At 36.1% G+C, this 72,089-nt stretch overlaps 3 protein-coding genes across 5 annotated transcripts; 2 read left to right on the top strand and 1 right to left on the bottom strand.

Annotated features, from left to right (window-relative positions):
• Positions 1-1,892: 1,892 nt before the first annotated feature.
• On the top strand, positions 1,893-4,170 carry LOC122316331 (protein FAR1-RELATED SEQUENCE 5-like). Its single transcript, XM_043132861.1, has 5 exons — positions 1,893-1,955; positions 2,039-2,164; positions 2,254-2,484; positions 2,599-3,149; positions 3,279-4,170. The coding sequence occupies exons 1-5, from the start codon at positions 1,893-1,895 to the stop codon at positions 4,168-4,170; spliced, it is 1,863 nt and encodes a 620-aa protein (XP_042988795.1).
• Positions 4,171-42,762: 38,592 nt separating this feature from the next.
• Positions 42,763-50,412, top strand: LOC122315817 (ABC transporter B family member 21-like). Of its 3 annotated transcripts, XM_043132004.1 has the most exons (14): positions 42,763-43,205; positions 43,658-43,740; positions 44,476-44,886; positions 45,092-45,146; positions 45,253-45,428; positions 45,548-45,769; positions 45,918-46,156; positions 46,378-46,903; positions 46,996-47,269; positions 47,414-48,324; positions 48,499-48,765; positions 48,889-49,152; positions 49,261-49,554; positions 49,708-50,412. In XM_043132004.1, exons 3-14 carry the CDS (start codon positions 44,557-44,559, stop codon positions 50,062-50,064), a joined length of 3,915 nt encoding a protein of 1,304 aa, XP_042987938.1. In that variant the 5' UTR covers positions 42,763-43,205; positions 43,658-43,740; positions 44,476-44,556; the 3' UTR covers positions 50,065-50,412. The 3 variants fall into 3 exon arrangements, with proteins under 3 accessions (XP_042987938.1, XP_042987940.1, XP_042987939.1); XM_043132005.1 differs by lacking the exons at positions 42,763-43,205; positions 43,658-43,740 and having other exon boundaries at positions 44,871-44,886; positions 45,237-45,428; XM_043132006.1 differs by lacking the exons at positions 42,763-43,205; positions 43,658-43,740; positions 45,092-45,146 and having other exon boundaries at positions 44,756-44,886.
• A 14,941-nt stretch (positions 50,413-65,353) lies between these two features.
• LOC122316722 (L-cysteine desulfhydrase) lies at positions 65,354-68,461 on the bottom strand. The gene is made up of 2 exons (XM_043133463.1): positions 67,010-68,461; positions 65,354-65,669 (listed from the first exon to the last, which is right to left on the bottom strand). Exon 1 carries the CDS (start codon positions 68,383-68,385, stop codon positions 67,048-67,050), a length of 1,338 nt encoding a protein of 445 aa, XP_042989397.1. The 5' UTR covers positions 68,386-68,461; the 3' UTR covers positions 65,354-65,669; positions 67,010-67,047.
• Positions 68,462-72,089: the final 3,628 nt, after the last annotated feature.

Consider the following 72,089-nt stretch of genomic DNA (forward strand, 5'->3'; position numbering starts at 1 on the left):
TATATTCTTAATTTTAATTATAATTTTAAAAATATAGAAAATAGACCCAAAAAAATTTATAATTCCTATATGCTTCACAAAATTTTATAAATTTTCAATATCTTTATATATATAAAGTGATTATAAAATAGAAAATATTGTTTTTCCATCAATTTGTTATTTTTCTGCCCATTCCAATTGTTTTTCTGTATGTAGTCGTTTATTATGTCGTTACTTATTAATCCTTCTATTTTATTCTTTTAGTCCTTTTATATCAGGATTTATTTGTTTTTACTCATGTAAATGATTAGACGTGGGTCGGCTGAAAGGGTAACAACTAACACGTCAGGTCCCTTTAATTTTTTGAGTTCTTCTATGCACAGTCGTCTCATGCAGACGCTGTGCAGTCGGCTCACGTGGCATGCCGCCATGTCAGCCGATAATATTTTTTAAAAAAAAAAAGGAGAAAGAATACGAAAATTGAAGAAAGAGAAGACCAATTCATTTTTGTGATTTCCCGCTTCTGTGTGCGAGAGAAGAAGCAGTGTGAGAGGGAAGGGACAAACTCAAACATGGGTCGAAGAATTGGTGTGGGTGTAGAAGATTTGGTGTGGTTGGGAGCTGGATTTCATTCCTGGAGAGGCCAGGTTTCGTTGGTGCGTTGGTTTGGGTCAAGCCGGAGCTTCGTTTGGGTCAGGTTGTTCAGTGGTGGGCTTGGTTTGGGTTGGTTGGTCTGCCAGGTGTTTGGGTCAGGCTCGTGGGCCAGCATTTCGGGTCAGAGACGTGGGTCGGCAGGTGGGTCGGTCAGCTGTTTCGTGGGTCAGTTTGGTGGGTCGGTGTGCTGTTCGTGGGTTAGTTTGGTGGGTCTGTTCGTGGGTCGGTGAGCTTCTCGTGGGTCCGTTTGGTGTGTCTGTTCGTGGGTCGGTGAGCTGGACGTGGGTCTGTTCGTGGGTCACCACCACGGCCACCTCTCAGGTTCTGCTTGTGGTTTGCTTCTCGTGGGTCTGGTTTGTAGCATTGTAATGTATACGACATAACCATATTCTGTGTTAGGGTTATGAGGACTGAATTTATCAATTCAATTTATATTCAATGTAGCCAGGTAGCTGTAGTTAGGATCGGTCTGAGTGAAGCCATTTTTTGTTGAGGAAGAAAGGCATAAATTTTAATGGGATTTTGATAATATCTGGTCCAAATATGTATTCTTTGTGCTGAATTTTATGGAGTTACATATAATTTGTGATGGGTAATGAGCTTTGTTGTTGGAGTTAATTTGGAAAAAGATCAGTGAGACTCCATATTGGTTCTTGTTTTGAGTGGTGCATTTGGACTGTTTTGGATTATTATTTGCCCTTTGGTTCTGTGCGTGGATGTGTTTTATAGCAGTGATCCCATCATGTAAGAACTTAATAAATTGAAGTTTATAAATGGCACACGTGCAGGCATGGCGCTATATATATATATATGCATGCAGTTATCTAACAAATATGCATGCAGAATGTATTTGTGTATATGTTTTTGTAATAGTTTATAGATCAAATTGTAAATCAACTAGATCGGGTAAAATAACCGCTCCAAAATATAAATACAATTGACCTATAATTAGTTTAATTTGGTAATTCATAATATAAACACAATTTCTTACTATAATTAGTAAGATATGTAATGTAATATTAATTCACTATATATTACAAATAATTTGTGGTTGTAATTACTAAGATATGTCATGTATGTATAGTATAGACTATTTAAATGATATTATAAACATGGTAGAATATAATATTTTCTTTATTTATTTATCATGCCATTCCTACAAAACAAATTGATACCAAATTTGTTTTTATTTTTACTATGCGATTCCCAAATGCATACATAACATGTGGACATAAAAATAGTTACAACTTGTACAGGGCATGGGAAAAAGGGAAGAACACGCATTTCCCTTAACTCCATGTAGCTCAAATCCGCAAAACTCGGTATGTTATGTCATAATTAAAAAACTATTTCAACTCAATGATTGTGACTGTAATGATAATTTGTTTTTTTATTATTATGTTAGGACATCCCTCAAACTGGTTTACTAAACGTTCCAAATTACATGCACAGTTACTTTGGACCAGTGCCTGCATGGTCACCAGCTTTCGTGCCATATCCAAATGGCAACAAAGATCCATCCATGATTCAGGTGCTAGTTCAACTTTGTTCTTTACTTTTATTTTAGTTATAAGTTTATTATTTTGAAGTTATTAATTTGTTTCATTTTTTTTTCTTAAGCAAAACGTTGGTTACCCATTTCCCTATGGGATGCCACCTAGCTGCCCATTTATCGCTACGAGCTCCGAACCAAGCGCAAGAACCGGTCAAGAAGATAGTCCTGATTGTCTGGGAACTGAAGCGCAATGTTCTTCCGCACAAGTTGATGAAGAAATTATCCTGGATAGTCCAGATCAACGGGAAAATGATGATGGCATTCCCGATACACCACAAGCAGTGCCATCATCAAGTGTTGAGGATATCATTCAGGAGCCAAAGTCCGGGATGGAATTCAATTCTTTTGAAGATTTGTTGACATATTATAAGCATTATACAAAACTGTGCGGGTTTGGGGTGATGACATAGAGGAGTGAGAGGTCGGAGGATCAGAGTGTCAGATATGTCACTCTTGGTTGTGCACGGGGAGGAAAGGTGTGGATTAAGAGTTCCAATGTCGCCAACCCACGTCCGACAGGAAAGACTGACTGTAAGGCAAGGATTAATGCCTTACGAGTCGAGGGAAAGATACGAGTGACAACAGTCCATAATACACATAATCATCATACCAGCCCACAGAAATCCCAATTTTTTCGATGTAACCGAGAAGTGAGTGACACCGTGAAAAGAGTCCTAGACACAAAAGACTTACCTGGCATCCGGTTGAATAAGAGTTACGGATCTCTTGTTGTTGACACAGGTGGCTTCGAGAACCTGCCTTTTTTGGAGAAGGACTGTCGTAATTACATCACCAAAGCTCGTCATCTTCGACTTGGTGCAGGTGGTGCTGGAGCACTTCGAGACTATTTTTTGAGGATGCAGTATAAGAATAACGGGTTCTTTGCGTTGATGGATTTAGACGATGAGGGGAGGTTAAAGAATGTTTTCTGGGCAGATCCACGTAGTCGGGCAGCATATCAGTATTTTGGTGACGTGGTCACATTCGACACCACATACCTGACTAATAGGTATGGGATGCCCTTTGCACCATTCGTTGGTGTAAACCACCATGGGCAATCGACTCTTTTGGGGGCTGGGTTGATTTCTAGTGAGGACACGGAGACGTTTACATGGCTATTCCAAACCTGGTTGCAATGTATGGATGGTATAGCTCCAAAGGCTATTATTACTGATCAAGACAGAGCAATGAAAAATGCAATTGCTATTGTCTTTCCCAAAACTCGACATAGATTTTGCTTATGGCATATACTGAAGAAAGTCCCTGAGAAGCTTGGGTCATATGCAGCCTACAAGAGTGGGCTGAAAACTCAGCTCATGAAATGTGTGTACGACACACAAACCATTGAAGAGTTTGAAAAGGTATGGGCCGAATTTATTAGTACATACGAGTTAGAAGAGAATGGTTGGTTGGAAAGTTTATATGCGGAACGCGAGCATTGGGTACCAGTTTTTCTAAAAGAGCATTTTTGGGCGGGTATGAGTACAACACAGTGCAGTGAGAATATGAATGCGTTTTTTGACTGTTATGTCCATTCGAAGACAAACTTGAAGGAGTTTGTCGACCAATTTGATAGTGCGCTGAAGAAAAAAATTGAGAATGAGAATCAGGCTGAATTCCAGTCATTTAGTGGCACCATTCCCTGCGTTTCTAGATCCCCAATTGAAAAGAAATTTCAACTGTTATACACTAACTCAAAATTTAAGGAAGTACAACAGCAAGTCATTGGTGTGCTTGACTTGGACCCTTCTATACTAAGATCGGATGGTGTAATGAAGAGTTATTTGGTAGAAGATGAGATCCGAATTCATGAGTATTCAAAACAAGTTACATATAATGTGGATTTTAATGTGAATGACTACTCTACGAAGTGTTCATGTGGATTATTTCAGATGAGGGGGATATTGTGTAGACATATTTTGTCGGTGTTCAAATGTAACAGTGTAAAAGAATTGCCAGACTGGTACATTTTAGACAGATGAAGGAAGGACATAAAGAGGAGATACATGTTAATCCGAAGTAGCTACGACACAGGGGATCAGAGGCCAACTGGTAATAGATATTCAGTTCTTTTAAATATGTGTTATGGGATGATAGATTATGCGGTGGATTCTAGTGAGCACTTTGAAGATGCAAAGAAGACGATACATGAGATGACTGAATTATATCGCCAGAGCCAAACCTCCTCATCTATGATGCAAACAGGTAATTAGGTGACGATAATTACTTTAATTTGTTCTTCATAAGTACAAGTAGGCAATTACAATTTTCCAGTTTATATTTTATTTGTATTTAACATCTGTTTGCCTAAAATAGGACCGGAACCTAGTATGTCGACACTGGATAGTACTGCAGCTGGTAGTTCACAAGTTAAGAGTCCAAAGATTGTCAGGGGGAAAGGAAGACCTCCATCCCTGAGGAGAGCCTCCAGAATGGAGACGGAAACTCGCAAGGTTAAAGCCAAATAGAAGAAAGCACAACAAGGGGGAAAACGGAAAGAGGTGGATTTCATAATTTGTAATTTGTGTGAATTATAAATTATTTTATGTTTGTATACTTAGGTGAATGTTTTTCGCTTATTTCCATTGAGTTCACACAACTAAAAGAAAAATATTTTGAAGCGAGATGAAGGACATAAAGGAGCCATGGGCACGAGGAGGAATCTCTTTGATGAAGGAGATACAGCAGTCGAGCGCATTGAAATTAATTTTTTTGGGCCATCAGAGGTAGATATCACCAATCCTGGTGGAGTAGAGGTATGATAAATAGATTATCAAGTGTGATAAAGTTTAATGGTTGGTTTTCATAATTTGTATTGTGATGGAATTTGGTTTCTCATAACAGCCTGTCCTAGACAGCTCAATTTACAAGAGCAGTGGAATCCCAAACCGAGAATCATTCGTTGGTAGCCAAGAAAGTGTAAGAATTCTGAACTTTATTTTTTTTAATTTTAAATAGGTTCCATCTAGTTAATTGTCGTTGATTTGTGGAAACAGTTTTTTTTTAGGTTGGACAGCACACAACCCGATCTTCCTGGGTGGTGATGGATCACAATCGCCGTAAAAAGTATCCTGTGAAGATAATGGTTGGTCGCATATTTGTATTTTTTGTAAATTTTCCAAATGTATCTCCAACAATTTTTTGTAAATCATGTACATTCCCGGAACTATTTAGTGTTTTTCATAGTATTTTGGGTCGGGGATGGAGTTAAAGAATATTTGTATATTTCCCAGGGCATGAGAAGATAGTATATACTTTAATACAGCATATCATTTCAAGAAAGTGTATGTGGCTCGAAACATACGAATAGCTTGGTTATTATTTATATGGAATATATGATGGAGAACAGGTTATGGAGGACAGGAAAGGATCCTGGGTGTTTTTTGCCCTTTGGTGTAGTGGATTTATTATCAAATAGTATATAATGGAACAGGTTACTATGGCATGCCTCCTTTTAAATCACAAGTGACAGTACAGTTTGGTTTAATTATAAATCAACAAGGTACGTGACTGGAGACTTTTGTGTAAATAGGTGTAGATTTTGAAGAGAGGTTATGTGAGAAAGACTGGGTAGATGCACGTATGATGGTTGGTTACAATAAGGAGCAACCGTGAAAAGGATATGGAACTGTCGTTAATTACAGGTGCTAAAAGATTCCATTTAGATTTGGTTGTATAAATTTTCCAAATAAGACCTGGTTGTTCTTCATAAGTGCACACTCCAAACAGGTTGAGATTTCAATCAGGTGTGAAAGTAATTCCATTGCTAGACTCTTTAATGGAGATAAAGAGTAAATCCAAATAACACTCGGGTGGAAAAGGTAAATTCGATTTTTCTTAAAAAGAACACCTAAACGATATATTACATTTACATTACACCCACGTCCAACTATTACAAATGCAGGTCCAACTAATGTATCTACATTTACATTACATTCAGACTGAAAAAGGTAATAAACATACGAATTCCAGTCACTAAAAGAGTCCAACATTTACATTACAAAAGCCTGGAAAAGGTAATAAACATACCTAAAACAGATTCACTAAATGAGTCTAGCAATTACTTACAAAAGCCTTAACTCTCGGCTCCTTAAATACACAATTACCAAATCACTAAGTAACAAAAGACAACAACTACAAAAGCCCAATAAAGATGGAGCAATATGCGTGAACGTCTTAGTCGTGCTTCTTGCTCAAAAAGCACCAACTCCTTTTTTAAAAATGCCTCATCTCTACCATTTTGCTCCATCTCTCTCTTCTCAACCTCGGCTACTCTCATACGAAGCTCAATCTCCAACTTCTTAATATCACTTACTCTCTTCTCGAGCTCTTTCTCCCTCCTTTCAAGATCATTTTTCCTTGCTCGTAGATCACACTCTTTGCATTGATCACTATCTGCCCACCTAAAATAGTTACAGTGTGGTAATCCCTGAAATTTTAGACAAGAATAAAAACTGTTAGATTTATGTAAGATCAATGTAGATTATTAATCCACGGTTACATTATAATCAGGTTACATTATAAATCAATAACTTACCTTTGTGTTGTAATTTGGACACCCAAAGAAGGGTCTTCTTGGATTTTTTGTGGTAGTTGAGTATCGCAATATAGCTTCTTGCTCACATAAGTACAATGGTTGACCCAAATTACGTTTGCCAGAATATTCCGAAGACAGTGACAATGACGACGAGATTCTAACATAGATTGGTCATCAAGAGGAAATGCACACATATCAAAAGATACACATATAGTCAAAATGGAAAGGCACACATATCTGCCCAATTGCATATGACTACAATGCACAGCCTAGCATTTTCTGAGTTTACACCAGTTTGAACATTCCTCAAAGATTGTGGTCAACATCTCGGTTGTAAAAACTATAGATGAAGACTATAGCTTGTAAAAAATTAAACTGTCAAAAAACTATAAATGAAAACTATAGCTTGTAAAAAAAATAAAATCTAAAAAACCATAGTCCAGAAATCATGCGACTGAATTGATGATATCATGTAAGGATGGAAACTTTACATGATTACAGCATAATAATCATGTTGCAGGGAAACTAGTTTCAATTGAAAGCATAAACAGGCTGAGGAGTATAATTTCCAAGGTTTAGAAATTAAAGATTCATTTGTAACAAATTAAATATCAATACAACACCTAACAGATTCATAAAAAGGTTATGAATTGTTAATCTCAGAAATACAGAAAATAGATTCATACAAACAGATTCAATATAGTACAGAAATACAACAATACATACTACAGACTGTGAGTTGTTAACCTCAGAAATACAGAAAATAGATTCATAAAAATAGATTAAATATAGTACAGAAATACAACAATACATACTACAGACTGTGAGTTGTTAATCTCAGAAATACAGAAAATAGATTCATAAAAACAGATTCAATATAGTACAGAAATACAACAATACATACTACGGACTGTGAGTTGTTAACCTCAGAAATACAGAAAATAGATTCATAAAAACAGATTCAATATGGTACAGAAATACAACAATACATACTACGAACTATGAGTTGTTAATCTCATAAATACAGAAAATAGATTCATAAAAATAGATTCAATATGGTACAGAAATACAACAATACATACTACGGACTGTGAGTTGTTAACCTCAGAAATACAGAAAATAGATTCACAAAAACAGATTCAATATGGTACAGAAATACAACAATACATACTACGGACTGTGAGTTGTTAATCTCAAAAATACTGAAAATAGATTCATAAAAACAGATTCAATATAGTACAGAAATACAACAATACCTACTACGGACTGTGAGTTGTTAATCTCAGAAATACAGATATTGCAGAAATAAAAACAGATTCAATATAGTACAGAAATACAACAATACAAATATTGCAGATATATCTAACTACGATAATACAGAAATATTAAATAACCTGGACAGAGCCGACTGAAATATTTCGGGATGAAGGGTTAGATCTATGGTTAGGGTTAGAGTTAGATCTACGGTTAGGGTTAGAGTTAGATCTACAGTTAGGGTTAGGGTTATATCAACAGTTAGGGTTAGGGTAACGCTTAGATCTACGGTTAGGGTTAGGGTTTCGGTCTTCGAATGGACTTGGGGAAGATAACAGCTGGTGCACGAAGCTATTTTCATCTGGAGGGAAGAAAATTTTCCCAGCAACCGAGAACACCTCCAGAGATGCAGATAATACAAAACACAATCGGTGAAGAACACGACTGAAGGGGGGAATTACAATCGGTGAAGGGAGAGAATGAAGGGGGGGAATTACAAAATACAATCGGTGAAGGGAGAGACTGAAGGGGGGAAAGAGAAATGGTGTTGACAGCAGAGAGAAATAAACTTCATTCGAGAAGGGAGATACTGAGAGGGGGAAGTTAGGGTTCTCATGGGAGAGATGCAGACGCTTCCGTGTGGGAGAGAAGTTTCGAATTTTGAATTTACCCAAGCCATTTGAAACGACGGTGCGGATATCAAAGGGCCAAAATGGGTCTGTTCAAAGGACTCATGTGGTTTGCTTCAGAGGACCAAAACGATGCGCTTCATTTATCCACGTCAGCAGCAGCCGTTTGCACGCTGATTACATTTGGAGACTGCACCCAGCTTTTTTCAATTTTTTTTTCACCTTTCTGTCTTCTTTTTCTACATATTCTCATTCGTTTCTCTCTCCAAATCAAACTCCTTTCCTCCGTCTCTTCGTCTTCTCTCTTCTTTGATTCTTCTCTCTTTTCTTTTTATTTGTCTTTCCTTCTCTCCTCTCTTCTTTGATTCTTCTTTATTTTTTTGCAGCGTTGGTTTTTTTTTTTTTCAGGTCTATCTGCTTCCGGTCAAGATCACTCTCTCATTTTTCTTGCTAATAATCTGTAATCCCACAGCTCTAGTGATTCGTTCCGAAGATCAAATAGCCTAAAGCTCAGATCCAGGATCTTAGTCAGTTTGTCTACTCTTTATTTTCAGTCTTTAGCACTTCTTTTTTGTTTTTCTTTGAAATTTCTTCCATCGTTTATGGTTGCAGAGATAACTGAGGTAGAAAAAGAAATATAGAGCCCTTCATAATTTAGGCCGTTGAAGCTCCATTTGTAAAAATAGATCCAGGCCCATCTATGTTTCTGTTCCGTCTGCCACGAGTTAAGAGGAAACCCCATAATGTCAAAATTTCCTTGGCCCGAATCTCCATTAAAGCACTTGATAATATGAATGGTGTCCATTACTCATTAGTATAGGCAGCAACCCAACAATCTCATTCTCCGATGTCTTGTTTTCTTTCCTTCATGACAGGTATACAGCAGCATACAGCATTCAACGCATCTGTTTTTCCATGCTTAAGGCAACCCTCGCATTAATTATCTCTCTTTTTCAATTTTTCTTTAAGAACTACGAAAGTGTGATGGCATGGTACTAATCAGACCCTTTCTCAGCTCAACAAGTCAATAATGGCTTGCAGAGTTGCACCTGTTGTTTAGAATGGGGTTAAGGTACGTTGAACTTGGACCACACGAAATTAACGGGCAAACGGATGAAATATGTTTAATCTTGAAAGTGATAAAGTTGTAGTTAGGTCAAAGAATCTCATTCTTCCAAGTTCCAACCTGCATTTTATTGTCGAAATTGACTCCGATCGGGAACTGATGACGTGTTTCACGTTGACACTTAGTTGTATTAAATGATAAATGTTACAAGAAAACCTTACACTACATGACATTCATGTAGTCAACATGTGATTTGTTATTTTTGTCTTCTTATATTAATATTTAAATAAAATGATAAAAATAACAAATAACTTGTTAGTTAGATGGAAGTGTGTGGTGTAATGTTTTCATGTAAAATTTCTTAAATTCAATATATCACTAATTGATATCCATGATTTCTCTACTAATGTGAATTACTAATTTCTCTATCCATTGCGAGGTGCTAATGAAGTAATACGTAGTTTTTTTAAAAATATATATATAATTTTTGAATTTTTAATTAAGTAACGTTATTCTTATTTGATGCGATACATTTAAATATATTATTTATAAAGTTTAACGATTATTTTATAAATTTTATTGCAATATGCATGTGTTTAACGAACACGGTGGCGGGTGGTGGATGTCTGCGTGGTCCCAACTACCTATGTAATGTATGTTGAATAAGTTGCTTGTTTTTCCCAATTTCCAATTAGAGTGGAACTGGATGATCCGACTGATCTCTCTCTCTCTCTCTCTCTCTCTCTCTCTCTCTCTAAACACCAAGGTAGAAATGTAAATTTTGACCCCAAGTCTCGATTGTAATGACAATCATGTCTTTAGAACATATTTTGTTTTCTAATTTCAACATGCTATAGAGTATTGATAAATATGTTTCAAGGATACAACGAAGCCTCCTTAATTTTTTGTTCTAAAGTAGCATCTTTTATAGAAGTTAAAAACGTTATTTTCTAATAATTATGAGATCGTGAGATTTTTTAGACGGAAAAGTTATTATTTGTTGTGCCTCTTAAACTGAATAGTATCAATTATATGGCAACACTAAATTAATGGTGACCACAATAACGTAATGACCTGAAATCCTCCGTAATGGTCATCAAATAATCCACTTATTACTGATAATAATTTGCATCATAACATCTACTATATATATACTAGGTGAAAGCAACGTGCAATGCACGTTTGCTTAGTTTATATTTAATATTTTTTGTTAAGAACTAATTTTTTATTAATAAAAATGTAATGTTTTTGGCTAATTAAATAACTAACGATATAATGTTTATATAATTAATAAATAATTACACATTGTCATATATTATAAAAGAAGAGCATTAATAAAATCTATAGTATAATCCTATAAATAAACATCGCCCATAGTTTTATGAAAATTATTTGAGATAATGTTAATTCTAGGATGACGATCTAACATTTTCCTCATCTTGTATTACTTCAATAGAGAGGACATTAAAATGCCTATATTTTTTCTCCTTCAGTTTCTGTGGATCTATATAAACTTGAATCCTCCAAATTTTTTTTTATAATTTATCCGCAATGCTTTTAACATATGGTCGATGCTCCTATAAAATAAATTTTAAATAGCAGATTAATCAATGATAATTTCTACTTATCATTTCTATACACTATACTTATTTTATTTATTTTTTTATGATAAATATGTAGTTTATAGATGATAAGTAGAACAACTTAATAGTTTAATAAAAAAATAAAATAATAAATAATAAAAAAATAATATTAAAATATATAAAATATATGATATGAAATTATAAGTAATATTTTTTGTGAATTAAACAAATAATAACATTATTACTGAGATTATATATATCATTTATAAAATAAAAATAGTAATTAGCGCAAAGTACAAAAAAACAAAAAAATCTTTAGGCTTAAAGAAAATTATTAAAAGAAAACTTTTAAATAGGAATTGTCATGCTCATTAAAGGGATCCATAATTATTCTATTTAATGGACATATAAATCAATGTGTTTTTGGCCCGTCTTTATTGATGTGCATTTTTAACACCCTTTGTAAGTGCCCCTTTTTCTTGGAGAACAAAGTTATTTTATTGGCATTCGAAATTTTAATGTAGTTGGCAAACCATTGGAAACAAACCTACCCACAACAATGTGCAAAGCACGCTTTCTTAATTTAATAAAGTCATTGTTTTTAAAAAGTGGTATAATTTTCATAAAGAAATAAAACACTAAAGTTTTTATAAGATATTATTATTTGATTTTAATGTTTCATAATGAATTTAAATTGATAAAGAAATAATTTTTTATTTGAATAATTGTATTCGTAAATGTAGTTGACAAATAGATTTAAACTTAATTATTTTACACTTCTTTTTTTTATATAAAGAATTAATAGAAATTTTAAATCACATATATAAATTTATATATAAAGTATAATTTATATAAAATAATGTTATATTATAATTTGCATGTTATATAATTTATTACTAATCTACTTCTCCTGTTGATGAAGTAGGTTTCTTAGCATTGATAGCTTTCTTATGTGACCTATTGTTTATGTTCATAAGCAATATTTATTTAAGTGATTAGCACCTATACTAATTTTAAAAAAATGTATTAGATACAATATTAAAGTGTGCAAGTCTTATATGTATATATATATATATTTTAAAATAATAGAGTTTATTATTAAATAAAAGTTTTTAATGTAAATTTCGTATTTATTCATTTTTTTTAAAATATGCGAATGATAAAAAATAGAATTGAGATTTAAATTAGAATTACAAATAAATGCCAATATAAAAAATTAATGACATAATATTTTACTATAAGATTAAATTACCGTGTCATATATATATTCGTATCATGAAATTTAAACAATTTATTATAAAATTTATAAAATATCGCAAAAAAAAATCTACCATAAAACAAACTTTATAAAACTACTAAAAGAATGCAAGAAAAAAAGCCTAAAAATAAAAAATTTCAGCATTTGTGGCAGTTGACAAACCCCGGATTTCCAACAAGGAAATGGTTCTCAGCTCAGCAACTTCTGCAAATATGAGATCAATGTTGGAAAAATTGAAAAAATTTATGGACTTAATATCCTTATGATCATTGATTTAAAACATCTGGGTTATTGAAAGCTAGGCTTTTGAAATCATTAGAATAAAGTAGTGCAAAGTTGAAAACCTTGATTGTGGAAAGGGTTTCTTGAACCAATATAAAGGAGGCTCGCCCATTTGATTGAAAGCTCCCTTGTACTCAACATGTAACGCTTTTTGCCCATTGATTTGTCTATTGAGAAGATCTACATCATTTAGAAGAAAAACAGTAACATTTTTTTTTTCACTTTCTAGATATTTGCTTCAATTTCCTTCTTTATGTAGTGCCCTATGTAAAGGCCAGATGTGCATCCACAGGTGGTGGAAAAAAATATTAACTTTTAAAACAGAGGTGAAGAGGGAGAGTGTTGTTCTAGAAATCGGAGATGGAGATCGATGGTTTCAAATGTTTCTCTCACCATGAAGACCCACGTCTCACGACCTTGCAAAACTTTTTTTTTTTTTTGCAACTGCTTGTCACTGCATAACCACCGAACGGTTACTTCTTCTAGTCACTCGCTCCCAATTTTTATTTTTCCTTCTCACCTAATGTATATGCTTGTCTATTTTTTGTGAGTTTTGCTGCCAAAGCCATACGTCAACCTTAACACCTCTCTCTTCCACCTCTGGCTCCCACCTCGGTCATGTGCCTCCTGCCAACCAACCGCCTCCCAACCCCTCCTTGCACAGCCACACATTGTTGCTTGACAAAGACATCCATGAAGAACGTCAACATGTGACCCTACTGTTGAGTGTTGTGGAGTCTGGTCCACACCGCTCGAGCGAAGGCATTGGCCGCTCGAGCGAAGTCAGGCAGAGTCGAACGCTCGATGTCAGCTCGACAGTGAGCTCGAGCAGGAGGAGTTCGCTCGAGCGGAGGCATTGGCCGCTCGAGCGAAACCAGGCAGAGTCGAACGCTCGACGTCAGCTCGACAGTAAGCTCGAGCGGGATGCGGAAGGGAAGTTCGCTCGACGCGCGCTCGACACGCCGCTCGAGCAAACATGCGTTTTAGGGATTCCGCCGTTTGAACTATATATATGATTTTTGCCTCTTAAGTCTGAAACAGAGCAGCTACGAAAACACTGTGGATGAACAGTGTTGTGACCCATCTTGTAGTGTGATTCCTCAATAATAAAATCCTCTGCAGCTCCCGTGGACGTAGGCAATTTGCCGAACCACGTACATCCTGTGTCGTGTGTGATTGCGTGTGATCGTTTTTCTTTCTCATTCGATGTTATTTTTTCAATTCATTGTCATCGTTTTTCACAACAATTGGTATCAAGAGCCAAGGTTCGGGTCTGAGGAGAAACGATGGCTGGAGATGAATTGAAGGTATCGGGGATCGAGAAGTTTGATGGCATGGATTTTGGATATTGGAGGATGCAGATAGAGGACTACCTCTATGGGAAGAAACTTCATCTTCCACTATTGGGGCAGCAACCGGAAAAGATGGATGATGCTAGTTGGAACCTGTTGGATCGACAGGTTCTGGGGGTTATTCGATTAACCCTGTCAAGATCCGTTGCACACAACGTCATCAAGGAGAAGACGACGGCGGATCTCATGGCGGCTTTGTCAGGTATGTATGAAAAGCCGTCAGTGAATAACAAGGTACATCTGATGAAAAAGTTATTCAATTTGAAAATGGCAGATAGTACGTCTGTTGCACAACATCTGAATGATTTTAATACTATCACAAATCAATTGTCGTTTGTTGAAATTGAATTTGATAATGAGATACGTGCACTGATATTATTGGCTTCATTGCCAAATAGTTGGGAAGCCATGAGAATGGCTGTTAGTAATTCTGCTGGTAAAAATAAACTGAAATATGATGATATTCGTGATTTGATTTTGGCTGAGGAGGTGCGCAGGAAAGATTCAGGCGAGACCTCGGGTTTGAGTTCAGCCCTAAATGTTGACTCTCGAGGGAGATCACATGACAGGAATTCAAACAGAGGAAGATCAAAATCAAAGTACAGGGGCAAGAGCAAGTCGAGGCCTGGTCAGCAGGCAACTTGCTGGAATTGTGGCAAAGCTGGCCACATAAAGAAAAACTGCAAAAATCCCAAGAAGACGGAGAATGATAGTGCTAATGTGGTAACTGAAGAAGTACAGGATGCACTATTGCTTGCAGTTCATAGTCCAGTTGATGACTGGATACTGGATTCAGGGGCTTCCTTCCATACATCTTCCCACCGGGAACTAATGCGGAATTATGTTGCAGGTGATTTTGGGAAGGTATATTTGGCTGATGCTGAGGCTTTGAACGTAGTGGGGATGGGAGACATTGACATTGCACTCCCTGGCAAGAACAAATGGACCTTGCAAAAGGTCAGGCACATTCCTGAGTTGAAGAAGAACCTCATTTCTGTTGGGCAGCTTGATGAGTGTGGTCATTCAGTGGTGTTCTCAAATAGCACCTGGAAGGTCACAAAAGGGGCATTGGTACTAGCTCGGGGTAAGAAAACTGGTACACCTTATATGACTACTGGTTTAATTGACACTATTGCTACTACCGTTGCAGAGAGCACAACAGATTTGTGGCATTGTAGGCTTGGCCATATGAGTCAAAAGGGCATGACGGAACTTCTGTCTAGAGGCAAGCTACCAGAACTGAAGACAGTTGATCTCGGTATGTGTGAGAGTTGTGTTATGGGGAAACAAAAGAAGGTCAGCTTCTTGAAAAGTGGCAGGACGCCAAAGACAGGAAGACTTGATCTTGTGCACATAGATGTGTGGGGTCCTTCTCCAGTTGCATCTCTTGGAGGTTCTCGCTACTATGTTACGTTCATTGATGACCATAGTAGAAAGGTATGGATTTATTTTTTGAAACATAAATCTGAAGTATTTAATGTTTTCAAAATTTGGAAAGCCATGGTTGAAACAGAGACAGGCTTGAAACTGAAGTGTTTGAGGTCTGACAATGGTGGTGAGTATGTTGATGGCAGGTTCAAGGAGTACTGTGTAGCTCTGGGTATCAGAATGGAGAAGACCATTCCTGGGACACCACAGCAAAATGGAGTTGCTGAGCGTATGAACAAGACTATTAATGAGCGTGCTAGAAGCATGAGGTTGCACGCTGGACTACCACCCACTTTCTGGGCAGATGCAGTCAGCACTGCCGTTTATTTGATAAACAGAGGGCCATCAGTTCCACTGGATTGTGGATTGCCTGAGGAGGTTTGGAGCGGGAAAGAGGTTAAGTTTTCTCACCTTAAAACCTTTGGTTGTCTTTCTTATGTGCTTGTTGATTCTGATGCTCGTAGTAAGCTTGAGGCTAAGTCAAAGAAATGCTATTTCATTAGCTATGGAGACGAGGCATTTGGCTATCGTTTCTGGGATGATCAGGGTCGGAAAATCATAAGAACCAGGAATGTGATTTTTAATGAGAAAATGATGTACAAGGATAAGTCGAGTACAGTTCCTGCAGTAGCTCCTCAGGAGTCCGAGTTTGTAGGATTGGATGACCTACCAGAGGTCACAGTGCAGTGTAGAGATGTGAGTGACGGGGAGAGTGGGTCCAGTGCACCCATTCCTATTATTCCGCAGGCAGTTTCAGAACCATCTACTCCTACAGTTGCAGTTCGCAGGTCAGTTAGGACTATACGTCCTCCACAGCGTTTCTCACCTACTTTGAATTACATTCTGTTGACAGATGGTGGAGAACCGCAGAGTTATGAAGAAACCTTGCAAGATGAGAATTCTAGCAAGTGGGAGCTGGCCATGAAAGACGAGATGGATTCCTTGCTAGGGAATCAGACATGGGAGTTGATAGACCTTCCATCAGGGAAGAAGGCATTACACAACAAGTGGGTGTACCGGGTGAAAACTGAGCATGACGGCAGTAAGAGGTACAAGGCTAGACTTGTTGTAAAAGGCTTTCAGCAAAAGCAGGGTATTGACTACTCTGAGATCTTTTCTCCTGTGGTAAAGATCACAACTATCAGGATGGTACTGGCTATGGTTGCCACTGAAGATCTATTTCTTGAGCAGTTAGATGTGAAGACAGCTTTTCTTCATGGAGACCTTGAAGAAGACATCTACATGTACCAGCCTGAGGGGTTTGTGGTACAGGGAAAGGAAGGTTCAGTTTGCAGACTGAAGAAGAGCTTGTATGGCCTGAAGCAAGCTCCTAGACAGTGGTACAAGAAATTTGACAACTTTATGCACAGTGCAGGGTATATTAGATGTCAGGCAGATCACTGTTGCTATGTCAGGCATTTTGACAATTCTTACATTATTTTACTGTTGTATGTGGATGACATGCTTATTGTAGGGGCTAGTATTGATGAGATCAATAATCTGAAGAAGCAGATGTCAGAGCACTTTGCAATGAAGGATTTGGGAGCTGCAAAGCAAATCCTTGGCATGAGAATTGTCAGAGACAGAGTCAGAGGTACGTTGAGACTCTCACAGGCTGAGTATGTGAAAAAGGTACTCAGCAGGTTCAACATGGACAAGGCCAAACCAGTTGGCACACTCTTGGGAAGTCACTTCAGACTCAGCAAGAATCAGTCACCAGAGTCAGAGGAGGAACGAGATTACATGAGTAAGGTTCCTTATGCCTCAGCCATTGGTTCACTTATGTATGCTATAGTTTGCACAAGACCGGATATTGCCCATGCAGTGGGAGTTGTGAGTAGATACATGAGTAACCCAGGAAAGCAACATTGGGAAGCAGTGAAGTGGATTTTGAGGTACCTAAAGGGTTCCTCAGAAACCTGTTTATGTTTCTCTGGAGAGAGCTTGGAGGTGCAGGGCTATGTTGATGCTGATTTAGCTGGAGATATTGACAGCAGAAAGAGTACCACGGGCTTTGTTTATACACTTGGTGGTACTGCAGTGTCATGGGGTTCTAATTTACAGAAAACAGTTTCTTTGTCTACAACAGAAGCTGAGTATATTGCAGTGTCAGAGGCTGCAAAGGAGATGGTATGGCTACAAGGTTTCTTGGAAGAATTGGGTAAGAAGAATCAGAAAGGCACTCTCTACAGTGACAGTCAGAGTGCCATATTCCTTGCCAAGAATCCAGCATTCCATTCCAGGACCAAGCACATTCAGATCAGGTATCACTTCATACGGTCATTGTTAGATGACGGACAGTTGTTACTTGAGAAGATATGTGGAAGCAAGAACCCTGCTGATATGTTGACAAAGGGTGTTACGCTTGAGAAACTGAAGTTGTGCGCAACTTCAGTTGGTCTTCTAGAATGAAGACAGGAGCAGTGAGTTAAAGAGGTGGAGGATATCATGTTTGAGGAAGACGGAGATACAGCGAGTGTACCAGTCTCCAAGTGGGAGAATTTTTGAGTGCTGTGGAGTCTGGTCCACACCGCTCGAGCGGAGGCATTGGCCGCTCGAGCGAAGTCAGGCAGAGTCGAACGCTCGATGTCAGCTCGACAGTGAGCTCGAGCAGGAGGAGTTCGCTCGAGCGGAGGCATTGGCCGCTCGAGCGAAATCAGGCAGAGTCGAACGCTCGACGTCAGCTCGACAGTGAGCTCGAGCGGGATGCGGAAGGGAAGTTCGCTCGACGCGCGCTTGACACGCCGCTCGAGCGAACATGCGTTTTAGGGATTCCGCCGTTTGAACTATATATATGATTTTTGCCTCTTAAGTCTGAAACAGAGCAGCTACGAAAACACTGTGGATGAACAGTGTTGTGACCCATCTTGTAGTGTGATTCCTCAATAATAAAATCCTCTGCAGCTCCCGTGGACGTAGGCAATTTGCCGAACCACGTACATCCTGTGTCGTGTGTGATTGCGTGTGTGATCGTTTTTCTTTCTCATTCGGTGTTATTTTTTCAATTCATTGTCATCATTTTTCACAACACCTACAACCATTAGCCGCATGAGAACCACCAATTTTCCAATATATTCTTTGAAGAAAAAATCTACTTACAACCAACATTTTGCAACCAGTGCGGAATCCTGATGTAAGCCATCTACATGTTTTAATCAAATCAGCATACTTCCTTTTTAAAAAAATTTTTTTCCTAATCAAAATCGCCCTATTTTACAGAGGACTGCCACTATTTTAGAATTAAAAATGAAGAATTAAAAAAATCTATGAAAATCAAAAGGTTTTGTGAAGAAAAAATATTGAAGAAATAACTTCCAAACTGTGTGGGTTTGCAAACAAAGGAAGAGAGGAAATATCACTGCTGTTTGGTTTTGCAAATGGAGAATACTGAGGGAGGGAGAGAGAGGAATTTGAGGAGGGAGAGAGGAAATTTGCTCGAAAATTGAAATTTTAATCTTCTGCAGTGGAAAAAATAGTAAAACACTACCCTTTTTTCTCCTTTCTAATTGACACAAACACCATGTCAGATGCCGATTGCACAACGACTCCACTTGCCAGTTGTAAGTAGCAATTCTGTTCTTTAAAATCTGCTGGTCATTGTTCACATTACTACAATAATCCAAAATAATAATAAAGAAAATTAATTAGAATCCTTGATCAAGTTGAGATAATTTCCCTTACATATTAACAAATGAAACATTTCCTTCGTTGGAATCTCTTATTTTATATATTATATTATATATATGACTACTAAATACATTATTTATATATAGTGCGTACGTGGCCAACAGCTGGGTGGGCAAGTGGTTCAAGTTGGCCGAGCGCAACTCCACCTTCACAACTGAGCTCCGAGCCGACACCGCCATTTTCCTCACAATGGCCTACATCCTCGCCATAAATGCCTCCATCCTCACAGACTCCGGCGGAACGTGCTCTGTCTATGACTACATCGAACTCTGCTTCGATCCCTCCATCTCTATCAGCAACTGCTCCGGGCCCAACCTCCGGGTCATCCAGCCAAACGAGTTGATCGGGTACAACTCTTCAACCCTGGTGACACTGGGAGCCTGCCCATCATCCTCTCGGGTCTCCCTCACCCCTGTTATAATTGCAGTGAACAGGAAAATTAGTTTAATCTCGAAAGGTACCGTCTCAGGGGGAATTTATTGCCTCCGAGACACCATGAAGAGCCCAACGTTTTGGCTCGGAATTGTCGGGTTCGTAATTATTGCATATTGCCTGGTGAAAGACGTTAAAGGCGCAATGATTTATGGAATAGTATTCGTAATAAGGGTGTCGTGGTACAGGAATACGAAGGTAACGGCGTTTTCGAATACGGTGGTGGGGGATGCGGCGTACAAGTATTTCAAGAAGGTAGTGGATGTGCATGCGAAAAACATGACTGGGGATGGCAATCCCAGGGTTTCTGACAATGATATTGATGCCTTTGACTTATTCTTCCAACCCACACGGCAAGCTCTGTTTTTATACAACAAAAACAGAGCACGGTTTCTTCCGTTAAACACAACTCCTCCTCAAACTTCCCAACCACTTGCTGTCTGTGCACTGTAGCCCAACTGGGAGACACTGCCTTGGTTGATTATGATTACACCGTAAGCCTCTATCTCTTCCACTCTCATTCTCACACTCTCTCCCTCTCATCATTTCTCTCTCTCTCTCTCTCTCTCTCTATCTCTCTGAATACCGTGCATAATTCATCGACAGGTTTTTCTTTCACAAAATACGGACAGACTTCCAATGAAAAGTCTAATGTGAATTAAATTTAATTGCGTTAATAATTTTCGTTAAAAACAACAACTTCCATTTGACAACTTCCGTTAAAACAACAAATTTCATTTCGTAAACACTTTTTATATATAGAAGATATATATATATATATATATGTATGTATGTATGGATGTATGTGTGTTTGTCTATATGATGTTAAAGCAAAGAAAATTGAGACAATTACGGCATTGATAAACATATTACCCTATTAATTTCACGTAAAATTTATTGGAAAAACTGATAACATGAAAAATTCAAATCTAACTAAACGATAGTTAGAAAAAAAAAATAATTAAGAAGAAGTATGGGAATTTTGTATTATTTGGATTCTATATATAAATAATAAGATTTGGAATCATACCGACCTGACAAGAAAACGAACAACTTTAAATAAGTGGTAACTTTTAGTTTCCATTTATTTCTAGATATAAAGACTCACAAATTCACTTAAATGATAAGTTTTAGATTAAGTTATTTGTTATCAAACAATGTTCAAATTAAGGAAGGATCAGGAAGACTACCCTTGTACATCGTAATCTATAGTTGTCACTTTGTCATGGAGAGAAAAAAAAAAATGGAAAACACTACATATTTTAACTTAATTATATTCATATGTCATCTATTGTAAAAAGTACTCTTAAGTGTTCCCATTTGTCTTCAATTTAATATTGATAGGAAAGAGTCAGAATTTATCCAGGAAATCATTCAACGGGTGGACTTAAGAATGGTTAATCATACACCTCTAAGTGTTGCCAAGTATCCAATTAGGATAGAGTCTCGTATAAGACATATTTATCAACATTTAAGTATTGGAAAGAATAATACTATACGCATTGCAGGGATATTTGGGACAGGTAGAATTGGGAAGACAATTATTTCAAAATTTATTTTGTAGGAGCATTGACCATATGTTAAAAGCGTTGCAAAGAATTCTTGAGGGCTAAACCGAACCTAAATATAAACTAAGCAAACGTGCATTGCACGTTGCTTTCACCTAGTATGTATATATATATATATATTTATATATAGCAGTATTAATTGGATCACTTGAAAATTATATACAAAATGAAAAATAATAGTTGCACGGATTAAAATGATTGAAAAAAGTAACCGATTGAATTTTTATTTTATATTTTTTAATTTTTTTACTTAATAGTTAGAGAAGTGATTATTCATAATTGATATATATTTTTTAAAATACTTAAAGATGTAAACAAAATTATGAAAAAAAAATGAGAAAAATAAAAAAGTACAAATATACTTGTAACTTGTCGGTCAACTTCCTCGGTCGATTCTCACCATCCGAGCAATAGGATTCTATCCCTAATTTCTTTTGGTAAAATGTATAAAAATATAGAATTTTAATATATAATAATAATAAAAACAACCAGATTCCATCTAATTATAGAAAAACTAGATTTCATGTAGAAATGATGATCTCTTGTTCAATCCATTCAATCTGACCTTTCTATTTGGAAGAGTAGTTTGGTCTCTTAACTTCTTTGTTTGAAAATTCCATACAAGTTAGATCGATCAGTACATATGTATACCTAATGCATGCAGAAACTTCAAATCCCGACATTAATACTGGAAAGTTTCAAAGACGACGACTTGATTAATGCTTGCATGCATTGAATCAAAATTAAAGACATTGTAGGCGCTTGTCTACGTACATATTCCCTCCCCACAACGTACATCGACCAGTACTACTAATTAACTGCAAATTTTTTAAACGACTTTGTGGATACCATGATATATTATATATATGGAAAGAGTAATGCTACATACAGTTATTTTTGTGTACTTTCTGTGCACTCCACTGATATGATTGGTTGGATTAATTTTTTTTAATACACAATCAATCATATCACTGGAGTGCACAAAGGAGTCCGCAAAAATGACTGTATATAGAATTTTCCATATAGAAAATATATTATGAGTTTGTTTCCTTATTTTGACCCTTTATAAATTTATATATATATATTAATTCTTTTCTTACGTAATAATTAAAGAAGTGATTTTTAATATATTGATGTATTTTTTTATTTTTTTAAATATTTAAATATCTTCATAAAATAAATAATAAATAAATAAAATGAGATTTGTACTAATCGGCACGCCGATCAAAGCCATGGGTGGCACACTTTTCTCCAAATTTTGTTTCCCATTTTATTTCTTGTTTTTTCCTTTTCGTCCTTATAATTGCTTTTTCTTCTATTTAAAAATTTACAATTTTGTCCTTTTATTTTATTGATAGATTTACATATTTATCCTGTTTAGTTGCCTCTAACCCTAGTTGTTGCTTATAGGTAGATGTGATAGGTGATAGATAGAAACAGAAAAGTTAAAATAGGCAAGAACTTTTTTTTCCTTTAATGTTAGTAAGGGTGGCTCAATACAAATTGAAGTCTAAGGTATAATTTAAATTAGTCATTCGTAATTATAATATAATAAAATATAAATTATTATATGGAATATTTTTAAAGGTTTTAATAAAATGAGATTTTATTTAAAATCTTTAAATAAATTTTTTTTTTTCATTTTATATTGAATACTGTAACTTAAAATGAGGTCTCAATGTAAATTTAGTACCTCAATTTAGCAAGATCTTAAAAAATTATTTAAAATATAAATAATTCATTGTATTAAATATTAAATTTAGTATTATGGGGCCTTGCACATATTAAAAAATATAAAATTTGTTTAAAATTTTATATAATGAAATGATTTTTATATTTTTTTCAAAAACAAAAAAACACCCCATTTTTAATTTTGGATGCCTTAAATAGGGTGGGGGCCTTAGGTAATGGTCTAACTGGCCTTACCATTGAGCCACCCTGAATCTTAGGTTTGGGCAAGCAGGAGTTATTTTCTCCTATTTGGGGCTAGCTTGCTTCCTTTATGTTTTAGATTTATCAACAACTCCCTCATTTGTCAACATGCTCCTATGGGGTGTGTGACTACATAAGTAATATTCCTGTGAAAGCTTTTACTCAAAAAATATCTGATAGGTTTTTTGAGTGAAAAAACCTCTAAATCACCTAAATAGTTGGGAATAGAAGTGAGTCACAGGTGTAATCAATGTCTTATTACAGGCATGCATTAAGAGGATTCAAGGAGATGAAACTGGGCAGAAGCATTGCATTGGACAATATTTTGATTACTAGTCGTGTTGGCGAATGTGTAAGTAACATTTACATTGATCTGCATCTTCTAAGAAATTTCCATTTTGCAATGCAGGTAGCGCTAAAGCTTTTCCATAAAATGAAGTAATCGTTTGATGATTTTGTTTTACTTTAAAAATGCAGTACGCATTTTGTTTAGCCACCTTCCACAATACTACGCATATTAACTAGTCATACGTGACTCAGGCACGTAACATCTTACTAGTACTAAGAAATATCTCTCCAATGTCTTCTTATAGTCCTAAAATTTTGTATAATTTATATATATTATTTATTTTCAAAAGCGTGGTCTCATCAAAATTAAACCAAAACTAATTTTAGAAGAAATAATAAATTTATTAATATGGATCTCAAATTTTTTTATTATTCAATATCAAGTCTCTTAATATGGAATTTAAAGTAAAAATACAAGAAAAATCATTTAAAGTTGGTGATCTATATGGAAAATAGTTTAGAGGTTTTATCCTCTAGACTTTATTGAACAAAAAAACTATTTAAGGTCTCAATTATAGTATTATACGCTTAATGTAACACAAAAATATCTAGAGGTTACATAAAATTTAATAAACTAACTTATGTACTAGAATGAAAGATAACATTTTAAAAGATTAATTGATAGTTTCTATGAAACAAATAAATTCTAAATATTTCATTACGAAAATAATAATAGATTAATATTATTTCATGAAGCATTATCGTCAAAAATATGAAACCAACAGACTACTGAGATTTCAAGCCACACGTACCCTGGTACCATGAGTTGCAATTTTTTTTTAAATGGAAATCTAGTATCCAAGTTTTGAAACTCATATCTGGACTGGGTAGATCTGGATAACTCAATCCCCTTTTCGACCTGGATCTTATTGGAGCCAAAATCTGTAACTAGAACCCAATTATCTAGGTTTTGAATCAAGTTGGAAAAAAAAATCCAGTCTGGATGAACAGTTCTATTTAGGAGTGTAAGAATAAATCGAGAAACTAGAAAACCGACCCAGATCGGTTGGTTCGGTCTGGTTTTCAACCGGTTCGATTTGGAATCGGTTCTTTCATTTTAAAAACTAGTCAAATCTGGTCCAAAATCGATTTTATATTTTCCAACACTGAACTGGACCGGACTGGACCGATTCACATATTATATATATTTTATTAATTTTTAATATTATATATAATATATTTTATATATAAGATATATAATTATGTATGAAATAATATATTATAATTTATAACATAACATTTTAATCTTAAACATGAATATTTATTTGATCATATGTTTTAAATATAAAATATATATATTAAATACATTTTATTGCCTAATAAATTCTCAATATATATCTTTTGATAAATACATTAGTAATACTAATATACTTAATATATTAAAGCTGAAAAATGGAACTGGAATTGGTAAAACCGGACATACCGGTTTTGGGGGTAACTGGTGCGTAATTGGTTTTTGAAAATACAAAACCGATACATACCGGTTCAGTCTTAGATTTTATCCAAAACCAGACCAAACCGGATCGGTTACACCCCTAGTTTTATTTTGATCAATGTATTATTAGCAATTGATAGGTCTTTGCAAAATATTTCCAAATAATTGCTTGTGTTGGTTACACCATTCGTTTATTTACACAGTTCAAATAAGATGAGATGTTTTGTTGAAAATTGAATAAAATATTGTTATAATATAATTTTTTTAATATTAATTTTGTGTTCAGATTTAAAAAAGTTGAATTGTTTATTATATTTTGTGTGAAAATTTAAAAAAGTTGTAATGATTATATAATATGAGATGAGATGAAATAGTTTGATTTTATATAACCAAATCAGGCCTAAACCATCCACCATCTTGTATCTAATTTTAGTAAAGCAAACAAATAAATACTCACGGGATATTTTCACGTGCTTGCTAACGTGGCAAGTGCGATTTTGCACTACTAGGGTTTTTTGAATTTTTGCCCGTTGCCGCCAGGCCCACACTGGGCTCGTCGGTGTCTGGTAACCTACATCCCTTTGCGAAGGTGTTTTCTTAGTCTCCAACTCCTCTACCTGAAGTGGATGTACCGATTCAAGCACCCAAGATCATTGATGGTGCACTGTGTGTAATTTTCACGAGAGAGGAGATTGAAAAATCTACTCCATGTTTTCAGTTTTCGTTAGTGATGAATTTCCTCCATCAAAGGCCATCGCTGGATGAGAAACGTGCGTTTATTAAAAATCGATGGAGTTTGGATAGGCAGCCGGTTGTATCAGGTATGAGACAACCCTGAAATGTTTTTCTTTAGTTCTCAAATGAAGGGGATTTCATCAAGGCTTTTTCTAGAGAAAATTGTGATGTAGATGGAAAGCATTATAGGATTTTTACATGGAACCCTGATTTCTCTTAGGAGATTGAGCCTTCATTGGTTCCAGTTTGGGTGATCCTGCTTAGGCTGCCACCAAATTTATACCATGAATCATTTCTACGAAGCTTGGTGTTACCGTTTGGTAAATATGTTCGTAGGGATAATACTGCGATGTGTGCAATGGGAACTGATGAAGTAAGGGTTTGTGTGGAGATGGGTGCGGCTGTAGATCCAATTCCTGGATTTTGGATTGGCGATCCAAGGCAGTCTTCGTCTAGGTATTAAGAAATTGTATATGAGAATTTACCGGCTTTCTATCCTTTGTGTCATATACAGGGTCATAATTCAAAAACTTGTAAACGGATGATTGATGGAATAAAACATGGTGGTGATCTTAAAAATTTGGAAGGAGGCAAGGTGTTAAAAAAATGGGTTCCCAAAACACAAGATAATAATATGGAGGAAAAGATAAATCACGAATTAGGAAAGAAATGTTTAGCAGGGGATCTAGAAAATTCAAAAATGCTGGAAGTGGAGAATAAAGATACTAATGATGGTAAGATGGACTCGCTATATCCAAAAGAAGTGTTAGAGAATGCTAACAAAGATGATGTTCTATTAAATAAAGAGACATTGATTGTGATTCAAGAGGAGTCGGAAGAACAAGTTTTGGGGACAGATTTAATACAAGACAATCTACAAGATGAGGTGTCGATGTTTGATAAGGTGGAAAGGCTTGAGGATATTATTGTGTTGGAACCCTTGCAAGAAGGCAACTCAGTGCTGGGGGGGGTCTGTGATGTGTGTTGTTCTTGTTGTACTGAATTTTCCAATGGCTCAGAAAAATGTTGCTGATGGGTCTGCTATTTTGAGTGTTAACCATGTCTCTATATATTCACTTTCAGAAGGTAAAGAGGAATTGGAGGATGGTCATCTACAATAAAGTTACAGATTCTTTGTCTGACAAAGAAGGCCAGGATTGTCAGTCAAGTAAAGCGAGGGAGTGTACACTAAGGAGTTCCAAAAGGGCTAAGAGCAAGCCCTTTCGTATAAACCTATGATTGAGCCCATCTTATTTTGGAACCTTAGGGGTCTTGGGACCTCTAAGAGGAGGTTAGTAAAGTTAGTTCATATGTATAAACCGAAGATCATTGCATTGGTAGAATCGTTTTTGAATGATAGTCATTTGAGTCGTTTACAAACCAAGGAGGACAGTGTCTCTAATGAGGATAGTGGTGGTAAGATTTGGCTATCATGGGCATCTGGAGTCAAGATTACAGTGTTGAATTATTTTGCTCAATTCGTGACCATTAGACTAAAGGAGAATAATTGTCAGTTATTATCTCTTTTATTTATGCTAAGTGCCAACAATTGGAAAGAGGAGAGTTATGGAATAACCTTCGTAGAATTAACCTAGGAAATGTTCCGTGGATGGTTCTTGGGGATTTCAACATAATTCGATTTGATGGGGAATATAGAGGTGGAAGGCCAAGATCTGTCGTGGCTATGGTAGATTTTAATTCTTTTATTGATGACTCTAGCTTGGTGGAGATGAATTATGAAGGTAATATGTTTTCTTGGTGTAATGAGCAACATGGTCTTTCAAAAAGCTGGGTTCATTTGGATAGGGTGATTATTAATTCCTCTTTTCTTCTTCATTGTTTAGAGGCTACTATGAAATATTTATCGCGGGCATCTTCAGACCATTCTCCTTTGGTTGTGTGGATGGAGTGGGATAATACTAAATATGGTTTTCCAAGTTTCAAGTGGATGTGGGAGACTCATTTGGAATTTCAGAAGTGTGTTATTGACTCTTGGGGATCACAAAGGAGAAGTAAATGTATACTTTGTTTAGCTGGAAAATTAAAAGTGTTGAAAGAAAGTCTTAAAGTATGGAATAAAAATGTTTTTGGTATTACTACTAAAAATATTAAGGCTTGATGAGTGAGTGATGCGTTTGGAAGAACAATTGCAAAATATTTTAATGAGGATTCAGAACTTGATCTCTTAGTAACAAAAGTGGAGCTGGATACCTAGATGAACACGGAGGATATTCAGCTTCGCCAACAAGCTAAGCAACAATGGCTTCAATCTGGTGAGGTTAATGCTTCTTTCTTTAAGGCTCTACTCTCCAAGCAATATAGAGTGGTGAGGGAGATGAATCTGAATGATGGTCAATGTTTGAAGAGTCCAGAGGAGGTGCACAATGGGGTGGTAGATTATTTTTCAGAATTTTTTATGTCCAAGAAGTCTAATTATTTTCCGGATCTTTCTAGTTTTTCTTTACAGATTATTACTCATAATGATAATCAAAAGCTCATTGAGCTCCCTTCAATCCAAGAAATTAAAGAGACAATTTTTTCCATTCCCTTGGATAGTAACCCGGGTCCTGATGGATTTTGAGGTAGTTTTTATAAATGTTGTTGGGATATTATTTCTAAAAAAGCAGTGGTTCTACCAATCACTATACCTAGAGGGTGTAAATAGGTGTAATCTAATTTTGATGGTCTTTTCAAAATTATAGTCAAACAAACAGTTAATCAATTAATGAAATAACATAAATAATCAACACAGTGATTTTGATCACGAAGTGGAAACTCATTTGAAAAACATCTTCAAAATCTAAAACCACTCCAGGTGTAAGACACCACCTCAAATCCACTATAGAAAATAAGTTTGTTACAACTAATTTAGAGACACTCACAAAACCTTTGTAGTAGCTAAATTTGGCTTGCAACACCACAAGTGACCCACTCGATTTTTACACGCATGTAGTGTCGAAACTCCGACCTTTCTATAACTTCCTATGAGAACCTCTCGATCTCTACATCAACAGTAGATCCGAATTCTTCCGACTAATGAACATGTCCACTTCAATGGACTGGTATAAAGTTTGATCTTGAGTGTAGTGTGGTAGAGATGTGTTTATCCAAGAAAGAATCAACCATGTGGGGGAGAGGTTCCTCTCAAAAGAGCTTAGAAGCACTTAAAGTTTTTGCTCTGATTCTCCACACCAAAAAACACAAGTGAGCTATTCTATTCATAGTCCCAAGTGAAAGAGGCGCTCAAAATTCCAAATTTTAAGTTGTCTAAAACATTGGCTCGAGCAAAGTGTCGAGCGAGATTCGAGAGCACGCCATCTTTCAGAAGCTGCTCGAGCAACATGTCAAGCGCATATCGAGCGACCCACTCTGGAAGGGTATAGCTTGAGCACTATGTTGAGCGCACATCAAGCGACCCAATCTGGAAGGGCGTCACTCGAGCGCCACATCGAGCTCTAATCGAGCGACCCACTCTGGATGGGCCTCACTCGAGCGCTAGTTGAGCGAACTCTCTGCTTTGAGTTTTACTTGACCAATGTTGAGCACACTTCAATCCTTTTAATGTTACACCGCTTCAACACTTGTTACAACACTATTTTATACAGGTTTCCACAAGAATATGCCAATCAACTCATTTTTCCCTCAACAATCTTCCTCTTTGACATTTCTGTGACAAAACCTTTAACCTATACATAGGACCTAATCCTAGCACACCCAACACAGGATTCATATTCTTGAACACGTTGAAATATTTATGCATACACTTACCAAACGGTTAAACGTACCAACAAAAATATGCACGAAATATTCTCATAAGTATTATCAATGTATGCTAGCAAATCACAAACCAGAAAACACGTATAGGCATGACAAGCATGGATTTTAAGAAAAAAATTTCACTAAGCAATTAACCTGACATTGAGTTCATTAGTCAAACAACAATAGTGCAAATAACATGAGATACAAAACCAAAAGCTGTTGCTCCCAAGAAAATTGTGTTACTAACAACTGCCATTCTCCCTTTACAACTGCCATTCTCCCTTTACTCGCCCTACATCTATATCACTCCCCCTGAATTAGTACTATATTACTCCCCCTTTTTGTCACAACAGGCCAAGGGTCTCAATTATCACCATCACTGGGACTGCCACCATCATCATCAGCAAGTTGTTCCTCAATGTCGTTGAAGCGTTGAGTCACGAGTTGCTGCAGGCTATCAACTTTAGCATCAAAGCTATTAAACCGGGCATCAAGACAGGCTAGGTACTCGGTCGAACTTGGTGTCGAGCTAGAAGGCTGAGAACTAGATGGCCAAGAGCTCGAAGGCTGAGAGGAGGGTGCAGGAGGATGCTCAACAAGGAAAGGGTGCAGGGTAATGTGAGCACGACTAAGCTACATAGTCCTACGACCAATAGGAGCCTTAAGAGTAATTCTAGCTTCCTGGAAAATAAAAGCAACTAACTGAGAGATGGCTAACCGAGTGATAAGGCAGGCAAAAGGCAAACTAGTCCATACTTTGGTGGACTGAAAGACCTCACGCATGACCCGGCAAAGAAGACTCACTAGATCAATAAAGACATCATTGATCAGTGCATATAGAAGAGTGGCGCGGTCAAGACCCACATCCCTCTGATAACCAGTAGGATACAAATTTGTAAGAACAATCCTACTAAGAATGAGATATTCAGGTGAAAATCTTACAGTTAAAAGAGGTGACTTCTCATCTCAATTACAAGACCGACCATACAGACATTCAGCAATGACTGGCGTACTAAAATGAGGTGTCCGTGTATAGGGATACACTGGATTGGACATACGTGGGGTGTTTAGAAGGTCCGCTATCATGCCCGAAGTCACCTAGAAGAGGATGTTCCGGAGACTAACCTCAAAAGAGCCATCATCAGAGATGGCATGAATATTGGAATAAAATTCATGAACCAACTCCACAAAAGGAGTAGGATGACTAGTAGTCAAGGCCTGCCACTGGCGAGACTAAAAAATACGAGGGATAATGGTCTCAGATAGCTCACCAAGGGAGACTTCTCGCTCAACAATAGGAGTACGGTGAAAGAAGTTCTGAGTGTATAGCTCATGTGCTTGTGCATTATGGAAATGTGCTTGAGCAGGGGCAAGGGGTCGTGGCGAGGATGAACACATCGAGACATGGCTTTGGGCTGTAGACAGATTCAATGAAGTTAGACAAGGCTAAAGGTAATGTGAAGTCCCAATGAATGCATGTCTAAAATGTCAAATGCATGATAATGATAAGATCCAATGCGTGATCTCCCTAAAATGCTTGATGTCTACACAGGCATTTCATCAAGCATGTGGTGTACATGCTAAACCAACCATGGTTTACATTTTATCAAAAGTGTCAAGCCCTCCTAAGGCCATGCCAAGCTTGGGTTTTAAAAGGAAAACCATTTATGTCAACCCTACCATGCAATGCATGAAGAAAAGACATAATGTCCCATTTCACAGCCCTATGCTTCATTTCACAAAACAATTTCAAGACCCAACTAAGCCAAGGTTGGGTTTTAAAACCAATGGAAGACCCATGACCCTCCTATATACAATCCATCTTCAAACACAATCCAATTTCATGCCAAACATCATCCCAACACTAAGATAGACATGAAATGAGCATCGGAACAATGCTATGTCAATGCATGATGAAAATGAGAAAACAAAAATCATTGAGGCATTTCATCAAACACTTGGAGTGCATCCAACTAAAAACCAAGTTCAAAACTCCATAAGAGTTCCAATAGCCTCCTAAATACAACCAACCAAAACCAACAACTCCAAAGGAGTTTCAAAAATCCAAAAGGTTCGGATTTGTAGAAGGAACTCACTCCAAAATCCACAAATTGAAATTAACCAACTTAATGCAAACCAACAAATCCATTATGAGATACAAGAAAATAGAAACAAGCATTTAGGAATTGTTTACTGTGATTTTGAGGAAATAAATGTACAGGAGAAATGAGTTTTGTGCAAACAGGAGCCACACACACGGGAGAGAAAAACTGTTCAGTTACTCGAGCTGCTCGGGGGGAGGGGGTCTTTATATAAGACCTTTGCTCGAGCAAACTTAAACCCTCGAGCAGTGTGTCGAGCGATTTTCGTTCGAGTGAGATACACTGCGTTGAGCAATGTATCAAGTGACCAGTTCTAGATTTTTTACTTCTGCTCAATTTTGTGCACAAAACACTCACATAGCTTGACAAACACTGGAGAATTCAATTTTCAAACCATAAATACATATCAAATGTAGAAGAGCATCATATTCTCATAAAACATGTAGGTAATAAGAACAAAGTACTACAAGTAATATAGACATACATGTTTATAACGGTCATTGCTCAAACAAGACATTTCAACTGGAAAGTGTGAGCAGAGTTGGGCTGAACAAGAAGTCATAAATGCTTGGGAAACTCTTCCAAGACACAGAAAGTCAAACCCAATGCTGCTAAGACCTGGATCCTTCTGTTTTAATACTTGTTTCAGTATTTTCAAGAAACAGAAAACTTATTCTGTCCCCCCCCCCCTTTTTTAATAACATCATCCTCTTTTTTTTTTCCTTTTGATATACAAGATTTTTGGATATGAGAACTGTGATGAGGTCGTCTAGCCCGTGGTTAATTCTGTGTGCAAGTAGAGCTTCATAATACCTTTGATTGCCTCTCCAAAACTCACAAGTGATGAAATGTCAGTTAACGAGCTAGAAGTGAAGTGTGTAATACTAGTCACAGATTACAATAGACACTCATGTTTCAAACCTTTGTAAGCCATAAGTATATGATACAAATCTCAGAAGACACAAGCACCTAGATTTTAGAATTAACAGCACCACCATCATATCTCACAATCATGGATTGCATGTCTGGACAACAATCACAAAAAAAATGAAACAAGAAAACGAACAAACACAAAACAAAAAAATACATGTAATGCATGTTTCAGTCATCAGGTCAATGCACAAATACGAATAGCCTTTCTAAGTAATTCAAATCGAAGTCCATCCAAGGGTATGGTAAAAATGTCGACTAGTTAATATTCGACGGGAATGTACTCAAGAGTCACAACATGTGTCTCCACAAGTTCTCGAATAAGATGATGTCTAATGTCAATATGCTTGATCCTAGAGTGTTGGACAAGATTTTTTGAAATATTTATGGCACTTGTATTGTCACAATAAATGCTCATCACAACTTGGGTAATGCTATAGTTGCATAGCATTTGCTTCATCCACAACAATTGCGTGCAACAACTCCCTACAATAATGTATTCAACCTTAGCCGTGAACATGGAAATGGAGCTCTACTTCTTACTCATCCAGGCTGCTAGGTTCATGCCTACATAGAATCATCCACCCAATCAGCATCTGAATAGCCTGCAAGCTCAGTATTAAAGTCTCTAGAATACCAGATCTCATAATTAACTGTCTCATTCACATAGCGAAGTATACATTTGACAGCTACCAAATGTGATTCCTTATGATTGGCTTGAAATCTAGCACAAACACCAACATTAAACGCGATGTCTGGTCTACTTGCAATGAGATACAATAGACTCTTAATCAGGCTCCTATACAAGGATTGCTCAACATTCCTTGACACATCAATGCTAAGCTTAACACTAGTGCTCATGGGGGTTCTAGCATTGCTTTTTCCATCTAATCCAAATTTTGTGATAAGATCCTTTGCATATTTGGATTGGGATATGAACAGTCCATCATCCAATTGTTTCACCTGGAGTCATAAAAAAAAGATTAGTTCACCTACCATGCTCATTTCTAATTCATTTTTCATTTCTTCAGCAAACTTAAGAGCCAAAAAATGTCAATAGATGATTCAAATACAATGTCATCCACATATATTTGGGCAACTGTTATGTCTTCTCTAACTTTTCTGATGAACAATGTCCTGTCAATACTTCCTATCAAAAACTTGTGGTTTTCTAAATTAGAAATTAGCCTTTCATACTAAGCTCTGGGAGCTTATTTTAGACCATATAGGGCTTTCTTCAACCCATAGCCATGATAAAGATATTTTTGATCATTAAAACCCTTTGGTTGTTTGAAGTACACTTCTTCTTGGAGAATACCATTCAGAAAGACACTCTTGACATCCATTTGAAAGAGCTTATAACACATGTGGCAAGCAATGCTTAACAATATTTGGATTGATTCAAGTCTGGCAACTGGTGCAAAGGTCTCATCAAAGTCTATCATTTCCATCTAGGCATATCCTTGAGCAACTAATCTTGTTTTATTTCACACTATTGTACCATTCTCATCTGACTTATTCTTGAAGATCCATTTAGTGCCCACCACATTGTGACTCTCTGGTCTTGGCACTAAATACCACACATTATTCCTTACAAATTGATTTATTTCGTCATGAATAGCATTAAACCAATTCTCGTCATTTAAGCCTTCTTCGACTCTTTTTGGTTCAATTTGTGAGATGTAGCTTGAGTGAGCCAATTAATTTATTACTTTCCTCCTTAGACTCATCCATTCATCTATGTTTTCCATAATGTTATCCTAAGAATGATTTAATTTTACTCTCGAAGAAGGCTCCTTTTGGTTACTCACCTTTTCATTGGAAGAGGTCTCCAAGTTCTCATTTAGTGCATCAACACCTTCTTTTCCAGTTTCGCTAGGTGAGTGAGACGACTCATCCTTGTTCAATTCCTCTTCAGGTGCATCATTCACCACCATATTTATGGACTCCATTACAATTTGGGTGCGAAGTTTGTAGCACCTATAAGCACGAATGTTTCTAGAATATCCGAGAAAGATCCCTTCATCACTCTTAGGGTCAAACTTAGCTAAGTTTTCTCTATCTCTCAAAATGTAGCATTTGCTTCCGAACACCTTGAAGTACTTCACACTTGGTTTCTTTTCTTTCCACAGTTCATATGGTGTTTTGGAAATGCTTGGTCTTGGATAGACTCTATTCACAATATGGCACGTTCTGTTCACGGCTTCCCCCCAAAAGTGGGTAGGTACATTCTTACTGTATATCATGACTCATGCCATTTCTTGAATAACTTTGTTCTTTCTTTCAACTACTCCATTTTGCTGTGGAGTGATAGGAGCAGAAAAATCCTAATTGATACTCTCTTCAATATTTGAATTGCTAAACTCTCTTCCATGATCGTTCCTAATTCTAACTATTGTCTTTCCTTGCTCATTCTAAAGCTTCTTGCATAAGGTTCTAATCACATTATAAGCTTTCGCCTTTTCTTTTAGAAACTCTACCTAGGAATATATAGTGAAATCATCTACCATTACCAGTATGTATTTCTTTCCTCCCATACTCTCAGTTCTAGAGGGTCCCATAAGATCAATGTGTAATAACTCTAATGGTCGTTCGGTCAGGATAGCCGTTGTTTTCTTGTGAGCTATTCTAACTTGTTTTCCTAATTGACATGTCCCAGACATAGGAATCTCCACTTTACCCAGCTTAGGCATTCCTACCATCATCTATTTCTTGGCAATCTTAGACAGATTTTTATGATTCACATGTCCAAGTCTTTGGTGCCAAAGGTCTGTAGCCTCACTCTTAGCATTATTGCAACTATACTAAAGGCTAGGAGTGATGCCATAACAATTGTCAAATGTCCTGGTTCCCTGCATCATACAGTTTCTATTATTATCTAAAACAATGCACATTCTTTTCGAAAAATGGACTTCAACACCATTATCACACATATGACTTATACTGAGGAGATTTTCTTTTAGTCCATCAACAAACAGGACTTCCCTTAAGACAGGCAGTCTAAGTATTTCAATTTCACTCATTCCAATTATATCAGCTTTTCCACTATCTCCAAATGTTACTGTTCCACACTTGTACACTTCAACAGTTTTAAACGGACTTCTATCACCCGACATGTGACAAGAACATCCGCTATCAAGATATCACACATAGGTGTCTCTGGTTTTTAGAGCAATGTGTGCCACATGGCACGCATTTCTTTCTCTATTTCTGACCCACACATTTCTAACTTTTGGAGAGCTGCCCTTTTAGGTAGTTGACAGTCTATCTAACTTGACATTTAGCATCTCATTCTGTCTAGTTAAGACTCTGACCTGACTCTAAAGATTCAAATGCCCTCTTCTTGATTGTCTATTTTCATCTCTCTTGGGATTCCTCCTAAACTCATAGTAGTTTGGTCGGATGTGACCAGCCTTACCACAATTATGGCACACATAGTTCTCTTTACAATCTCTTTATCCACTAAAAGATGAGATATAATTAGGAGCAATTATGAGATTTTTACCAATTTTTGGAGAGTGCACACTTCTACTTTAAGAAGGTGTATGATCATACATGATGTATCATTTCAGTTTAAAACAGTCTATTACAACATGAGCAGTCTTACTACAGTGGTGGCAAACAAGACTTGTATTTCTAACTCTTGATTTCTCGTGAGACGAAACACCCATTTGTTCATGTGTGGATTTCTTACCCTTGTCAGATGGGTTAGCATTCCCATTGGTAGTTGATTCACAAACAAATATAGTTTTCCTCCTATTTTTACGGGAGACCTTTGAGGTAGTAGCAGCATCATATTTCTCTACATCATACCCTAGTCCACTATTGTCACTAGGGGCTTTCTTGAGTTCAGTATTTCATCCAGCTTTTGTTTTCTGGTGGAGAAAGATTTCAGTTTATCCTTCAGCAAAATTATCTCACTTTCTTGAATATTTAATTTATCTTCCAAAGAAACATTCTTCATTTTCAATTGATCAGCTAGACCAATGGCTTCACTTAATTTGCCTTGAGGCCCTTCATTTTCTTGTTTGGTGAAGTCCATCTCTTCAATGTGCGCTTTGTTGAGTTTTCTCAATTTAATACATTCCTTATATAACTTCTCATAGACTTCTTGCAACTTATCTTCATACTCAGATAAATTTCTGGATATACTCTCATCATTAAACAATTTTTCATTGCATTGAATTTTGCTATCAACAGAGGCAGTGAATGCCATGTAGTTGAGATTTTTTTTAGAGAAGAGTTCTTTGATGAGTCACTTGACTCTGACTCACTCTCACTCAAGGATGCAATCTTAGCTCTTTTTTTGCCTTTTTGTAATTTGCACATTCCAGGCAAATGTGTCCAAATCCATGACATTCATGACATTGCTCACTAGATTGTACCTTGTCTTTTATTTGCTCTAGTGTACTTCTCTGTGCTTCTCTCCTTGTTCCCTAAACTTGAGCCTTTGTTATATTTTTCAAACTTTTTCTTCTCTGACCTTTGGTTCTTGTTATTTCTAGCCACAAACATTCTCTTGAATTTCTTGTTATAAAATGCTATCTCTTTGTCACTCATAGCCAACTCATCGGATGACTCATCTGATTTCTCTCTAATAGTATTGAGGGCTATGGACTTGTGCTTCTTATCCATAGGAAGAGTATGCTCATATGTTTATAGGGAGCCCACCAACTCTTCAATTCTCATAGCATCCAAATCTTTACTTTTTTCAATAGCCGTAACTTTAGGGCGAAACCTCTTAGGAAGAGATCTGTGAACTTTTCTCACAATTCTATTCTCAGGAATTATGTCCCCTAAATTAAAATGAGAATTGACAACATCATTTAGTTTGGCATAGAAAGCATCAAATGTTTCAACATCCTTCATTCTCAATTCTTCGAAACTAGTGGTCAGCATTTGAAACTTAGAATTCTTTACAGCCTTGGTACTTTCATCGGTAACCTCAAGAATATTCCAAACCTCTTTGCAATTTTGACACATGGAGATCTGCTTGAACTCCTCTTGGGACACAGCTATGAAAATCGCATTCAGGCCTTTGCTATTCAAACTACACTCATTTATTTCATCCTTAGAGTAATTTTCCACACTTTTGGAGGTTTGAACTCCGTCAATGATAGCAATTGGTTCTTTCCATCCTTTTGTTATGGAAACACTTGTTCATCCATAGACTTTAGGAACGCTCTCATTCAAATTTTCCAATAAGCGTAGTTGTTTCCATCAAAATATGGTAGCAATGTGAGAGATTGAGACTTATCTATTTAAATCACTACAATAGGATTACACTCAGGAATTGAATCCTAGCTGAGTGAACCCACTCTAATACGAACTGAAAAAGTAGTGGTTCTACCAATCAGTACACCTAAAGGGGGTGAATAATAGGTGTAATCCAATTTTGATGGTCTTTTCAAAATTATAGTCAAACAAATAGTTAATCAATGAATGAAATAACACAAATAATCAACACAGTGATTTTGATCACGAAGTGGAAACTCATTTGAAGAACATCTTCAAAATTTAAAACCACTCTGGGTGTAAGACACCACCTCAAATTCACTATAGAAAATAAGTTTATTACAACCAATTTAAAGACACTCACAAAACCTTTGTAGTTGCTAAACTTGGCTTGCAACACCATAAGTGACCCACTCGATCTCTACACGCATGTAGTGCCGAAACTCCGACCTTTCTATAACTTCCCACGAGAACCTCTCGATCTCTACATTAACAGCAGCTCTGGGCTCTTCCAGCCAATGAACATTTCCACTTCAATGGACTCATATAAAGTTTGATCTTGAGTGTGGTCTGGTGGAGATGTGTTTATCTAAGAGAGAATCAACCATGTGAGGGAGAGGTTCCTCTCAAAAGCTCTTGGAAGCACTTAGGGTTTTTGCTCTGATTCTCCATACCAAAAAACACAAGTGAGCTGTTCTATTTATAGTCCCAAGTGAAAGAGGCGCTCAAAATCCTAAATTTTAAGTTGTCTAGAAAATTGACTCGAGTGAAGTGTTGAGCGAAAGTCGAGCACATGCTGTATTTCAGAAGCTGCTTGAGCGCCACGTCGAGCGCACATCGAGCAACCCACTCTGGAAGAGTCTAGCTCGAGCGCCAGTCGAGTGACTCACTTTGGAAGGGTATCACTTGAGCACCACGTCGAGCGCCAGTCGAGCAACCCACTTTAGATGGGCCTCACTCGAGCGCCAGTCGAGTAACCCACTCTGGAAGGGTCTAGCTAGAGCACTAGTCAAGCGAACTCTCTGTTTTGAGTTATGCTTGACCAGTGTTGAGCACACTTCAATCCTTCTCATGTTACACCACTTCAACACTTGTTACAACACTATTTTATATAGATTTTCACAAGAATATGTCAATCAACTCATTTTTTCCTAAACAATTTCAAAGGATGTAGTGGAGGTAGTTCATGATTATTTATGAGGGTCACCTTTAACAAGAATATTCTCAGCTACTTCTCTTGTTCTTATTCCGAAGATTGATAATTCCAAAAGTTTTGATAAATTCCGTCCAATTAGTTTGTGCTTTGTGTTCTACAAATTTGCAATAAAATTATGGTTTGTAGAATTTTTCCACTTTTGTCCAAGTTTATTTCTCTGGAACAAGGAGCCTTCATTCCTAGGTAGAGTATATTTGATAATATTAGCCTGATACAAGAGATGGCACACAATTTACATAAGCCTATCCGAGGAGGTAATGTTATTCTTAAAATAGATATGGCCAAGGGCTATGACAATATTGAATGAGATTTCTTAATTCATGTTTTGAAGGCTTTTGGATTTTCAAATATGGTTTGTGATTTGATCAGAAATTCTATCTCCTCTCCTTGGTTCTCAGTTGTTATGAATGGTGTTTCTAAGGGCTTCCTTAAGGCGGGATGGGGTTTGAGACAGGGAGATCCGTTTTCTCCTTATCTTTTTATATTGGTAGAAGAAATATTGTCTTTGATGTTGAAGAGTAATTTCGATCAAGGTAATATTGGATCTTTTTATCATTCTCGAGACACTCCCCTTTTTTCCCATCTATTATATGCGGATGACATTGTCATCTTTGCAAATGGAAGTAAGTCATCTTTGAAGTGTATCTCGGCAACCTTAGAGACTTATGAGAAATGGTCTAGTCAATCGGTTAGTAAAAAGAAGTCATCAATTATGTTTTCAAAGCAATTCACCCCTACAAGCCAAGGACTGTGTCTCCGTCTAATGGGTTTTTCTGAAGGAGCTTGCCTTTTAAATATTTGGGGTATCGATTATTTCTGGGAGGTTTAAGGCCATTCATTTTGATGAGATGTTGTCAAAGATTAGAGATAGAATTGGAAGTTGGAAGGCAAATTTGTTATCCAATGGGGCAAGGGTTCTAGTTTTGAAGTATGTTCTTGCAAGTATGGTCATCCACCTTTTTTCTATATTACAGGTTCCAAAATCAGTTATTGCTAAACTGAATAGTTTGTTTAGTAAATGTTTTTGGGGTCTACATGAAGGAAAATCGAAGAAGCATTTGAGGGCATGGGAGGTTGTTTGTCAACCTAAAAAAGAAGGTGGAATCGGGTTGTGCAACTTGGAAAATATACAAAAGCCTCTTCATATGAAATTTACTTGAAAACTTCTGATGGAAGACTCCTTATGGTCACAATATTTTAGAGCCAAGTATGTGAAGAATTCTCCTATTTCTATAGTCAATCCTTCAGAAGGGACAAGTTTTTGGAGAATGGTCATTGGATGTATCTCAGACATTTTCAAACATACAAAATGGAAAATCAAATAGGGTGATACTTCTTTTTGGCATGACAAACGGTTGGAGGAAGGTCCTCTTTTTTAACAGTACAATACAGTGAGTAACTCTAATTTGAGATTGAAGGAGTTTTTGGTTAATAGTTGGGATTTTGATCGTATTAGGCGGTTGGTTGGACCTTAGTGTTTGAAGGTGATTATGAGGTCTTTGAGGGGCAAGAAGTCTGGAGCAGATGTTCTCATTTGGTTGCCTAATCCAGATGGAAAATTTACTACTAAGAGTGCTTGGGAAGTGGTTTGAGTAAAAATGCCTAGAATTTTATGGGGGTGAATGGGTATGACACTCTCGTCTTCCCAAATTTATGGCAGTCACTATGTGGAAGGGTCTCAATAATGCCTTGAGTGTGGATGATCGAATTAGAAAGGTTGGGCTTGTTATTGTCTCAAAATGCAATTGTTGTGTATATGGTGCTTATGAGGATCAGAGTCATGTCCTTGCTGAAAGGGAGTTTGCGAGACTTATATGGAAGAAATGTGCTTTACAGATTAGCATGTCTATGAGAGATGGATGCTCATGGCGTGAAATTATTGCAAGCTGGTATAATAGAGCAAAAAAATGGACCACAATGGGGGAATATTATGGGCTTATAATCTTCTATTATTATGTGGAGATTATGGATTAGGTGATCTAAGGCACGAATGGAAGGGATTGAAGAATCTGTAGAATATGTGTGGAGAAGTATAAAATACTGAGTGGCAAAGATTGGTGAGAAACTAAAAGCTGGAAATATATTAACTCATAGAGATGAAATGATTCTCAACGAACTGGATATTCCTTCTCAAGCTGGAAATCATAAGCAGATGCAAATTGTTCGATGGTGTCGTCCACCGGTTGGTCAATATAAAATTAATTCGGATGGCAGTAGTAGAGGCAATCCAAGAGCAGTGGGGGTAGGAGGATTGATATGAGACTCTAAGGAGAATCTGGTGACAGCTTTTTGGATTTTTCTGGGACATGGAAATAGTTCTTTTGTTGAGTCTATAGTTGTATTTCATCGACTCAAAATAGCAAAAGGTATGGGTTTAACTCTTATTGATCTTGAACTTGATTAGAGTATTTTTGTAAATTGGCTGAGAAAATCATAGCTTGGTCTCTAGTACATTGAAGATTATTGGGAGGAGTTGAAAGTGATTATAGCTTATATGAGCATTCGCATATTCCGTGTGTGTAGAGAAAGAAATGCACCAGCAAATATGTTGGCAAGGTTTGATTATTATTTTCCTCCATCAAAGTGAGGGTATTCAATAAAACATAGAGGTACTATTCTCCTTCCATCTAAAAATAAAATAAAAAATAAAAAATAATAATCAGAAATAAAAATAAACGAATCCAAAACGAAAATAAGGAAGTAGTAATGGATTCAAAGCCTCCAAGAAAGATGGAAATATAATCAAAACCAATTCATCTACGTATACGTACTGGTTGGAGATCGATATTATACTTGGAAAGCATTTTGGCCATTGATGTCACTGATGACGATTCCTTCCTAGCAAAAACATGTGTTGAAAGAATCAAAGCCTCCAAAAAGGAATTGAGATATCTTATAATATATATTTTAATGAGTAATTGCGCCACCAAGATAGCCTCGACTGAGACAGTCTCTTATGAAGAGACCATAGTCACAACATAAATTTTTAAAAAAAAAAGAAATTACTGTATTAGAAAAGCAATTCAGTGGCAGTTATAAAGCTGTAGTAGGTGCAGTCACTAAAAATTTGTCATCGTAGTCAGTAACGAATATAGAATAATTATATTTGAGGATTAATTTCGTTAAACACGTGGGAAATTACAAAGAAATATAGTAAATTATTTAAAAGTCAGCCTAGCAGCGGACAGTATGGGATATCATAAATTATTTAGAACGCGGACTTTGATAATTCAGTTGGACTATTCAATTGGCACAAAACACAGCTGGAGTTATATCATGGTGATGATTCTAATCATCTTGTTTTCTTGGCAGCCAATTTTGTTTAATCAAAGTCAATCTTTGGGTGCCACATTCATTAATTGACTCACATGATTAAGTAAGATTTATACTGAAAATGAAATTTTGCGTCTGATTTTACTAAATGAAACTATATATTATGTTTTTAAATTTATATATCACGTTAAATTATGGTAATTTATACATTTCATTTTTAAGATTTCTTTACGTACCTTCGGCTGCAATTTCCTACGGATGAACACCGAATTCAATGTTTTTTAATTTTTTTATCCTTTGAATTTCTTTATGCACAAGACATCTAGAATACGATGACCGGCTACAAAAGTGGGGACCACTAATATCTTTATTTCATCTTTTTTTTTGTTGATCAGACACCAAATGTCAAAGTTGGACATCACGCTCAAAAAAGAAAGAAAAGAGGAAAAGGTTGTTAAAGATTCATGAAGAAGATTGCGTGCAATGGTTATGTTGCCATCTGTGTGAACTTTGTCCTTTTGTTCGGCACATCCTATAACACCATTAATGCATCGGACACCCAGAAGAGAGAATTTGGATATTCATACCTATATATAAAGCCCATCGACTGCCGAGATTTTTGCGCCTGCATTTATCGTTTTCTTTAGACGTGCATTGCGACATAGACGAACGACAAAGGGGGAATCAAAGATCGTTGCTTTTCCTTCTCTGACTAAACTACGGCTCGGATTCTTGGACTGTGTTTATGCCTTCCTACAACTGAACAACGGATTTTACTCTCTTTCGTAAGCAGTCACGAGTTGTCTGTTACTCTTGAGACTTGAGACTAGAGCCTGATAAAACTAATCGTATGGTTGGTTTGTCCAGCTCATATTTGCCCCACCTATCTTGCATTAATCGTTCCTAGGGGCTAAAAGAACGGTTCATCGCGACAACGTGCATGCTATTCATAAGGACGTCAACCATTCTTGAAGAGGTAATTTATGGGGTTTTTTAATCCTCTCTTTAATCTTCTTTATTCAGTATGTATCTTTCCCCTTGTATGAAGCGAATATTATATGAAATTGTTTGAATCAACAACTCTACTCTTCTTTATATCTGACCACTTTACCAGGTTCCAGGTTTAAATATATATATTCATTCGTGTTAGAAATTTAGTTCTTCTGCAGAATCTCTTTTTGCAAGGTTTAGCCAAGTAGCTTGAACCTCTAACCCTGAAAGATTTTATTTCTTTATTTTTGGTATGATAAAACTCAAAGTTGATAGTTTCAGGCCGTACCCGCTTGTTCTTTTGATGGACTAATCCTTGAACTGCATTCTCCATTTATTTTCTTTTTTCCTTTTGGATCTTTACCGGTTGGGTTTTGTTCATTTCAATTGCCATCTAGTTGACTGATGGTTATTGGATTGGTAACTTCGGTTTTGCAGGAATCTTGACTTTAAGGGGCGTTAAAGTCTGTTTCTGATAAAGAACAAAGAGAATTTTGGTTCGGTTTGCAATCTCTAAAGAGGTAGAAATCTTGGCAGAAAGATTATATCTTTATAGCTATCCCCGATATTTGGTTACAATAAACAGCTAAAAAAGTATACCGCAGGAGTTTATGGAAAATTGGATTCTCTCTCCATGATGATTGTTCGTGATTGTTTAGTATTGACTTTGTATTGTTTGAGCCAACAGAAACAGTATTATTTTGTATCTTCTTCTCTTACAATATTTCAACCCATAGCATAGGACTCATGATCCAAGCAAGACGTTCTCACTTGTGGCGGCGGGTGAAAAGTACAGGTCGCTCCCCTCAATAACCCTGATTATACCACCACGACGTTCGAATTCAGGGGTGGTGTTAACTCATAAAAGCACAACATCTATCCCGTCTAAATTTATCGGCTAGATTCTTCAATTCAATTTGACTTAATATGATAATATTTTTAAATTAAGATACGATTAATGTTGATCTACAGAATACCCGAAAGGATCTTAACTTGCTAGGTGATTTTATAAAGTTTTACTGTTGCTTTCATTCTTCTTGGGAAATGACTAAAATCATTTCGAGGAAAACATACCAGCTCATTCCTACATTGTTACATATTTCAAGACTGCTACTAGCTTTAGAACGCCTTATATCCTGCTACACTTTCTTATGAATCATTCTTTTGATAGTCTAATATTTTGATGACTGGCCAGTTTTTAACTGGTCTAGTTGATCCGTAAGTTGCTGATTTAAGCCATCAACTTCGTTCTGCAGCTGCAATTTAAGTTTGATGTATTTCTGAACCAGTAGCTGAGCTTCTGAAGGCTATATTGATATCTTTGACAAGGTAAAAAGATGGCTGAGGGTGGCCTGGAAGGTGAAACAGATATAAATAAGGCCACTACTTCAACGGGCAAGGCAGTAGCAGAGAAAAATCTGGGCATCAATGGGGGCCAACAAGATTCTCCAAATAACACAAAAGATGAGGAAACCAAGACAGTTCCATTTCTCAAGCTGTTCTCATTTGCAGATTCCACTGATACTGCATTGATGATTGTTGGCACAATTGGATCCATCGCAAGTGGGTTAGGCATGCCCATCATGACAATACTGTTTGGGCAAATGATCAATAGTTTTGGCAATAACCAAAGTGACACCAAAGAAATCGTTGATATTGTTTCTAAGGTAAAAACAATGCATGAGCTTATAAAATAAGGTTTGCTTCCATATTTATCCCAGGAAAGATTTGTGCTTTAACTTCTGATTTTATTCTTCATTACTTTCCTGAGGTAAAAAACTTGTGTAGGGATGTAGTTGAATGCTTATACTTTTTTTTACATGTTTATTTGTTGATACAAAGATGCTAATTAACCACGTGGTGAAATTATAGATCTCTCTAAAGTTTGTCTACTTGGCTTTGGGGATTGGTTTCGCAGCATACCTTCGTAAGTAAATTTGATGCTCAAAATCATTATACATATTTAAAGCATAGAAAAGTCTAATATGCATAACCCATTCAAGATTAAGAAACTCAGGTCTGTTGTTTGTCAGAGGTGGCATGTTGGATGGTCACGGGGGCGAGACAGGCTGCTCAGATAAGGGGCTTGTATCTGAAAGCTATATTGAGACAAGATGTTGCTTTCTTTGATAAGGAAACTAACACCGGAGAGGTTGTTGGGAGAATGTCTGGTGATACTGTTCTCATACAGGATGCCATGGGTGAGAAGGTACAAACAACACAGCTGCCAGAATTACATCAAAACCAAAAGAAGATAAATCAAATTTTTGTTCATCTCGTGCCCCTAAATGAAATCATGTAGTCAACCAAGTCTACCTTGTCCTGCAGGTTGGGAAATTTATACAGCTGATATCAACCTTCATTGGGGGCTTCATAATAGCATTTGTCAGAGGGTGGCTTCTTGCCCTTGTCTTGTGCTCTGCCATTCCTCTTCTCGTGACAGCAGGTGCTACCGTGGCCATAGCTATATCAAAGATGACATCCCAAGGACAAGGTGCTTATGCAAAGGCGGCAAATGTAGTTGAACAAACAATTGGTGGGATCAGAACTGTGAGTCAATTTGTGAAAAGCAAATACTTTTGACCAAAAACAAAAAAAAAAAAACAAAACAAAATTTTACCCTCTTAATACTGCTAATATGATTTTTCTCTGCATTATTTAGCAAAAGGTAACACATCTATCATCGCTTCCATTGTAGGTTGCATCATTTACAGGAGAGAAGCAGGCTATAACAAATTACAAAAAATTTCTTGTAGATGCTTACAAGTCTGGTGTACATGAAGGTCTTGCCACCGGAATGGGTTTTGGCTCAGTTATGTTAGTCGTGTTTTGCACCTATTCGCTGGCTGTGTATTTTGGTGCAAAGTTGATACTAGATAGAGGATACTCTGGAGGACAAGTGATGAACGTGATCATTGCTGTCTTAACTGCTTCCATGTGAGTAGCATTTTGTATTTCCTTCATCTTGCAGAAGAACGTGGATAAGCTAGTAAATCTATTATTCCTATTAACCCAATAAACAAAAACTTATTTCTGCTTTTGTGGCTAAAAATACAAAAGCTGCCATGCAGAAAACCATAAGAATCCAAGCGTTCTATTTTTCCATTGGCTTATGAATTTATTTACTTCTACCTTTTCCTGATATATTGATGCTTCAGGTCCCTAGGCCAGGCGTCTCCCCCCTTGAGTGCATTTTCTGCCGGCCGAGCTGCAGCATTTAAGATGTTTGAGACCATCGAAAGACAGCCAGATATAAATGCTTTTGACAAAAGCGGAAAAGTATTGGATGACATTCGTGGAGATATAGAATTGAGGGATGTTTATTTCAGCTATCCAGCCCGTACAGAAGAGAGAATATTTAATGGATTTTCTCTTTCTATCCCTAGTGGCATGACTGCAGCTTTAGTTGGAGAAAGTGGAAGTGGGAAGTCAACAGTGATCAGTCTTATAGAGAGATTCTACGACCCACAAGTTGGTGAAGTTCTTATAGATAACATTAACCTCAAGGAGTTTCAGCTTAAGTGGATTAGAGGGAAAATTGGTCTTGTCAGCCAAGAACCTGTGTTGTTTGCCTCCAGCATTAAGGATAACATTGCATATGGAAAAGACGGTGCAACCATTGAAGAGATAAGAGCTGCAACTGAACTTGCAAATGCTGCTAAATTTATAGATAAATTGCCGCAGGTTCTAATTTTCCCTCACTTTTAGACCCTTCGGTCATCTTTAAGTTCTGAAAGTTATTATTTGACTCCTAAGATTTTGAATTTTACTTTCAGGGACTAGACACCATGGCTGGTGACCACGGAACACAGCTGTCTGGTGGACAGAAACAGAGGATTGCCATTGCAAGAGCAATTCTGAAAGACCCACGAATTTTACTTCTGGACGAAGCTACAAGTGCACTTGATGCAGAATCAGAGAAAATAGTGCAAGAGGCATTGGATAGGGTTATGGTTAACAGAACCACTGTCATTGTTGCCCATCGTTTGAGCACAGTGAGGAATGCTGATATGATAGCAGTCATTCACAGAGGAAAGATGGTTGAAAAAGGTACCTTACGGGTATTTACGTGCCATTGTATTCTGAATCATTGGTCCATATCCTTTATGTTGTGATCAAATTTTAATCTTTAAGATTGCTCATTTCATACTTTATTTGGCTTTATATTTCTAAATGCATTTGGCTATTGATCAGGCTCGCACTCAGAACTACTCAAGGATCCTAATGGAGCGTACTCTCAGCTTATACACTTGCAACAAGAAAATAAGGAGTCAAAGCATGCTGTAGATGATCAAAATAATCTTGAAATTACTGCAGAATCTTTCAGACAGTCCAGTATCCGACAGTCAAGTCTTCAGCAGAAAAGTCAAAGAGCCTCAATCCTACGATCCATAAGTAGGGGATCATCTGTGGGAAGTAGCAGCCGCAAGTCTTTCTCAGTTACATTTGGTGTGCCCACAGGACTTGAAGTAACTGATGCTGCAGTAACAGAACAAGATACCTCTTCAGTAGTGCCACAAAAATCACAGGAGGTCCCAATTCGACGCCTTGCCTATCTCAATAAGCCAGAGATTCCAGTGATTCTAGTTGGAACTGTGGCTGCAACCGTCAGCGGAGTAGTACTCCCAATATTTGGTTTGCTGATTTCCAGAGTAGTCAAAACATTCTTTGAACCACCTTCCGAAATAAAAAAGGATTCGAAGTTTTGGTCGCTAATGTTTATAGTCCTTGGTGTGGCAGCATTCCTGTCAGGCCCAATACGATCATACTTCTTTGGTGTGGCTGGTTCTAAGTTAATTCAACGTATCAGATCAATGTGTTTTGAAAAGGTAGTTCACATGGAGGTTGGTTGGTTTGATGAGTCTGAGCACTCAAGCGGTGCCATAGGTGCAAGGCTTTCAGCAGATGCAGCAACAGTGCGTACTCTAGTAGGTGATGCACTAGCTCAAATCGTTCAAAGTATTGCATCAGTGATAGCAGGTTTAGTCATAGCTTTTGCTGCTAGTTGGGAGATGGCGCTGATTATCCTTGTATTGGTTCCTTTGCTTGGAGTCAATGGATATACTCAACGAAGGTCCATGAGAGGATTCAGTGCAGATGCAAAGGTATGCTCTGAAACTGACAGTTTTTTATTGCAGCTGTGTGCCAAATAATATGAATTTTGAGGAGAAAAAAGCAAGAAAATAAACTCCATATTCAATGATATGAAAATTTCAAATTCACTTTCTTAAGGTAACTAGAATTTATGAATAGTAAATCAATGGTGAACTTGATTGCAGGCAATGTATGAGGATGCAAGCCAAATAGCCACTGATGCAGTTGGCAGTATAAGAACCGTTGCTTCTTTCTGTGCTGAAGAGAAGGTGATGCAACTATATGAAAAGAAATGTGAAGGACCTAAGAAGACTGGCATAAAGGAGGGCTTGATCAGTGGAATAGGGTTTGGGATGTCTAATTTCTTACTGTTTAACGTCTATGCCACGAGTTTCTATGCTGGGGCTCAGTTTATTAAGGAAGGAAAAGCGTCATTCTCAGATGTTTTCCAGGTAAATTTCTTCAATAGCCATTGTTCTTTTTACGCATACTTCAAAACTTTCAGGAAAAATTTAAATCAGATTCATTGCAACAAATGTTTTCTTTTAATATTGACATGTGTGTGTGGTTTGCAGGTATTCTTTGCTTTGACCATGGCTGCCACGGCAGTTACTCAATCAAGCTCCTTTGTCACTGATACTCAAAAAGCCAAGAATGCAGCTGCTTCCATATTTGCAATATTAGACAGGAAGTCAAAGATAGACCCAAGTGATGAGTCCGGGATGACACCAGATAATGTCAAGGGAGATATCGAGCTTCATCATGTAAGCTTCAAGTATCCATCTAGGCCAAATATTCAGATTTTCAGAGACCTCAACTTGGCTATTCGTGCAGGAAAGGTAGTTTAGTACCCTCTGAAATCATGTTTTTGAATTCCCTTTTCTGCTGTTGACTGGTACTGTGATCAACTTTAACTTGTATATTCTTGTCAATCTCTCTTATTTCAGGCAGTTGCCCTGGTTGGAGAAAGTGGGAGTGGAAAATCCACAGTAATAGCACTATTGGAAAGATTTTATGATCCTGATTCAGGTTATATCACACTTGATGGAATTGAAATCCAAAAGTTGCAATTGAGGTGGCTGAGGCAGCAGATGGCCCTTGTGGGACAAGAGCCAGTTTTGTTTAATGACACAATCCGTGCCAACATTGCATATGGGAAAGGAGGAGATGTAACTGAGGCAGAGATTATAGCTGCAGCAGAATTGGCCAATGCCCACAAATTCATCAGTGGATTACAACAGGTAACAACAATTGCAATCCTTTGCATTGATACATATATGAGCTGAGTTCCTTGATAACCAATTATTCTGTGAACTTGCAGCACTCTTTTCTCAAAGGTGCATTTGCAAATACTCAGCACTTAAAACATTTGTTCTTCATGATGCAAAATGCAGGGTTATGATACTATAGTAGGAGAACGAGGATTGCAATTGTCCGGCGGGCAGAAGCAACGCGTAGCCATTGCACGTGCTATAATCAAAAGTCCAAAGATATTACTGCTAGATGAGGCTACCAGTGCACTAGATGCTGAGTCTGAGAGAGTTGTCCAAGATGCATTAGACAAAGTCATGGTTAATAGGACTACAGTTGTGGTAGCACATCGCTTGTCCACAATCAAGAACGCAGATTTAATTGCAGTGGTTAAGAATGGAGTTATTGTGGAGAAAGGAAAGCACGAGACTTTGATTAATATCCAGGATGGGTCTTATGCCTCCCTTGTTGCGCTTCACACAAGTGCTGCAACAGCTTGAGCTTCCTGAAACTTTTTTTGTTTCTCTAAAATTTTGGAGGGTGGTACTGCTCACTCTTTTCCCAGGAGAAGAGAGAGAAAAATGTTTAATCAAAGGTTGTAACTCTTTTTTTTTTTTTTTTGGTAATCAGTTATGGTTACAAGTTCTTACAACTTAATTGTATATTCGGGTGGGGGGAATGTGAAAAACTTAGGAAAGAAAGAAAAGGTTTTCGTGGTACAGCTAGACATGAATTTTCTATTTGAATCACCAGCTTTCGTTGTTCACAGGGGAGAAGTTATTATTGAGTTTTTGTAATATAGATAAATGCTTATAGTATCTGTTTTAGTCGTATTGTTATTTATCTAATTACAGCACGTGTATATAATTATGTGAAGCATAGGCAAGAATTGCACACGAATCGTGAGCACATCGAGCAGTCTGCATTAATCATCCAATTCTAATGGAGGTTTTCTTTCTCAGGGTTCATCTTTATGATTTTTCCTTTTTAAATCACGTAACATACGCTGAATCATGGCCCTAACACCACACCTATTAGAGTCATTCAAATGCCATGACATCCTGGAAATAAAACTCTATCACCAACCACAGTGGCCAAACCCAAATCCTGCAATCCTGCTATTGTGCGTGCATCTACGTTGCATTGATACAGAAAATTTATCATGACCAAAAGCAGCAATACAACAAAAGAAAAAAAAAATTGGACAAATATAAGTTTTTCTTTAAATACTAATGTAAAACTGCTAATCATCTTCTTCACTTTCTTCAATGTATGAAACGAGACCAGTTACACTAACATCTTGAGTCTTAACTACTATTAGAGGTTGTCACTGGCTCTGAAGATTTTTCTGTATCGCCATCAGAGATTTCCACAACTGAAGATTCTTCAGAAGCTCCTGGGTCTAACCTTGCTTTCTTTGCTTGTGGCTTGACCTTAATAATCATACCTAACGGACGAGCAGGTGGATTTTTTCTCCCAACTGATTTCTGCTCCTGCAAACAGTAACAGGTTTCATTAAGAAACCATCGTGTGCTAACAATTCCGGAGGTGACATTTCACTAGCAAAAAATTTGTAACTCTGTCCTCATAAAAACTTACATACAGCTCTGTAGTAAAACTCAATGCTAAACAGAGCCTAGAACTGATTGACTTGATTGGATGACCAAAGCTTGTAATAAGGTCATTGATAATGGTTTTGAAGCCTTGGTTTTTGTATTTTTTATGTAACCCCCAAGGTGATTTTTGTGATCGTGGTTTGCCTTTGCCACATGTGAGAGTTTTTTGATAAAATTATGGAGTGCCATCTACTTTTTTTTTAAATTAAATTCAAAAAAAAAAAAAAAAAAAACAAGACCAATACTCATTAAAATCTAGTATTTTTGTTCATTTTGAACATAGGGACACCCTGCTAACATATCATGTAATACACCCAAACCAAACAAATATGAATGATTTCTGCTTTGGGCTGAGCATCATCTGGGTGGAATCTGCATAGGTCAATTCCGAAGACGTGCAACTGTCCAATGCATACCATGCAATTGATGACAACTCGAACTTTCTATGATGCAAACATGTACCATCAAGTTCTACTTTATATTTACACCAAATTTTGCTAGATATTTTAGAAGCATTAAATCACATGGTGGAGATGCTCCCAATGTCGAAGATCGCAAGTAGCTTTATTGGTCAATGTCTGTGAGGCAGTAATGGAGACTTGGGGATTAACTGCGATCTCCATTTGAGACATAGCGTCTAAGGGGCCTTGAACGTGCATATAATGTGTGCATCGAGTGTAACATTGAATGCAGCCCAAGGTAGATAATCCATAAAATAATTATTGCAGCGGGATCTTTCTGAGGTTTGGAGCTAACACATGCAGGCTTCAAGTACGCAAGTTAGTCACATCACATGAAAACTTTTATTTGATCAGTAAATAAGAATTTTATTGATGAGAAGTAGGCATATAGCCCAAATATACCATACGTATACTAGCCACATCACATAAAAACCAGCCACATCACAAGCTGCAATATGGTCATCCAAGTGAGGATTATCCCGTCATATCGATGGAGTCTCATTAATATTTGTGAATTAACCTCCACTATAACACCATCATCATAACCTAATAACAACCCCCCTCTCCCGAGAGATACGAAACACTGAAAAGGACCCAACAACACAGAACAAATTATCCTAGAAAGAGCAATATAGCACCAATATATAACATTCATACTGTCGTATTTTGAAAAGGTAAGAAATTGTAACTTTCTTCCACCTACAATCACCCGGATGACATATTCAAGGTCACCCACCAAAGCAAATACATATGAGAACTAACCCAACAACACTCATTTAATCCAATTTATAAACCAACAGATTCTCACAACTCAGAAATGGGTCTGCACAGACCAAACCAATAACATGGCAATGAAAATCAGACAGCACAGAGACCATAGCAACCACAACTCATAACTCATAACTCAGAAATATAAATCAATTTCCCTAAGCATATAAATATACATATACAATAACAATCATCCAGTGCAACAAGCAAAACTAAGACTCATACGAGCAAAAAAAAAAAATTTCCCACACAACAAGCAAAACTGAGACTAAACAAGCAACATTCAAAATCAGATCCATCAACCAAAAACAAAAATATCCATAAAATCATATCAGAGCAAACGACAAATTCATTGAAATTGAGATTCAAGAACTGAATGTTTGAAGCCTCAGATCAAACCGCTCGAAGTGCTACATGTACTCACAGCCATGGAGAAACTGAGAAGAAGATAGAAAAATAAAGAGAGCTTGAAATGTGTAGGATTTTTTGAGAGAGACGAATACGGAGGAAACAAATGTGTAAAAATGTGATTTTTTTTTTTACGAACACAGAGAACACATATCTAAGAGAGAGAGATGAAGTCTTCATGGTGTCGAGAGGAAGAAAAAGGGAGAGACTTTTCTCACAGACTTCATGGCGTCGGGAGGAAGAAAAAGGGGGAAGATAGAGAGAGAGAGAGAGAGAGAGAGAGAGAGAGAGAGAGAGAGAGAGAGAGGAAAAGAAAAATAGAAGAAAATGTGTAGTAACCGAGTATCACTTAAAAAAATTGCCGATTGAGAGGTTGCACTTGTCGGTGGCTACGTTACGAGGGAGAGGCCAACCATCGAGAGAGAAGAAGAAGCGAGACGAAGGGGACAACAATGGGCCAGGTAATGACGAAGATGTACGGTCATTTTCCAAATATAAAAAATTTCTGTACAAACCGTAAACTTCATCCATAAAATAGGTATTGAGATGGGGAGGGGTTTTGTTTGAAAACCTAAAACTTTTCTCAAAATATAGAGATAAATAGGATATGCAAACTCGAATGAGAATGCTTTGAGAGGGGGAAAGAGATAGGAGGAGGGGGCCCTCCTATTTGGAGGATTTATGAGAGAGAATTTGAGAAGGAGATTGACGGCACTAGGATTTCTATAGTGCTATTGTTATGAATTTTTTGATTAAGGCTACATTTGGACAGTGATGTCTCAGATAAAAAATGATAAATTAGTAATAATAAAATAATAAATAATAGTAAAAATTAGTGAAAAATAAATAATAAAATATTAAATAATATTATAATAATACTGTATTTTGTCTAGGAAGAGTAAATGTTAGAAACGACAAATCATCTTGTAATAAGGTGTCATCAACCAACGGGCCGATTTGAATGATAAGTTGAGTTGATATGAGTTGAAAGTTGAAAATTGAATAAATATTATTAAAATATTTTTATATTATTATTATTTCAAAATTTGAAAAAGTTAAATTATTCCATTAATTTATTTATATGACCATTTAGTCATTAATTAAAATTAATTTTTAGCTATTAATTAAAATTATTAAATTATTAATTAAGACTTTTATTTAACCATTAATTAACTAGTTATTAGCTAAATATTATTAATTAAATGGGTATCAATGGAATACTGTTGTGATACCCTATTTTTACGTGTGTTTTTATTGAAGGAGTATTTTAATTTAATTAAAATATTGGTTATTTTATTTTAAATTATCGTATTTTAATTGAATTTATTTAGTTGTGAAATTTATTTTGCAGAGCTTTCTTAATATTAATTATTATTTTTAGTTTAAATTGCTGTTTAATTTATTTTAATTTGTTTTTAGATTTAAAATTTTGTTGTTAGTTTTTCCTAGTTATTTATTATATTTTAGCTAGATGTTGTGTTTAAATTATTTTATTCGATTTATAGCCTTTAAAGTTGTTTTTATCGGACCAGTTTCTGAACTGGTGAGGACTGGATCTCATTTCTTTTTTCCATCTTTTCTTTTTCCCTTTTTTCTTTTTCCTTTCTCTTTTTTTTTTTCTTTTTTTTTTCTCCACTTCTTTCCTCTGGTTTCGCTCTCCCCATGTGCGTGTCTCTCTCTCCTCCATTTTCGCCGTTTTCCTTCAGCCGCCCAGAGCCACCGTTCGCCGGTGCTGTGACCTACACCACCCACCCAGATTTCTTCCCCTCTGACTGGTGATCATTCCCACCAAATTTCACCTCCATCCAAGCTGCCGTTTGCCCCCACGAACTCCTCCAACCCATACTGCTTTTGGGCCATTCCGCCACCGTCGTTCTACTTCCGGCCACCATCTCTTCACAGCTTCATCATAGAACTCTTGACATCCTAAACCACCCATTTCTAGCTCCGATCCGTCGTCGGAGCAACCCCCATGACCTCACTTTCTATTTTGGGATTTTTTGCCTTCCACCGTCGTTTTCACCGCCACCCACGGCCAATCCTCACTTTCGCTAGCTTCATAAATACCTCTAAGCCATTTCCTATCAATTTCAAGCCTTGGTTAGTCCCCATTCAAAAGTGGGTATTTTATAACCCACGGCCACAGTGTTTTTACACTGTTATGTTGCTTTTTCTTCGCCCTTTTCAACTCGCTAATCCTTCAAAAATTATTATATAGTGCTGTAAGTATTTTCCAAACTTCATTTTAGATTTAAATATATTATTACTTTTACAATAAATTGTGATTGGTTGGTTACTCCGGACTGAGTCCGAGGAGTCGGGGGTCGGATGGATTTGAGGACGGAGTTGTTTGTTTATTGTTGATGTGAGCTTTGTTGGTTAGTCTGTATCTTGATGTGTCTTGCCATTTGCATTGCATGGTGCATACATGTACATGTGTTAAATTATGAAAACTGAGTTTTCATGTGTAAATGAATTTTTGGGTGCGTGTATATCACGACCCCAAGCCGAGATGGGACATTATCTCGATGGAGCTCCTCTAGTCACTCGAGAGCGTAATATATTGAGTGACGTCCCCTGGGTTATAGCTAGGTAACAACGGGAGCGGGCGGGATGGTAACGCTCTCGTACTGACTTCGTGGCCCCTCTGCTAGCTGGGGCTAGAGGATGCTTAGCTACATACGCGTGGGGCGCGGAACTAGGCATCGCTCGTTATGAAGTCACACGTATGGTCGTTACCCGACCATACGTGTGACGAAGGGAGTCAGGATGTGCGAATGACCCCTAGGAGAGTAGGAGAGGTCATGGTGTATTCGGTTAATGAAAATGTAAATTGTTTTGAGATTTGGATTTTGGGCCATTTTCTAGGAAAATTGAGAGTGTTGCCCAGATGACTAACACAAGAGGGGGGTGAATTGAGTTGTATTAAAAAAATAACAATTATAAATCAAATATATAATATAAAATATAAATAAAATATGAAATAACAATAAATATAAAGAGTAAGGGTAAGAGAGAATCAAACTCAGTATGTTAACGAGGTTCGGCCCTACTGCCTACGTCCTCGCCTCAAGCTACCCCTTGAGGATTTCCAAATTCACTATTCAACCTCCTTCAGGTGGAGATAGAAACCTATTACACCTTTGAACAACACCGCTACAAAGGATCTGTGTAGAACACCCTCCACACTTGCAATCACCTTACACGTGGTGATTCAACTATTCCCCATGTAGAATACTTTCTACACGCACAAGGGTTATACACACACTTTTTCTGATACAATAGCTGATAGTGGATAGGTTATCAGAAAACACTCATCAATGAGTGAAATAAGAACAATACAGCGCAAACTATATCTCTCAAAATGAACAAGGATTAAGGCTCAATGCTTAGAGAAGAGAGAATGAAAGCTCTGAAAGAATGTTGTATGCTCTTGGTGTTGTGAATGTGAAGCTCTCAAATGATCTATTTATAGGCATATGAGACTTCATATTCAAATTTAAAAAGATTCACATGTCAAAGACAACATCATTCACTTTTTCAAAAAAATCAAACCTAATCTTTTACTTTTGGCATATGACAAAAGGAGCACACTTTCATTTTCAAAAGATTCAAACCTAATCTTTTACTTTTTGTATATGACAAAAAGAGCACACTTTCCTTTTTAAAAAAACTTCAAACCTAATCTTTTACTTTTTGTATATGACAAAAGGAGCACACTTTACTTTTCAAATTTTTCAAACAAAATCATCTACCTTTTGTATAAGTCTAAAAAAGTATCAATCATTTTTTAAAATATTCAAATAAAACATGCACATGTGAAAGATGACAATCAATCATTTTTAATATTTTCAAAGTTCAACCCTTTAATCAAAGCATGCACATGTAAAAGATGTCAATCAATTATCTTTCAAAATTTTCAAATTTTAATTTTCAAAAATATTCATGCACATGTGGAAAATGTATTTCAATGCTTTATGAAAAAATATTAATTTTGAGCATTAATCCTAATTTCGAATTTTGAAGAGATTTACAACATTACTCTATAACTTTAATGTGAACTTGTTCCCTTCTTACTCATGCTTATTTTCTTGATGTGCTTGACTCCATTGTGTAGACAACTTGAGTTTGAGACTTCTTTATTCTTTGAATTCATTTGTTATCATCAAAATTCATGTGTAGATATATAATTACACAAAACTTGAAACCTTGGGTTCAACAATCTCTCACTTTTTGATGATGACAAATACTTGATAGAATCTGAAGCCTGTATTGATACTTAAGCTCCCCCTGAGAATGTGCGTTAGTTTTTCAAGCAAAAGTATAAATATAATTCCAAGCATATATAATAAGTTTAGCAATTCAAACAATGTTAATGTTCTAATCTAACACTTCTCCCCATTTTGGCATCATTAAAAAGGATCCGCAACAAGTAAATAAACTGAAAAAAACGGTGCGTTAGTAGAAACTGTTAATAGTTGAAAAACAAATGGATCCGTCCGTGACCTGACAAGTGTGGCTGGAGATTTGAAAAAATCTCCTGATGTTGTTGACAAACGAGATTGAAGGCTCCGAGTTTCTAAAAAAAGTCATTTTCACCGATTGGGAAAAAAAATCACATTGCTCTTTGACTTGGATGATAGCTCGTCTGGTTCTTTATGCTATCTCTATAAAATCAGTCTTAAAGTTCATCCAATCCGCATCAAGTTTTATTCTCATCTCTATAACTCATCTGCATTCTTTCAACATTCTCGTTTTAAGCCTTCTATTCTATTCTCAATGGCTCATTCTTCTAACATTTCTCTAGATCCATCCATGAGGCATTCTGCATCTCAACCTCCTGTCCTTTCTGCAACTGCCATTGGTGCCATGTTGCAGCAAGAAAATAATAATCTGACTAATAAGTCAAATTCTGATACTATTTATGACTTGGTGAGTCTTGGGACTCGCTACTCTTCCTCTATTATTGCTTTTTCCCAGTGGCTATAAGCCAAAACTCATGAAGTTGAAAAGCTCAAAGAACAAATTGTTGTACTTCAACGAATTGTTCAAGAGTCTTACACAAGGGAAGGAATCATTCGGCAGAAGAATAAACAGTTGAAATCTTTATTAGATTCTTCATTCCGCTTGCCGGTTCCCATGGATAAGAATGACATGATATTGTATGAAGAGAATGAACGTCTCAAACATGAGGCTAAGAATCTCAAATTTATGTAAAAGTATTTAAAAAATTTATCTCTATTTTTATTGACTTTGGCCTATCTTTTAAGAAATATTCATAGCATGCATCATACCTATTTCTCTTCTGATCATACATAATCTATCTTCTGGTAAAGGTTTTGTGAAAATATCTGCTAATTGATCATGTGTGTTTGTGAATTCTAGTACTATATCACCTTTTTGCACATGATTTCGAAGAAAATGATACCTTATTTCAATATGCTTAATTCTAGAATGTTGTATTGGGTTCTTTGAAAGATTTATAATACTTGTATTATCACATTTGATTGGAATGTGATTATACATGAGTTTAAAATCTTCAAGTTGTTGCTTCATGTAGAGAACTTGAGCACAACAACTACCCGCAGCAACATATTCTGCCTCAGCAGTAGATAGTGCAACAGAATTTTATTTTTTAGTAAACCAGGAAACTAGTGCATGACCTAAGAAATTGCATGCTCCACTAGTGCTTTTTTGATCTATTTTACAGCCAGCATAATCTGCATCTGTGTAGCTGATTAGATCGAAAGATGTGTACTTAGGGTACCATAACCCTAGGTTAATTGTACCACTAAGATATCTAAGAATGCGCTTAACTGCAATTAAATGTGATTCTTTTAGAGATGATTGAAAGCGTGCACATAAGCACACACTAAACATAATATCTGGTCTACTGGCTATTAAATATAATAAGCTACCAATCATACATCGATATATCTTCGAGTCAACTGGTTTACCGGATTCATCTTTATCAAGTTTAGTTGATGGGCTCATTGGTGTTCCAATTTCTTTAGCATTTTCCATCCCAAACTTTTTCAGTAATTCCTTAATATATTTTGATTGATTGATGAATGTCCCACTTTTTGCTTGCTTAATTTGCAATCCGAAAAAGAATGTAAGTTCTCCCATCATGCTCATCTCAAATTCTTCCTGTATAGTCTTAGCAAAAACTTGACACATATTTTCATTAGTAGTACCGAATATTATATCATCAACATAAATCTGAATCAAAAGAATATCATCATTTTCATATTTAATGAAAAGAGTTGTGTCGATTTTTTCTCTTGAAAAACCTTTTTCAATCAAGAAACCACTGAGTCTCTCGTACCAAGCTCTAGGAGCTTGTTTAAGTCCATATAGTGCTTTTGTGAGTTTGAAAACATGATTTGGGGAAATATGATTTTCAAAATCTGGAAGCTGTTCAACATATACCTCTTCATTTATAAAACCATTTAAGAAAGCACTTTTAACATCCATTTGAAAAAGTTTGAAATCTTTATAACAAGCATATGCAAGTAGCATTCAAATAGTTTCTAATCTTGCGACTGGTGCATATGTCTCATCATAATCGATTCCTTCTTCTTGATTAAAACCTTGGGCTACAAGTTGAGCCTTATTTCTAGTAATGACTTCGGACTCATCTTTCTTGTTTTTAAAAACCCATTTTGTTCCAATAATAGTATGGTTTTTGGGTCTAGGAACAAGTGTCCAAACATCATTTCTTTCAAATTGATTCAACTCTTCTTACATAGCTAGAATCCAAGATTTATCAAGAAGTGCGTCATCAATATTTTTGGGTTCAATCTGAGATAGAAAAGCAGTATGATTGCAAATATTTCTAAGAGATGATCGAATACTTACACCTCGTGAAGGTTCTCCCAAAATTTGTTCCACTGGATGATCTTTCACAAATTTTCACTGTTTGGTTGCATCTTGTATTAAATTTTGATGATCTTTCCTGATTGTTCCATGTTGAACTTCCTCTATTGTTTTCTCTTTGTTGAGATTGAGACTTTTCGTGTTATTTATACCTCCTGTTTCTTCATCAATAGATTTTTTGGAGAGTGGAGAATTAGATTCATCAAATCATGTATAGATTCTTGTACAGTTAAAGTCTTTTTATTGAATACTTTATAAACTTTACTATTAATAGAATACCCGAGAAAGATACCTTCATCAGATTTTGCATCAAACTTGCCTAAATTATCCCTGTCATTCAAAATAAAACATTTGCATCCAAATACATGAAAGTAACCAATGTTGGGCTTTTTCTCATTCCAAAGCTCATAGGGGTTTTATCTAACTTAGACCTTAGCATAACTCTATTTATAACATAACATGCAGTACTTACCGCTTCGGCCCAAAAATAATTAGGCAAGTTGTTCTCATTGAGCATTGTTCTTGTCATCTCTTGAAGAGATCTATTTTTCCTCTTTACTACCCCATTTTGTTGAGGAGTTCGAGGAGCAGAAAAATTATGTACAAAACCATTTTCATCACAAAATGTTTCAATATTTTTATTAACAAACTCTTTTCCTCTATCACTTCGGATACTTGAAATAGTATAGCTCTTTTCATTTTGAATTCTCTTGCATAACTTGGTAAACGCATTATGTGCCTCATCTTTATGAGTAAGAAAGATGACCCAAGTATATCTAGAGAAATCATCAACAATAACAAATGCATAATATTTTCCTCCTAGACTTGCAACTCTATTTGGTCCAAAAATATCCATGTGTATCAGTTCTAATGGTCTAGTAGTGAAAATATATTTCTTAGTTTTCAAAGAAGTTTTTGTTTGTTTACCAAATTGGCATGCATCACAAATTTTGTCTTTAAGAAAATTTGTTTTTGGTAAATCTCTCACAAGATCATTTTTTGAAAGTTTGGAAATAAGTTCCATGTTGGCATGACCTAATCTTCTATGCCATAACCAACTAGTTTCATTTTGAACTGAAAAGCTAATAGCATCTTGTGAGGTAATTTCTTCAAAATCGATTGTATAAACATTATTGTTTCTAAAAGTAATAAAACAAATATTACAATCATGATCATTCAAAATAATGCACTTATCCATTTTGAAAGTAACTGTAAATCATTTATCACATAATTGACTTATGCTCAAAAGATTATGTTTTAGACCTTCAACAAGTAGAACATCTTCAATTATGAGAGAAGATTCATTACCAATTTTACCTATTCCCACGATCTTCCCTTTCGAGTTGTATCCAAATGTCACGTGTCCTTCTTCTTTAGATCTAAGATTAAAGAACTTAGTCTTGTCTCCCGTCATGTGTATTGAACATCCACTATCTAAAAACCACTTGTTTTTGCTTGTGGATGACTTCATGCATACCTATAAAAACAATTAAAATGATTTTTCTTGGTACCCAAGTTCTTTGGGTCCTTTATTTATTAGTATTAGAATAAACAAGATTTTTAAGTACCCATATGGTCCTAATAATCATTGTATGATTTCTTCTAATAGGACAAGTATGATACTTATGACCATTTCTATTACAGAAATTGCAAATAGCATGTAACATATATGAAGAACTTGAATGATTATAATAATATCTTTTTTTGACAAAATTATTTTTATGAAAAGAATTTTGATTATTGGTCTTTGATGTAAAAGGATTATCAAAGAAATTTTTATAAGGTTTGTATTTTTGTTTTGGCATATATCTCAAACCTGCCTTATCAAAAACACATCTTTGACTATCAAGAAGTTTTTCAAAATTTCTTTTTCCATTCGTAAAGTTTTCAACAATATTTTCTAAATCGATTTTCTTCTTATTCAATTCAAGATTTTCATCTTTCAAAATGATACTTTCTTTTCTTAAAATATCAATTTCATTTGTTAAAGAAAAATTTTTCTTTTTCAAAGCAGTATATTTGATACCCAATTTTTCAAATTCCTCATAAACCTCATCTAAAATATTTTGCAATTCTTCATATGAAGGATCTTCAATATTATCAAGATTTATTACCTTAATGTCATCTTTAGCCATAAGACAAAAATTTGCTGATTCTCCATTGCTTGTTTCACTATCTGAGCTACTTGAATCATCATCCTATGTAGCTTTCATTGCTTTCTTGCCCTTTTTTCGATCTTTCTTTAACAGAGGACAATCTGGTTTGATATGACCAGGTTTATTGAATTTATAACAAATTAAAGTGTCATTTTTACCTAAATCTTTTTTGGAAAACTTTTTGAAGGATTTCCTCGGAGGAGTTTTATTTTTCTTTAAGAACCTCTGAATTCTTCTTGTTATCATCGCAACTTCTTCATCTTTATCTTAATTTTCCTCATCTTCATCACTTTCACTTTCATGAGGAACAACTTTAAGTGACAAGCTCTTCTTTGGTTTTCCTTCTTCTTCTCCTCTTTTCAATGTGTACTCATGAGTGATAAGTGACCCGGTGAGTTCATTCACTTCGAGCTTCTTGAGGTCTCTAGCTTCAAGAATCGCTGTCACTTTTGATTCCCAGCATTTTGGTAGAGAGTTGAGAATTTTTCTTACTATCTCCACCTTGGAATAAACTTTGTCAAGAGCTGTTAAGCTGTTTATGATGTTAGTAAAACGAGTATGCATACTAGAAATAGATTCATCATCATTCATCTTAAACATTTCATATTCATGAGTAAGAATATAAATTTTTTATTCCTTAACTTGCGAAGTTCCCTCATAAGTAACTTCCAAGTTATCCCAAATTTCTTTTGCCGTAGCACAAGTCATTATTCTATTAAACTCATTTCCATTGAAAGCATTAAATAATAAATTCATAGCAGTTAAATTCAAAGTATAAAGTCTATCGTCTTCACAATCAAACTCTTCTTCTTCCTTTTTGACCTTTACTCCATCAACTACTTTTGTTGGAATATAAGGTCCATTTACAATGCATTTCCAGATTTCTCGACCTTGAGCCTGAAGGAATATTCTCATTCTAACTTTCCAAAATGAGTAATTATCTCCACAAAAGAGTGGAGGCCGACTGCTAGATTGACCTTCACCAAATGAAGCTGAAATGTTAGTCATAAGATCTTAATTCAAAAGATAGTTAATCTTATAATAGAGCTCTTAGCTCTGATACCAATTGTTGCCCAGATGACTGACACAAGAAGGTGGGTGAATTGAGTTATATTAAAAAAATAATAATTATAAATCAAATATATAATATAAAATATAAACAAAATATGAAATAACAATAAATATAAAGAGTAAGGGTAAGAGAGAAGCAAACTCAGTATGTTAACTAGGTTCGGCCCCACTGCCTACGTCCTCGCCTCAATCTACCCCTTGAGGATTCCCGAATTCACCATTCAACCTCCTTCAAGTGGAGATAGAAACCTATTACACCTTTGAACAACACCGCTACAAAGGATCCGTGTAGAACACCCTCTACACTTGCAGTCACCTTACACGTGGTGATTCAACTATTCTCCGTGTAGAATACTTTCTACACGCACAAGGGTTATACACACCATTTTTTCTGATACAAGAGCTGATAGTAGGTAGGTTATCAGAAAACACTCTTCAATGAGTGAAATAAGAACAATACAGCGCAAACTATATTTCTCAAAATGAACAAGGATTAAAGCTCAATGTTTAGAGAAGAGAGAATGAAAGCTTTAAATGAATGTTGTATGCTCTTGGTGTTGTGAATGTGAAACTCTCAAATGATCTATTTATAGGTATATGAGATTTCATATTCAAATTTAAAAAGATTCACATGTCAAAGACAACATCATTCACTTTTTCAAAAAAAATCAAACCTAATCTTTTACTTTTGGTATATGACAAAAGGAGCACACTTTCATTTTCAAAAAATTCAAACCTAATCTTTTACTTTTTGCATATGACAAAAGGAGCACACTTTCCTTTTTAAAAAAATTCAAACCTAATCTTTTACCTTTTGTATATGACAAAAGGAGCACACTTTACTTTTCAAATTTTTCAAACAAAATCATCTACATTTTGTATAAGTCTAAAAAAGCATCAATCACTTTTGAAAATATTCAAATAAAACATGCACATGTGAAAGATGACAATCAATCATTTTTAATATTTTCAAAGTTCAACCATTTAATCAAGGCATGCACATGTAAAAGATGACAATCAATCATCTTTCAAAATTTTCAAATTTTAACTTTCAAAAATATTCATGCACATGTGGAAAATGTATTTCAATGTTTTATGATAAAATATTAATTTTGAGCATTAATCCTAATTTCGAATTTTGAAGAGATTTACAACATTACTCTATAACTTTAATATGAACTTGTTCCCTTCTTGCTCATACTTGTTTCCTTGATGTGCTTGATTCCATTGTGTAGACAACTTGAGTTTGAGACTTCTTTATTTTTTGAATTCATTTGTTATCATCAAAATTCATGTGTAGATATATAATTACACAAAACTTGAAACCTTGGGTTCAACAGAGAGGAATAGTTAAAGGAAATATTTTGGGGCCAAATGAGACTTTTGGCGTGCGTAGAAAAATGTGGATTTTGGAACATGTGTATTCGGCATCTTTTCATGCATATTGTTGAGTGTAATATATTTTTTATCTTGTGGTATTTAAATTATTACTTGCGGCACTATTTTGGTACCGTAAATTTTGATGCAGAGGTTGAAGAGGAGGAGACTGAACCCGAGGAGGTGGCTCTACCAAAGTATTGACTTAGAGTGTTTTATGTTAAAAATTATCTCTATTGGTTTTTATGTTATGTAATTTGGATTTGAAACGATGTTGAAACTTGTAATATTTTATTATGTGTGATTTGAGCGAGTTTGTATTTAAACAAAATTATGGTACTTAATTATAAGACTTTTATTATCCGTTGCATGGTTTTATTGTACACTTGTTGCATATACACACACTTGGTACTTGACGATGGGATGCGTGACTCGTGTTGTCATTATCTTAATGCCTCGATTTTCATGTATCCGTACCTGAGAGTTGGGGGCGTCATAGATAGTATTAGAGCAGTTTAACTCTGGGTAAAACCACATGTCTCGTAAGTGCAGTACTATATATTTTGTTTTCTTTTAAATATTTGTTAAACATTTTTTAAAAAAATTAAAAAAAAAATCAATACTCTAGCAGTCACTTTCTTATAAATTAAGTGAAAAAAATAAAAATAAAATAAAATAAAATATATAGAACGCTCAAATTGAGGGAACAAACTTAAGTAACATGGTATCATTTTTTCTCTTTTTAGAGCGATATCACAAATTACACTTTCATCACATTTTCATTTTGCTATGCAAAATAGTACACATTTATGACTCTTCGACCATCCTCTATTTATTTATTTTTTTCAGTTTTGAGGTAGCGTATTCGCGGCCTCCTCTTTCTTTCTTGATTATTTCTTCGGATTTCTGTTGAATCGGAAACCGCATATTCTAATAGGAATATATGAACGTAGACCAAGAAAAATAGAATAACAGTATATGTGGGTGATTGATTTTTTTATTTTTTATTTTGGTAGCTGGGTATATAAGGAGTTTACAGAGGAAAAATGCATGTCGGGGCAAGGAGGAGAAAACTATATATATTTTGATCATGCATAGAGAGTCTCCATAAAGTCGTAAATTAAATTCAGCCGAAGCCGGCTGAATTGCTAAAAGAATGTTGACATTTCTATACAGTTTAGTACGACCACGGGGAAAGATTAGGCCACAAACAGGGAAGTCAGCTTACAAAGTTATTAGGTTCCTAAGCAACTCTTTCACTGGCTGTGCCTTTGCCTGCCCACCAAAATTCTGTTGTTTACAAAACTGTGTCACGCGGCAGGAATCAGCAAACCCAAATGTTATTTCATAGAAGGCTCTGCTCCAGTAACTGCCCAAAAAAAACATTGAGAGAATCAGGGAAAGATGCTTATGAATTTTGGACAAGATAAAATAGATTTTCTGCAGACAATAAGAACCTATTTAGAACTTTGAATGCATCCCCCACTCTTCCCCCCCTCCTTCCAATAGAGAAAGTTGCTGGGTGAAATGTCAATCAAAGAGTTCATGTACACAACACCTTGAAAGTTCAAGGAATCCACAGGCACGTGCATACAAATATAAAAAACCGCTCAAGACATCCCAGCTAGATGTCACAGAGTGACTGCATCAATAGTCTCAGAATTTAGTCATGAGTCATGGCTAAATTTGTTACCATTTAGATTGCTTATTACAAAATTAGAATCGAGTTTATCTGGTTGTTTACATCCCAACAGTGGCCTCATTGTCCTGCTCAATGAAGCGCTTTTCTGCCAATCAGGTTTTTTGAGCCAAATAACTTTCATCATCTATACCCCTGCATAAGGTCCAAGGTCAACTTTAATGCCCCCTGGATTTGCTTTACACCTCCACTCCGAGCTATTCTTCTATAATGGACAAGCCGAAATAGACTCATTCGCTAAGTTCTTTACTACAAACTCAGTCTTCATTATTCCTGAGCTGTCAACTGTCCCCCACCACCCCCCCCCCCCCCCTTTTTTTCCTGCCGAAACTACTATTGTAAAGTTATTGCACCCAACCACACCTAGTAATTATTCTAGTCAGTCCAATGAAGATTTGTTAATGGAATTCAAGAATCTATATGTCAGTAGTTGATGAAAGAATAGATAATTAGATATATAGGAGTTTTTTTAGTAGAGACATCTTACTTAAAGGCGCAGCCATGTAAAAGCAAGGATGGAAATCGGGAGAAACGATGACTTCAACATCAAATTACATCCACAAGTATGTAGACATTACGACATACACATAAACCGACTGGTTAATAAGGTGCGAAAATATGATGAAATGACATAATTTAATTTAAACAACAATCCAGGCAAAGTGACTAACTGTCACTAACATTTCCACCCATCAGTTTCATAGGTCCAGTTCATTCAGCAAAAATCTTCAAAATAAAACATTTATAATTCATAATCTCATTAGGTATGTAGTTCATATTAATCATGGATGAAAGACTATGATGGCAACTCGGATGAATGTCATGGAGAGACAAGTGGCATTAAAGCACTCATCCGTCATCCATTGATCCCTAGAGCTATGTAGGTATCAAGGAATCGCAATTTAGAAGGCATTCCTCTTTTGCAGAACAAAACAATCCTAGTGCGTTCACACAAGCGTATCACGATTGCAGGTTGAACAGAGTAAACAAAAAGCAGAAACAAAGCAAACCTTTTCTCATTCCAACAAAGGCAAACTGGCAAACTTTGTCAATAAAGATCCTCCTCCAAAACAATCCGATTAATGGCATCCCTAAACTTAAAATAATCATCGATTCTATTATAAACCTGATGCGAAATTCGGGCATAACCCGTTATCAACCCATCCTTATCCTTGGGCTCACACTCGCCTTCCCCATTTTTGGGAGCACGATAATATATGGGTACTTCAACACCATACTTCTCTCTCAAATGCGACCTCAATCTCATAGCATCATCGTCGCTCGAAATGCACAATTTTGACGGCAACCCCACCATCACCATGCTGGCGCACATCTCCGGCGGTGACCCTAGGCTTGTCCCCCACGCCTCCGCGAGCATTTTCCCCATCTTCAACACCTGTACGTGGTTTCTTCTCATGATACCCTCGCTCCCGCCTTCGAAACGGTTCACGAAGTCTGTGATCGCCGGCACAACGAGCTGTGGAGTGTAGTCTCGGGTCCCAATCCACGAGCTCTCAATGGGGAGTCCGTTCCCGTACTCGTGAGAGACCACCGGGTGGTGTATTTCAGAGGAGGACGCATTCGATCTTCGACAGTAGAGGAAAGCAACAGAGGGCGGTGCGAAGAACCATTTGTAGAGATTGCTCACGTAGAAATCGGCTCCGATTTGTTGCACGTCAACGGGGACGCTGCCTATGGCGTGCGCAGCGTCGACGAAGACCTGGTCCACTCCTTCTTCCCTGCAGATTTTGACGAGTTCGCGAACCGGAATTAAAACAGATGGCATTGATGTAATATGATCGATTATTGCCAGCCTGACTTTTCGGCCGCCGGATTTTGCTTTCGATAGTCCTTTTCTGAACTCGGTAATGACCTCAGTGTTCGATTTCACCGGAAAAGGAAGGTCAACCTCAATGACTGAGCCTCCGGCGTGCGTGACGTAGGCTTGGATGGATTTCTTCACGGCCGGGAAGGCGCAGCTGAACATGACGACGGCGTCGTTTTGGTGGTGGGAGAATCGGCGACCGATTTGCTGGAGGACTATGGCGGCGGCGGTGGTGGCATTATCGACGAGCGAGACCTCGTCGATGTGGTCGGCGTTGATTAGGGTTTGGACGAGAGCGCGTGAGCGGAGGAGGTTAGGTCGGAGCACGGAGAAGTAGAAGTGGTCAGGTTGTTGGAGGAAACAGAGTTGCCAGGAGCGCTGGGCTGCGAGTACGGACCCAGGGCAGCACCCGAAGCTGCCGTTATTGATCCGGGCTACGCCGGCTTCGTGGTGAGAGAATTCGGATTGAACCTCCGAATCGGTAATAAAGCCGGAAAGTCTGGGCTTTTTGGTGGTGGTGCCATTTCCGACGCCATTACGAGGATCTTCTTCTTTGTCCATGGCTACCTGATGAGGAAGCTTTAGGGCTTTACGAAATGCCAAATACTCGAGCTGTGCCTTGTCGATAAAATAGAAAGCGAGAGCGAGAGAGGGTGTGTGTCCGCGCGCGTGCGCCTGGCGTCGGTGGGACACTTGTCGTTTCAGGAAAGGATTGTCTACTCTCTATCTTCCTTCAAACGTAGTATACAATCTAAAAAAATTATTATATTTTAGATGAGTATTACGATTTGTTATAAATTTATTTATATGACCATTTAGTCATTAATTAAAATTAATTTTTAATTATTAATTAAAATTATTAAATTATTAATTAAAACTTATATTTAACCCTTAATTAACTAGTTATTAGCTAAATATTATTAATTTTATTGTTAATTTTTATTAATTATTTATTATATTTTAACTAAATATTATATTTAAATTATTTTATTCGATTTATAACTTTTAAAATAAAAAAATAAAGCTTTAAACTTGCTTTTATGGTTTAAAGATATTAAACTAATAAAAAAATCATTACAATTTAACAAGATATTATATATAGATAGGCGGTCTTACACATAATTGCACTCATCGAGAACAATGTGGCCCACTAATTATTATTTAAAAAATAAATAACCAATGTTTTTACATGTATGTTCATATTAAAAAAGTTATTCATAATTTCACATCACATATTTTATATATTTTAAAATTAATTTTTATTAATTTTAATTTAATTTTATTATTATTAAACTAATTGAATTATTCTATTTATCATCTATATACTATATATTTATAATAAAAAAATAAAATAAATATAGTGTCTGAAAATTATTTTTTTCGTATTCCCTTTGATTGATTTATTTACTAAGTTTTGCTTTGGAGTGGTACAGTATGTTTTGGAGATTAAAGCATCATCCACTAGCTAACTGACACATCAGTATTGTAGAAAAAAAAAATCCATGAGGAAGACAATATTAAATTTTTGTCCAAAATACCCTAAAATCTATTTTCACTCCTGGAGATTGTAGATGTATAATACATACCCACCAGACGCTACAGTTGCGCCCCTTCGATATTCTCCATCAGTCGTCGCCATCAGTCGTTGCCGAAACAGTAGAAGCCTAGTTGTAGTTGAAACTGCAAGGTCAGCAGCTTGTTGCAACTGGGAGGGCTAGCTAGGTTCAGCAATTAATTCCTTTGTTCCTCCTCCCTCTTTCTTCTCAATTTTCATCCTCTCAAACGTGACCTGCAATTTACAACAAAATAAAAAAAAAAATGGAAGTAAGGAAATATTTATATGTGAGGCTCATTTGCTGGATCCGATGGCTGGGTAACTAATTAATTCTCTCATGGGTAGGAATTATAGACTTCGAAAGTACCGCTCTTACATTTAACTTTTACTAGTGAAATATCTCATGCATGCAACTTCCTGAGCTTAACTTTTAGCAAACAAATTTTGAGCATAAACTCATCTTTTAAGGATTCGATAATTGCTAGGAACGATGGCTCAAAAGTGAGGCCAGCATGAAATATCCCTTAAACATTTTAACCTTGCTCAAGAACTAACTCGTATTTCCTAACAAGAGCCCCACCAAAGCAGCCCCAATGCTAGCATCTATGGCGTTGAAATACGCAAGAGATATCTTGCTTTGAAATATGGCACATGAGGTTATATACAAGATAAAGGAGCTGATACACAAGGCAAAAGACGAGGCAAATGAGACAGCACATAAGTTAGGAAAGGCAATCCAAACTTCTTTGAAGTTCACATCATCAATGTCCATGGGAACGACATTCATGGCGTTGAGGGGCGAGGGCTTTTATGAGAGAGAGAGAGAGAGAAGGGTGAGGGATGGGAATGACGTTGAGGGATTTGATGAGAGATAGACAAGGATGGTGGAGGGATTAAGTTTTGGTGCGGTGCAAACCATTCCTAATTTAATGAGTGGATTATGTGGCATAATATTATTGATCGTTGTTCTCAACTCTTGATTAAAATAACCAGTCAAAAAGTATTTTCTTCCTTATTAACTTGGATGATTCACTTTAATAAAAACCTAAATAATTCATATATATATACACGTGTGTGTAAGTTATTTTATAAGAAAGTCTTATATCATCTTTCATTTAATCAATATGTGATTTGTTATTTTTATCATTCTAATTAAACATACATATTTAAATATTAAGATATAATAATAAAAATAATAAATTACATATTAATTAGATAGATATGTATGGTATAAAGTTTTAATTTAAAAATTTTGTATATGTACATAAGATTATCATTGTCAAAAAGTTCCAAACACTAAATTAAATACAGTTCTTCTGTATACAATAGAGAACCTACAGTCACCACGCACTAATGTCCAACATGACTAGGTTTCACGTAAGCTACTAAAAAAATGAAAAAAGAAAAGAAGAAAAAGAAAAAAAAAAAAAAAAAAAAAAGAATAGCAATAAACGAGAAGAAAGCACCTCGGTCATTGGGTCTAGTGATATCCCATGAAAAAGAACAAGAAAATCGTCCCTAGGGTGTTCGCATTTTCGTTCTGGAACCCAACTTCTCCTCCTAACAAAATCAACTCTTCTCCTGCATTTTCGTCTCCGAGATTTGACGTGGTGGCAAAGTACGAAAATGCGAACACCCTCTTGCAAAAGGTACACACTCTCTCTCTTTCTCTCGTTCTCTTGCTCTCTCACAGAAGTTTTGAATGTTGTCCTACATTTATTAAGTTTTTGGTATTTTTAAAACTGTTAGAGCATCTTTAATAGGTTAGTTAAAATTAAAGATATTTTTAATAAATATAAGATAAATGTAATTTTTAACTATTTTATTTACGTAAGTCCTCACATTAAATTATCTATTTATTCTTTAGATAATAATAAAATAATATTAATTTAATATATGTTTTTATCATATTTTACCATTATATTAACTATATAGTAATTAGTAATTATATTCTAATTAAATTATTGGTTAACATATCATATTTTTAATAGTCATTTAATATTAATAACCACAAATTTTTAATTAAATTTATATAAAATTCAATATAAATGCCAAATAATAAATTTAATATAATGCTAATAATTCTTGTTGACATTAATTGCTGTAGTAAAAGCCAAAGAAATTGAGAGCTTTCTGAGAAAATGTTGAGGGAAAAGAGAGAGTGTTACAAAAAAAAATAATAAACAAAATATTTGGTCAATGAACAATTTATATCAAATTTGACTTTACTTTTACAAATATTGTAGCTAAAAGCCAAATTTTTTGACTTTACATAATCTATTGCTGTCAACTTTTGATCCATAATAGCTAAAAGAGAATCTTTTTTTGCATATGCATATTTCATTGAGAGTACTCTTATAATAAAGTTTCTACAAATGGGATATGTCTCATGGTAGATGTTATAAAACCTATGTTTTATAGTTATAAAATTTTCAATATTTTATTAATAAAGAAATTCAAAAATAGATAACAAAATCTTATATGTTTCGGTTCTGAAACTCAACAAATATATTTTTGTTTCTTGACTCAAAACCGAAATGCTCAATATTCACAATATCCACAAGATTATCAACTATGTTCACAAAACCAGCAGAATACCAACACAGATCTATACAAGAATATACAACAGCTTCCAGATCCAATATAAGCACGAATCAACAAGATAACCGAGAGAAAATATATCAAAAAATTAGCAAGGAAATAAGCATGA

Source organism: Carya illinoinensis, chromosome 7 (genome assembly GCF_018687715.1).
Source record: "Carya illinoinensis cultivar Pawnee chromosome 7, C.illinoinensisPawnee_v1, whole genome shotgun sequence".
Taxonomy (NCBI): domain Eukaryota; kingdom Viridiplantae; phylum Streptophyta; class Magnoliopsida; order Fagales; family Juglandaceae; genus Carya; species Carya illinoinensis.

Excerpts from the sequence above, each read along its gene's own strand:
- LOC122316331 (XM_043132861.1), top strand. The coding sequence starts at position 1,893 with ATGGGAAAAAGGGAAGAACACGCATTTCCCTTAACTCCATGTAGCTCA. Across the intron at positions 1,956-2,038 it reads GCTCAAATCCGCAAAACTCG|GACATCCCTCAAACTGGTTT; the intron begins GTATGTTATGTC and ends TTATTATGTTAG. Across the intron at positions 2,485-2,598 it reads AAGCAGTGCCATCATCAAGT|AGGAGTGAGAGGTCGGAGGA; the intron begins GTTGAGGATATC and ends GTGATGACATAG.
- LOC122315817 (XM_043132004.1), top strand. The coding sequence starts at position 44,557 with ATGGCTGAGGGTGGCCTGGAAGGTGAAACAGATATAAATAAGGCCACT. Across the intron at positions 44,887-45,091 it reads TCGTTGATATTGTTTCTAAG|ATCTCTCTAAAGTTTGTCTA; the intron begins GTAAAAACAATG and ends GTGAAATTATAG. Across the intron at positions 49,555-49,707 it reads TCATCAGTGGATTACAACAG|GGTTATGATACTATAGTAGG; the intron begins GTAACAACAATT and ends TGCAAAATGCAG.
- LOC122316722 (XM_043133463.1), bottom strand. The coding sequence starts at position 68,385 with ATGGACAAAGAAGAAGATCCTCGTAATGGCGTCGGAAATGGCACCACC.